Source organism: Delphinapterus leucas, chromosome 8 (genome assembly GCF_059928025.1).
Source record: "Delphinapterus leucas isolate spDelLeu-1000000601 "Yukka" chromosome 8, BTC_Dleu_Yukka2, whole genome shotgun sequence".
Classification (NCBI taxonomy): domain Eukaryota; kingdom Metazoa; phylum Chordata; class Mammalia; order Artiodactyla; family Monodontidae; genus Delphinapterus; species Delphinapterus leucas.
In genome coordinates, this window is record NC_143136.1 from 6,231,086 (window position 1) to 6,303,174 (window position 72,089).

The 72,089-nt window shown below is 46.3% G+C and overlaps 1 protein-coding gene across 1 annotated transcript; it reads left to right on the forward strand.

Annotated features, from left to right (window-relative positions):
* The first annotated feature begins 7,637 nt into the window (after positions 1 to 7,637).
* On the forward strand, positions 7,638 to 11,987 carry ARL4C (ARF like GTPase 4C). Its single transcript, XM_089916186.1, has 2 exons — positions 7,638 to 9,187; positions 11,727 to 11,987. The coding sequence occupies exon 1, from the start codon at positions 8,183 to 8,185 to the stop codon at positions 8,759 to 8,761; it is 579 nt and encodes a 192-aa protein (XP_089772312.1). The 5' UTR covers positions 7,638 to 8,182; the 3' UTR covers positions 8,762 to 9,187; positions 11,727 to 11,987.
* The last annotated feature ends 60,102 nt before the right edge of the window (positions 11,988 to 72,089 follow it).

The window sequence follows — 72,089 nt, forward strand, 5'->3', positions numbered from 1 at the left end:
GGCCATATTTTAGGTCTTCTGGGCTACCTGTTATCAGAACAATTTACGACACTGCTCTCTCTTTTGCCTCCTTTGCTTAGGAATTTTGAGAAGCATAAACACATTTTCTCTAAGGTGTAGTTCTGAAAAAGGATAATTAGATATCTGGAAGGAGATTCAAGCTATTGATAACTGCTGTCACCTCTAGGGAGAGACACTGCAGCTGGCGGGGGTGGGGGGTGAGGGAGGGTGGGAAAGGGACTTCTTCACTGATACCCCTTTGTAGCTTCCAAACGTTAAATTGTGTGCTTTTACTTAAAACTAAAACATGACCGTTTAGTCATTTCCGTCTTTGTGCTCTTGAACATGAGTTTCTCAAGAGAGAGAGGATGGCTCTTCTTTGAATAAAGGTTTGGACCCCCCATAAATACTGGGATGTCTTTGACTAGGATGAAAATATCAAAAACTAGAAAAAGGAGGGACTAAATTCACTTCCCTGTGCTTTAAGTTTTTTGCTCCAGTAGACCTTTCATCTCATCTTGGAGACTTTTTATCTGGGTCTCTTCTCTCTTTGGGGTTTTCTCTATGTTGTGTGGAGCTCATGTCTCCTCATATTCTCTTTTGGATGCCAGAGTTTCCTGGAACGTCCTCCTTGGTCATGTTAGGGGTTGAGAATTGAGTTTTGAGGCCTAAATCCCTTTGCTGATCACCTCCCTGTATGGACCAGGTAGCGTTGCGTTATTAAGCTGGGAAAACACTGGTGACCAATCTCTCGTCTTTTGCTAACTCTGTGGTAAAAGCTAGATTGGAGAAAGCAGCTTAGGCCAAGGATGCAAGTGAGGCTTGCCTTCTCTACCTCTGAATATAAGAAGGCCATTCCCACAGAGCTTACCTACCCTGTGACTGGTGGAGACAGACAGTGCATCAACTTCTGAAGGCACTTCCCTTTACTGATGGGTAGTGAGATGTAACCCAATGAAGTATTAGGCTCTGGACAATCAGATTAGCTACTCTCTTCCCCAGGGATGCAAGCAGAGTAGACAGAGCACGTGACTGGATGAAGTTTGCTCCTTTCCACGTGCAAAAATAGACGTAAGTACCACATTAATCAAAGACCTGAATAAAGGCACTTGTCTTGAATGGAAGAAAAAACAATAAAAGTGATTTTAAAAGGCTCATAGTTTTAATTCCAAGAGCTATTTCAGAATAGGATTATCTGGACTCTGGTTGACTCGATGTAGGGAGTGAGCAGACAGAAGGGAAAGAGGAGTCTGTCTACGATCTACTGCTAGTTGGATGCACTTGCACAATAAGCCTGGTGGAGACCTATATAGACAGAGCTTTGAGTTTAATACTCTATGTTGGGAGCTTCTGGCTTTTGGCAGTGATGGAGACTGAGAAATCATGAGAGGTAGATGCGATTAACTACCCAGAGACAAGAGGATGAGAAGGTCCAAAACCAACCGCTGGGGACCACTAGCCTTCTGTAGACTGATGACTGAGGCGGACAAGTCTAGGCCATGATCAGAGCCGGGAGGGAAACATGGCTCTGTAGCCTCCTGTTTGGAGGTCCTGATGGATGATGTACCTCCATTCCAGACGCTTATCAGCACAAATCAGTCCTGCGTCTTTAGAGCAGCGTGTGGGGCGGGAAGTACTGCCAGTTAGCCAGGCCAGCTGGTTTTCTTAGAGAAAAATGTTAAGAAGGATGGGGCAATCGGCAGAATCCACTGAGAGGCCAGGTAAGCAAGGAACCCGAAGGCCTTGCATTTTTCCTTTGGTCACCAAGGACCTTAGGAAAGAGGATTTAGGAGATTGCAGAGGGCAGGAGCAAGAAAGTAAAAGGGATTTTCTATGATTGGTGAAGCAAAGAATTAGGTTACATAAGCACAGTGTAACTCAGAAGGAGGAAATAATCACCTTGAGTGGCTAGGTCTCTAACAGAAGCAGCCAGGAACCAAAGAACCCTATCCCGATGTTTGTGCCATATTCACAGAGGACGGTTCCACAAGGAGCCTTGTATTCGAAGGGAAGAGTCATCCTGAGTGACCACACAGCTGACAATGGGAGAGTTGGCGTCACACCTGGCCCTCCTCCACCACGGTTAAGAGAGCCGACGGGGCTTGATAGAGGCACAGAAGCACCATTGTTTCCATCTCCCTCGGGTCCAGCCGACTAGGTTTTAATTAGATGAAAATAATAGGCATCTCAGTTCACCTGGGGAGGAGGGGGAAGGGAAAGCAAAGGAATCCAAGTTTCCATCAAATACTTTTTGGTTCATGGTGCAGAACACTGATCACCGGGAGTTATTGTTACACACACACCCCCTTTTTTTTCCTTCACTGTAGCTATTAGAGTCGAAATTTAATTACGGTGACTGAATTATTAAAGGAATCAGAAATAACTTTTGCATACCAAGCTTTTTCTTCCCCTTCAGCTGAAAGGACTGGCACTCAAGTGAGGATTTTCTGTCATTTTGACAGCCCTGAGTTCCGTGTCAGGTCTTAATGTCCTTGATAAAAGTTCACTTAAGAGATGAAATTTAAGTTTTAAGGAGCGATTTAAAACGATCTTATATAAGAATCTTATCTGAAAATAACATTGACAGGAAAGATAATGACTTCTAAATTTTCATACCTGTCCCAGGCATATAATAGAGATCGACCATTAATAATGAGGGCTGGAATGGGGAAAAAAACATCAACAACCACTAAATTCTCTTAGTAGTGGTTGTCGGGAAAATGAGAACCTGAGTTGTTTCAGCCTTGCTGCTTCACAAAAATCAGAAATAGGGCAGTCTGAACCGCGATTTTTTTGTTGGTTTTTCATGAAAACCACGAACTTGAATGGACAATATAGTAATAGATTTTTTAAATTGAAGTATAGTTAATTTACAATATTGTGTTAGTTTCAGGTATTCAGCAAAGTGATTCACTTATACATATATATTTCTTCAGATTCTTTTGCATTTACCCTACTGAGGGAAGTCAGAAAAAGGCAACTATTATATGATATCACTTCCATGTGGAATCTAAAAACTAATACAACGGATTTATTTACAAAACAGAAACAGACTCACAGACACGGAAAACAAACTTACGGTTACCAAAGGGGAAAGGCGGGGAAGGATAAATTAAGAGTGGATCCTTTTTATTTCCAGGCTTCAGACCCCTTGAATGAAGGAAAAGGCTGCAAGCATCACAGCTTCATACTTATCTCCACCAAAATCTACTGCCCTGCCCACAAAACTCCCCTGGGAACCAGTGTCTTTTCGTCCCTTCCCTGTGTCCCCTGAGGTGGGCACTCCTCCAGTGATGACACTTTCTGTGTCCGGCCCTCCCTAGGACTCTGGGAGTGTAGGTGGGGAGCTTCGTTAAGGAAACACTCCCACCAGAGAACTTCCATCCCGGACCACCTGGCTTCCGCAGTTTCAAGGCTTGTCCTTTCTCTGCCTAATTGACCTCCTTTATTCTCAGCTTCTGGTCCCCTCTCCCATTATGGCTGCCTGCCCTCTGAATTAGATGCAAACATTGATTTCTTCCAATCTCTTATCTCAGCTGGGTTTCCGCATGCTGATTTCCTCTCTCTTCCATTAATTTGTGATTCTTTGAACAGCTTTCTTGGTAACATCCCTGCTCTGTAACAACTCTGCCAGGCTCCTGGTCCCCTCTCCTGGCAAATAACCCCTCCTAGTCTGCACTGGAAACAAGAACCAAGACTGCATCTGAACATCGACGGCCCCCAGGCTCTGAGCCCCGAAGAGAAGCACTTTCTCAATTTAACAAGTGGGGCTCTAAAAGATCTAGTCCCATAGCTCCAGATAGAGAACCAGGTTAGGGAGTCTCTTATCCATTCATTCGTTCAATACGTATGGATGGAACTTTTGCTAGGCACTAGGCAAATTTGCCTCTGTGGAGGCTCTCATCTCGTATACAAGAAGCTCAGTAGAGGGCACTCCTGTATTATAATAGCTAAGCACAGGGGGCAGTGGACCTGAACCCAAGGATCCCATCAGAAAAGGCAAATCATCACACACACTCCGTGCCTGTGGACACAGACACACCCGTGTTCTGAGATTTATCCTTATCCACACTCAACTTTGCATCTTATGTCATCAACCTTCCTAAAGCAAAGATAGTAACGACGGAATATATTGCTCTCTTTGCTGGATCCACTCAAAAGTTATTTTGATTGGTGGCACACTTGATTTCTAAGCCCTTCAAGGAAAAAAAAAGAATATTTTAGGATACAATTTCAAAATCACTGCCAAGTGACCGCATTCTGTTTACTTGAACTGAGTTCTTTTCTGGATGTAGAGTCATCTCGATGCAGAAGAGAAAGGACAGGAAATAACGCCGTTGCTGGACGTGAAATTCATCTCAGGCAAGACACAGGTACATGTTATTCTTTGAGAAATGTCTTATTCCGATTAATTAAAATGAAGAAAGTAGCACACTGCAGCCAGTATTTTCCACTCCATGGAATACTTGCCGATTGGTCGACGGTTGAGACTCAAACGACTGTGTCCATTATAAAACTGGTTTTTTTTCGTTGTTGTTGTTGTTTTGCAGGTATCACAGGTAACCTTTATAGGGCACTTACTGTGTGCCAGGCACCGCGCCAAACACTTGACGTGTATTATTTCATTTCATCTTCACAACCTCCACCTGTGTTAGATACATTTTAGAGATGGGGAGCTCGCGAAATGGTAACCTAGGTATTGCCACGTGGCTAGAATGTGGTGGGAAACGTATAGCCCCCCATCCAGTCTGTCCACACAGCCCAGACCGTTAGCGGTGACACTTCTGTTCATGGCTCGAAGTGGGCCTTGCATTTCTGACGTCTTGGTAAACATTACTTTCCTTTTCATAATTCCGGGGGTTCTCAATTGAAATTCATACTGGAAGGAAAGGTGACTCAGCTAAGTGACATTTTTACATGTTAGAAGTTATATTATCCACTGTAAATTCAACTCGTCACCTGGTGAGTGAAATTAGACTGTAGCACGGTTGCTATTCGATTATGGTGAGTTGCTGTTTAATGGCCCTGTTCTCGAAGGCTCCATTAATGTCTATTAATCTGCTTTTGCTACTGGACAACAGACAGCCCTTTATTACTAAACCCCATCACAGGGGGTACAAAGTGTGGTGCTGCAGTCAAAACCCCAGCCGGCAGGAATTAGTTCAGCACCAGGGCAACACATCGCAGGTTTTACTAAAATATTGCCCTCCTACCATCCTTAAAATAAAAGCAAGACCTGACAGGGGACAGATGCAAATAAGAGAAAGGCATCCTACAGTAAGATCGTCTGTGGGAGCCGGATCAAGAGGGTTCCAGTCTGGTCTGTCTTTTTCCAGATGCCCAGGTCCCAGGTTACTAATCTAAGGCCCATCTCGGGCTGGCACCCAGCCTAGGTCCTGTCTAGCACAGAGGAAGGAGAGAAGAAACAGTCTCATGAGCAGGTGGCCATCTATGGGACAGGCCTTGAAGAGAGCCAGAAAAATCACTCCAAAAACACAAAGTCCTGTCTTCCCAGGGTTCCCAATAACTGAAATGAAATCATTCTAAATTACACTGACATCTGTTATTTTTGCTTACTCACCCCCATTAGCCCTTTAGGGAACAGATGCCTGATTTTTCTTTGGGAACCACCCCTCCCCAGGTTTAGCCCCTGGGCCCCATCCATCAGTGTGTTCCAGCCTTCTGGACAGTAGTACTTGATGCAGGGCTGGGCCAGACAGGCCAGAGAGATGTGTCCTTCGGGCTTTTGTCCCAGTTATTGGGAAAGAGATGCACCTTTTTCTTTCTAGGATCTACACCAAGGATGTGAGCCCAGGGCTGCCAGTAGGAAAACAGAAGAGAGATGGAGAGAGACCTGGTCTAAAGACTTCTTTTGAGCTCCATGGCTTCTAGCCATGCCTGAACAGAATCGTAATCATGAACTTTTCCATTACGTCAGTGAATATATTTCCATTTTTGTCCAACTCAATTTGAGTTGAATTTCTTTCACAGCTGAATTCAGGTTGCTTACAACTTCATTCCCCGTTAAATTAAAACAGTGTGTGGGTGGGGTGTGGAGTGAGAGAGAGCACGCAGGCCCTCAGCCCTTGGCACTGGGCTTCGAGAAGGCAGTCTGCATGTAGGTTCCGCCTTGGCAAAGTCAAGCGCCCCGGCCTTGGTCTCCTCATCTGGCAGGTTGGACAGAATGATCCACAAGGTCTTTTCCAGCCCTGGACCCAGTCTGGGAAAGTGCTACCACCACGGGGGTTCCAAAGGAGGGATGGCTGGTCCTGCCGTCTACATGTGGTCTTTTCATATGGTTCAATGCCAACAAAACTGCCTGTTTTATCATAGCTTGTGAAACGAAGGTGGTAAAGGAAAGTATTTCTATTTTGGGTTTTACTCATAAATGGTTATCATTTTCATTTCCAGCCCCCTAGACCCCATTTTCATCTTTCTGTCTCATAAGCTGGAGTTGGGAAGAAGCCACCGTCCATTCTGCCTCTGCTGCTACTCCTCCAGAGCAGCTCTGCCCCAGATCTGTGTGCATCTGAAATGCACGCTCAGTCTCCTTGGCACCTGGAGAGGATGAGCCTTGGTCGTGTGTTTACAAACCAGAATAAGACCACTGAATTGGAGTGAGGGGAGATGGAAACCGGGGACTGGGCAATGGTGTTTGTTACCTACGGTGCCACCGACTCCAAGCTCCGGACACGTTTTGTTTCAGGCCCAAGTGCGTCTACAGGGCCTAGTGCAGGAGGAGTGGTTTACCTGTGGGCAGGTGATTCTCAGGTCTCAAAGTAGTAGAGGGTGCTCTCCCGAGATGCTAACACTTGACCTGGTATGTCAGCAGAGTCGGTGGAAACACAAATAAGGCAGCCAAAGGGGCTGTCTGGGACTGGTGAGTCGTCGGAGCTATCTGGGGCAGACAGGGTCTCCTTAAGCCGAGGTTTGGATGTGTGCATCGCTGCCGCCAGGCAGGAAAAGCTAGGCCTCCGGGGCACCCTGGGCACAGGCCTGCGCCCCAAGTGCGGCGGTGGCCCGGTGGAGCCCCTTGGAGCTCTGGCAGGGAAGCGAGCCAGGGCATCGCGAAGGGCCAGGGTCCTGGGCACCGCACAGGGCGCGAGAGTGGAAACGCGCCAGGGCTGGCTCACTGCGGACAGCGCCCTCCTTTCCCCTCTCTTGGGGGTCGGGGAACCTGACCCACCGCCCTCTCTCTCCGGCGGGCGCTCTCACCCCCGCCCCGGACGCTCCCCAGCCCCTCGGGCAGAGCTGCCCCGGCCCGCCTTGCCCTGGACTCCGAGCCGCGCCAAAGCCCACGGAGCCTAGACCCCCGGACCCGCTCCCCGAGGCCGGCTGCACCGCCCATGGCTGCAGTCCCGCTGGCCTGGGATCGGGGGGCGGGGAGTTCCGGGAGCCGGGAGCTATTTTTACAAGATGCGTCAGTGGGCCGAGGAGGAAGAGCCTGCTCCGGGGCCCATTGTCTGGGCGCTGCGCGGGAGGGGACGCCGGCGGCGATTTCGAAAGCTCCGAAGGGCGCGAAAGCGGCCGGCCGCGAGGGGAGGTCCACGCCCCACCCAGGGCCGCGGGAGGGGCGGGGCCATTGGGGCGGGGCGGGGCCCGCGAGGGGCGGAGCTGGGCGCCCTCCCGCCGCTGCAGGCTGGCGGCGGCGGCGGCGGCGGCGAGGGGACGGCGGGGACAGCGAGGCGGCCGCGCCGGCAGCAACAGCCGGGGAAGCCCACGCCCCGCCTGCGCCTCCGAGGCGCACCCCGGGAGCGGGAGCAGCCCCGCGGCGGCACCGCCCAGGCAGAGGCGAGGGCCTGGCACCCGGAGCCCCAAGCCGTCAACCGCGGAGAGCCCGGGCAGCGGCGGGAGCGCGGGGGCGCTGCCCGAAAAGGCGCAGAGCGAGCCGGGGCCGGGGGAGGGCGCCGGGCGCGAGCATCTCGCGCCGCGGCAGCGGAGGCGGCTTCACGGGAGACAAAAGCCCGCCGAGAGAAGCGATGCCTGGCCGGCGCGGGCGCGGGGGCCGCGGCGTCTGAGCGCGCCGAGCCGTGCGCCCCGGGGACGCCGAGGTTCGGCCGGTGCCGGCGGCCGAGGGCGGCAGGCGGGGCCCAGGTGCGCCCAGCCGCGTCGGGCCCGTAAGTGCTCGGGGGGCGGCGCCCTCCCGCCGCAGCCGCAGTGGCCGGCGCCGCAGCGAGGAGCCATGGGCAACATCTCTTCCAACATCTCGGCCTTCCAGTCCCTGCACATCGTCATGCTGGGTTTGGACTCGGCCGGCAAGACCACGGTGCTCTACCGGCTCAAGTTCAACGAGTTCGTGAACACGGTGCCCACCATCGGCTTCAACACGGAGAAGATCAAGCTGAGCAACGGCACGGCCAAGGGCATCAGCTGCCACTTCTGGGACGTGGGCGGCCAGGAGAAGCTGCGGCCGCTGTGGAAGTCCTACAGCCGCTGCACGGACGGCATCATCTACGTGGTGGACTCGGTGGACGTGGACCGGCTGGAGGAGGCCAAGACGGAGCTGCACAAGGTGACCAAGTTCGCCGAGAACCAGGGCACGCCGCTGCTCGTCATCGCCAACAAGCAGGACCTGCCCAAGTCGCTGCCCGTGGCCGAGATCGAGAAGCAGCTGGCGCTGCACGAGCTCATCCCGGCCACCACCTACCACGTCCAGCCGGCGTGCGCCATCATCGGCGAGGGCCTCACCGAGGGCATGGACAAGCTCTATGAGATGATCCTGAAACGCAGGAAGTCCCTCAAGCAGAAGAAGAAGCGGTAATGCGCGCGGCAGCGTTCCGAGCCGGTGGGGGACGAGCGAGCGAGTCAGGAATGAATGAATGAAAGGCTCGATGGCCGATCGGGAACCCGCGCCCGCGAACAAAGACAGCGAACCAAAGCGACGCTTCGAATTTTTAAAGCGGAATGCAGGACTAGTGACTCGACCTGGGTATGTAGGCAGACTTGCCAACCTGAGCTCGACCTGCCGTCACCCCTAGCTCAGGGGACCTTTTGTCTGAACGCCAGAGCTGCTGAAGGGTTGGGGGCCCCACTGGGGAGTGGACGTGCAGGTCCCGCCGTATGCCCTCCTGGCCCAGGTTGGAAGGCTCAGATGTCAGAGACAAAAGCGATTTCTTCCTACTCCATCAGGGCCAGAAGTTCAGGCTTCCCTGCCCTCACTGGGGATCGCACCTGTGAATTTCCTGAGGTATGCGGTTCCCAGAACCCCGGGAGTACCCGTCTGGGGGCATGGTGGCAGTGGGAGGTGCTGGGGGGGGACAGCCTCTCCTTGAGCTGTGAAAGCTGGACAATTTTATGTCACAGGGCAGGCCCCTGTGAAGATTCATCTGTCCTGCCCTGGGCCCAAACGAGGTGCTGGTTTGGGCCATCAGAGGACTGCCTGGAACAGTAGGGCAGCCGGAAGGCACGGGGTGCTGCGCTGGCCTCCTCTGGGGAATGCCCGCGAAGAATGCCCCTTTCCTGGTGCTTTGTGGTAGCTTCAGAAGACCAGTTATGTTGAGAACTGCTTTTCAGCCTGGAATCAGACATCTTCCAGATGGTTTGGATTCTGTCCATGTGTAGGTCATTATCACACAAAGAGACCAATAAAAAAAAATTAGAAAAAAACAAAACAAAAACAAAAAACTGTTGGAGGTGGTGGCCAATGATGCATTTTCTGTTTGCAGAATAGTTAAAGGTGTTTAAAGGGTAAGGCTCTTGACATCAGTGCTGGATGCGGTGTGTGTGTAGATGGAGGGACCTCCCTCTGCACTGTGTAATCGGCATACATTTCTAGACCCATATGTGTGGAATCTTAAATTCTCTTAGCCTACTGTTTGGCTTGTGTGAGCACACCAGCTGCAGATGTGTGCTGAATGACAAGCGGGTTTTGGCAAGGGATGTCTCTTGTAATCCTAACCGCTTGATGATGGGTTATGGTTTTCAGACATGTTTTTTTTTTTTTTTTTAAATCTGCTACGAATGAATACTCACCTTAGAAATAACTCAGTTTAGGAAAAAAAAGACTTTGCTTTGCCCTTTTAGATCCCTTTACACTGCAAGTGGTGACATGTTCAGATTTCTAATTGGTTCATTGTGGCCTATCTGGTTTCAGTATTTTCATTACAAATGTCTCGCTAGCGTATTTGATGTCATGCACCAACAAATAAAAGCCCACCTTGTTGCAAAGGCCGACCTCATGGCATGGATTTAAAGGCGAGGGAAAAGCACAAGGAGGGCCTTCCTAATTCCTTCTTGTGGAAACTGGTTGCACAGCAAATGCAGACACAGTGAGTGCTTGAGATAAAGGAAAGCCTGTGACGTAATGGTCACCTGTCCTCAGGCTCCTCACGTTTACTTGAAAGAGGCTTTGGAAACAGATAAAGTGAAAGAAGAAGAAATACCTATTTTTAATAGTGTAATTTAAAAAATCCTTTATAATCAGGACTGAGTCTTGGTTTGCAGAAGCTGTCATTTACCCTGAAACACAGTATCAAACAGGAAACTTAACGCTTCCTGTGTGATTTTGATTTCCTCTTTGAATCCGTGTTTACAGGTGGAATTATGTTTTTTTCCCCCCACTATGATAAATTTCTTTGCGAAGGAGGCCTTTAGAAATTGAGTATGATCATGTGTGTGAGCATGTGAGGTATTCAAGTTATAAATCCATGCCTATTTTCCACTGCACTCAGAAAGTTAATTTAAGAACCAGAGGTAGAAGTCCCGGCTTCCTGCTTGAAACCCAATTCTCCCGTGAAATATTTTAAAAGAAGAAACCTAGCAGGCCGTCTTCCTTTTCTCTTTTGTCCGTGTATTTGGTACCCCTCCAATGCTGGTCTTTTTGTAGAAACTCAATAGAGAAAATATAGCTGAGCAGTGTTGAAAAGCCTGCGAGATTTCAGTTTACATATCGACAGCATAGTCACTGATTTCTAAATGGGCCGGTCCCATCATCTGAACGCTCTGTATAGAATTATTAAAAAAAAATCCATCTTTCTTTATTTTCTTCACACGCGACGATTTCTTAAGCACTTTGACATTTTGGTAGTTCCACACTATTGAGAGAATAATATATTTATTTTGTGACATTGCAGATGCCAAATACCGTAACCTTCTCGTGCTGACGATACTTTGGTTCAAGATCACTGTTCAGACCCTCTCATGCTTTACCAATGATGCGAAATGACTTTGTTTTTTTGCATTATCAGTACTTAAGGGTGCAGTCAACTGTTAGTAATTGTGCAGTAGAGCTCTGTGGCGTAGCAACCGATAGCTGAGTCTCAGTTGATTTCTGTAGTGTTTGCCCAAATAATAGCCCATTTCGTCTCTGACCAAATGGAGGAAACACAGGCTAAATCACCTTGGAGCGGTCACCCGGAGAGTCCCCTCCAACACAGCCGCTGATTTATGCCTCCTGCTCTTGGGAGAATGAATGGGCTCCACATATAGAGGAAGTTGGCCTCCCCACACGAGCTTTTGAAATGTTTTCTCATAGACACAGGGAGGCCAGTTTTGTTTCCGAACGATTCTCTTCACAAAATCTCTGTCATGGTGTTGGGACTATGTCTCCTGGTTTGTTTCCATTTCTACTGCTATAATTCTCTGTCCTGGTCACCTTCCTCTCTGGGTTCCCGTCCCCTTTTATATGCATATATGATCCTGTGAACAGAAATAAATTATTTATACAATCAAACGTTTGGGGAAATTGTCTGTGGATGGTTTCTCAAGTTGCCTCTCTTTGTTTCTAGGCCCGACTGGAGGGGTGGATCGCAAGATGGCCTCTGCTGTCTAATGGGGTCCAGGGCTGGATGAATCATCTCTGCTTTTTCGGTTTAAGTGTCTAGCCCTTCCCTGCATGGAAGATTTAGAGGCTCGGATGCAGGAATCTGTGTGCCTGTCCCCCTTCTGATACCTGTCAGGGGTCCTCACAAATCCTTGAGGAAAATGGCCTTAATGCCCAGCCAGCGCCAAGCCTCTCAGTTATTAAAAAAGGTCGTGATTGTTAATCACTTCAAGTATATGATCTGATTATGTAAAATTGGAAACGTCTGTGTGGTACTGTAAGAGCAGAGTAGTCACCACGCTGCCCAGCATCTTGGCTGCTCTCTTGGTATCTGGGCTGAGTCCATCACTCTTGAACCCATCAGAGAGACTCCAAGACCTGAATCCTCTTAAATAGTAGGTATGGTGAGACCATCCTGCTCTGGACATACCAGCGGGAAAAGGTCCACTTTCTAAAGAAAAAGTGATTGGACCAGAATCGGTAGACCCTCTGACTGGTTCAAAGTGTAACTCATGGAGGCCCTTAGCAGACATTAAGCAACGAAACTCATTGATTGGCTGGGTCTTAACTCTGGAGCCAAAAAGCCAGTTTCAAATTCTGAGTCATGCTCAGGGCCCCATGAGTTTGCTGAAGCTCCTCAGCCCCTGGACCTCAATTTCCCCATCTGTAAAATGGGCTCATAATGGTTGTTGGGAGGATGAAACACAATAGTCACGTGAAGTGCTTGTAAAGCACCGGAGCAAGGCTTGACTTTATTGTTCACTTTGCAACAGAAGCTAAAGTTTAGGAGCCAAATTACATCAAAAGGGCACAGATGCCATTTCCAAATACCGAAACCTAAAAACTGCTTATAGGAGTAGAAATATTAGAAATCGAAAGAAGCAAAAATTGGAACCCTCTTTTTTCTTTTTTTTTTTTTTTTTTGGTGCAACCTTAATTTAAGGAAGGAATCCCCGAGGAGCCAGGTAATACTTGGTACTTAGATGATATTGTTCATCTTATGTTTTCCAGGAAAGTAAGTACAAATGCACTGACGCCTAACAACTGAGAAGGCTAATTTTGGTCCTAAGCAACTGCCTTATATTCCCCAATTTGAACTTTCCCCCCAAAGTTTTGGTTCTTCATTTGTAAGTGTTTGCGATAGACAGTGGGTGTCTCGAGTTACTGTTTTCGTGCCTTTACATTTGTCTCCAGGGCCTGTGCTCTTGGAACAATTCTGTACCAACATCATAGGCTATTTTGATGTCACATTTGTATGGTAGTAAGGAAGGACAAATTGTGTGCAAAAAGCAGAAGATAAAAGGCCTGAAATGATCAAAAAAGTAAGAACACCCCAGAACTTGATCCCCTTTGATTTCCCAGCTCTCAGCCTGTCCACCTAACCTCTCCCCTTTCCTCCTCTGCGGCCATGTGCACATCTGATGCCCACAATCTGGCCTTGGCCTGCCAGGAGACAAACTGAAGGCATTTCTGTTCTCTCCTCAAATTTGTGTCTTATCTGGAAAACGGCCTTCTCCTTCTGGTTCTCCTGGCTCAGCTGAAACCTTTTTTAAAATAGAATTTGCGCAAGACAATGGAGCACTTTATACATTTGTTTTGCATGGTTTCTGAACTTCAGGGTGGGGCAACTTCAGTCTCTAAGAGGAAACTGCAAACTGAGGGTATCCGAGAAACTGGCATGTGGCTTCTTCCCCAAGATTAGAAGTGAGAATGAAAGAGCTGTGTGGTTTAACCCCACCTAAGTTTTCAGAACATGGCTTGGGTGTTTCTTTGAATGATCTGAACTTCTATGCTGAGGTGCTTTCGTTGTGTGACAGCACGGCATGAAAGAAATAACCAAAACAAGTCATTTTTTTAACCCATCTATAGCATGGGTTTGAGAAGACAAGCATCTCTTTTGCATTTATTAATTAAAATTGCTCTCACATAGTAATGTTAAGGACAGCTCTGTTTCTATTCCCGTTAGTCCTGTGTAATCATGGTAATAGCCACTGCTAATCCTTATTGAGCACTTCATGTGGGCTGGGCACCATCCCCATGCTCAGTGTTTTATCTACTTGATCTTTTTTCCTCCCAAGAGCCCCAAGAGATCAATTCATGCATCAAAAAGCTTAATCAATCAACGGTATCTGCACTTGTAGATGAAGAAACTGAGGTGAACAAAGATTAGACACCCTCCTCCGAGGTCACTGGCTGTTTAGGGTGGAGCCCAGATTGAAGCCCACGGGTCCCTGAGACCCCGAGGCTGAGCCCTCGGAGACTCCCCGGCCTGCTGCGCATGGAGTAGAAGAAAGCTGGGACTCTGCATCCGGGGAGAAGAGGGTGGAGGCTGGTGTCACCGGCCGCAGCATCCCCTGCCTGCACCCTCCTGACAGGGGGACCACCACTTCCCACCTCCTCCCCAGAACTCACACTGACAGGCCTGGCCCCAATGCCCGCACCTTGCCTTCCCTTCCGTTCTCAGAGAACACAGCCCAGTGTCTAGAAAAACACTATCCCTCTTATGCCAGTTTCCATCCTTGAAGAATTTTCTTTCTGGTATTCCTTTCAAGAAACTGTGTTGGGGGCAATGGCTCCTTGCCTTACGCAGGGAGGGGCATTTATATACGGCAGGGGACGGACCCTGGGGGTGGCGGGTATCAGTGTTCCCGCATTGGGATCTGAGTCAGCTAACCTCTCAGCCTAGATCCCCACCCCTGCCGCCGCTACCCTGTGAGGCTGAGGATGCCTGCCCTGCCCGTCCCTCAGGGTGATTCTAAAGATAACATGAGGTAATAGAAAGCACTGTCCAACCTGCAAGGCGAGTTGAGACACTTGTAAACGTGTGTTCCCCTTCGCTCTGCGCCGCTGCCCTGGCTCCCAAGGGTGTTCTGCTCGTGCCGTTCTGGACAAGCCCGGTATCACGGACTCCCTCTTCGTTACCACTGATAAGAGAACTTCCACCTCACAGAGTCAACCAAAGGAGACTTCAAGACGGAAAACATCTCTCCCTGGGAGATTCAGGGCATAGAGCCTTTAGTGTAAGCTTTTATCAAGTGACTGTTGGGGACCATAAGCCTCCTTACATCTGCTGTTGGCAGAATTCTCATCATTCTACTGGCTATGCTCTGATTATATTCATTTCCTGAAATGCTAACTCCCTGTGCAATTACTCTCAATGCCCACGTCTCATAAAAGCTAAAATAATTTCAAGGTATAATTGAAAAGTCATCACGGTAAGTAATGACAATTGGAACAGCTTATTTCATAAGTATATGTGTGGATCCAGACATGAACTGTTGCATTGCTAGATAATTTGAAGGGCACTGTGGCGCCATATTCATCAGGTAAAGAATGCTGTTAAAGCAATATCCACCAACAGTGTGGCCTCCATCGTACTGAGGACACTCCACTCCTGGGCACTCAGGGAGATTTATAACATGGTTCTTGTTCTCAGAAGCCTGATATTCTAGCTGGTGCATGAGGGCTAAACTATCAAGTGAGGTGTTTGACTCCAACGTGAAACCGAAGTCATTGCTCCAACCATGGTCACATTTTTCATGCCACGTGAGCCTTGGAGCAAAACTAGAAATAAGAACCTGTTACTCTGTGTCCTGATTCACATAATTTGAAGACGTCCGTTTCTCCATCAGTCTCCTTCTCCAGCTCTTTCTGAGATTCCCTGGGGGGTGGTCACTGTGCTCATGACCGCTGCTTCCCCCATTTCCTTCTTTCCTGCCCCGACCTCTGTGTGTTTCATAGACCTTCTGGCAGCGAGAATCAGCATGGCAGCCAGAATCGCTGGTCCGCAGCACTGCTGACCCTACTTGTGTCGCCCCAGTCTCAGTGTCCAACAGACATTTCAGCGGATGCTTCCTTAGGGAGGGTCTCCTCGCACGTGTAAGGGACTCAGATGTCTGAGAGCCTGGGGACTATCTGAGTGGCCGGCCCAGGCCCGTCCTAGAATCCTGCTTCTTGTCTGACACTGACTGTTTCCATGAGCCTCTCTTAGGCGTCTCAGCCCTCTAGTCCCGTGCATGGGGCTTTTCCCAGGAGACACCTCAACTGACTAGAAACCCTGGGACAAATGTGAATCCTAGTGTGGACCCCCAGGACCCTAAAGGCAGATGCGTGATCTGTCTTGGATCCAGGTTTCTCCCATAAAATTGGAATTTCCTGCAGAGGTATTGATAATGACCGCTTCTTCCTGAAACTCACTCCAAGTCTTCATTCTGCTCTCCCAGCATCTGTTTGAGTAGTCGGGATGATGAGATCAGAGGTTGAAGCGTTTGCTTTAAGGTAAAGGCTTCTGAAGCCAACACTGTGGGTAACCCACGCACACCCATGCCTTTTTTTTTTTTTTCACTTTATTTATTTTTGGGTCTTTGTTGCTGCCTGCGGGCTTTCTCTAGTTGTGGCGGGCGGGGGCTACTCTTCGTTGTGGTGCGCCAGCTTCTTAGTGCGGTGGCTTCTCTTGTTGTGGAGAACAGGCTCCAGGTTCATGGGCTTCAGTAGTTGTGGCGCACGGGCTTAGTTGCTCTGCGGCATGTGGGATCTTCTTGGACCAGGGATCGAACCCGTGTCCCCTGCATCGGCAGGCGGATTCTTAACCACTGCGCCACCAGGGAAGTCCCCATGCCTCTGTCTTCTTTCTTGCTGGCAGACCTCAATTTTGCTTGGGAGACATCCTCTGCCTCATGGCTATGTGCTCAGGGAAAGTGACCCTGTACCAAGTTTAAGGGGAGATTGGTCTGAACCACGAATTTAATTCATTCTTCTGACCAGTGACTGGCTTAGGAAGGGTCATGTGACATGATTCTGACCAATGAGACTAGAGGAAAAGTCTTTTTGGAGAGGATTAAGTGGATGGACTTTAGGAATTGTTCCTTAGGTTTTAAAGCTAGACACAGGCACCATGTAGCTCTCCTTTGTTTCCTCTGAATTTCACCGAATAAAGATGTGATGCCTGGAGTGGCTGCAGCCATCTTGACACCATGAGGAGAGCCAGCCCACACACTGAAGATGTGTGGGAGAAGAGAAATATTCAAGGAACCTGAGTCTTAGACGATGTCACTGAACTGCTGAAATAACCAACCCTGGGACTGCCCAACCTCAGGACTTGTGGTTATGTAAACAAACACATCACCCGTTACTTGAGATTTCAACTACCTGCAGCTAAAAATCCTCAACTGATAAGATCCATCAGACACCATAACCAGCCCTTGATGGTACAAAATATCTAGGGCACTCCACAAGAGCTGCTGTGTTACAGAAACTGCTCCACCACCTCTGTGCCAACAGATCACATGCAGATTGAAACCTGCCTGGATTGGCCCTGGCTGGGGGAATGGAAGGATGGCCAGCTCCACTCAGCTCCGGGTTTAATAAATACCACCATGGAGCCAAGGACATTCCAGCCAGGAGAGTGCAGCACACCTTGAATGTAATTCAGAGTAAGCAGCTGAGAATGCCATCAAATGTTAAGCCCTTTAACCAGCATTCATTCGAAAGAAATGATTAGCATAATATTAATTGCTACCATTCGTGGGATGTTTGTTTTATGCTAGACAATGAATGAAGCACTCTACAGAATCATGTCCGTTAATCCTCCCTGAAAGGCCATGAGGTAGGTCTGTTCATCCTGTCTGCACTGCTGCCTGCCTTCAGTAGACAGACAGACAGACAAGTGGATCGATAGACAACCACAGTAACAGCTAGTGACCACTTGTAGAGGGCCAAGCCCTGAACTAAATACAGTGGGCCGATGTCTTATTTGCATTTCACAATAAACATAATGAGATAGGGACTATTTTTGTCATCACCCTCGTTTCACAGATGCGGAAACTGGCTGGAGATGCTGGATGTATGGCCAGGGTCACAGCCACGCAGCAGAACGGGACTTGAATCTGGGCAGGCTGACTTCAGAACCTGTGTGCCTACCCCGAGGCAGCCCTGCAGAGCCCGGAGCCGGGGCTCCGCACATGGTAGATGTTCTAGACTATCTGTGAAATCAACGAGCTCGTAATTGGTGGAGCGTTCCCGTCACGGCAGCTCGGAAGGACAGCACGAGGGCTCCCCAAACCAGCGCCTCTCAAACACGTGTACACACCACTTACCTGGGGGCCTGTTACATCACAGAAAATGCACCGATCTGCCCCATGAAGTGAATATCGCCTGGGCTCTGCCAGCACGTGGTACGGGTAGGGGCACAGCCATACTGGCTGGTTGCTAGTGTAGCCCCGGGTATGCGTGAGACTTACGTGCAGCCTGGAGTACAATCTGTTGCATTTGCAGGACACCCCTCAGTAGCCATGACCTTCCTGGCGTCCAAGAGGATCCATATAATTCCCAGAACGTGAAGACAGTTGACCAGCCCACGGATACCTGCGTGGCAGCAGGTGACACAACATCGCAGGCAGCTCGCGCCTGCTCCCTTCTGCACGACCCCTCCTGCTTCCTGGCATCTCTACCGGGGCAGAGCCTCCGTGCTCCCTGTATGCTCCTGTGCTTGGATTGAGGGGGCACCCGGCCCCCGTGCTCCCCAGTGTGACTTGAAGGAAAAGTGGGGCAGTTTTGAGGGGCCGTCCCTTCTCCGTGATGTTGCTTCCCTCTGATTCCAAGATAACGGAAGCGAAAGATGGGAACAGCCCGGAGAGAGAGCAGAGTCACTTCTTCCAGGAGAGTCGTGCTACTCGGCTGGCACCGACCGTGACATGAGCTAGACGGAAACCTGTGTTGTGTCAGGCCACTGAGGTTTCAGCGTTGGTTTGCTGACTGACCGAAGCTGGCTCTTATGAGCGCCATGCGCCATCCCTTCCCCTCCACAAGAACCGACACCGCATGACAAGCAGCCGCTTATCTGGAAAGTTGGTGACAGTGAGCCTGCACGTGCACAGTTCCCTCTGGATTTTAGGACTTTGCTCTCAGGGGTCTTGTTCAGTCCCCTTGTCTTTCTGACTCTTCATAACGGCGTGCATCTGCCCACAGGTCCTCCTAATCTTTTGAAATCAAGGGCAATGCCTCTCCAAGGTCAACATCAAGTTTATTTAATATTTCAGTGTCCCTGGCAGGTGTATATAGTTATAACCGCACTGCAAAATGAGACTGAGATTAAAGGGCTTGCTGGGGGTCAGCAGGCAGTCACCTGTCTTGGGAGGTGTATTAGGCTCCTGGGGCTACTGTAACCAGGGTCCGCAATCTGGGGGGTTTAAAGCAATAGGAACTTATCCTCCCACCGTTCTGGAGGCCAGAAGTCTGAAATCAAGGTGTTGTCAAGGTTGGTTCCTTCCAGAAGGTCTGAGGAGGATCTGTTCCATGCCTCTCTCCCAGGTTCTGGAGACTGCCAGCCACCCTTGGCGCCCTCGGACTTGTAGGTGCATCACTGCAATCTCTACCTCCGTCTTCACCTGGCCTTCTCCTCTGTGTGTCTTCTCCCTTTCTCTTCCCTTATCGGGACACTTGTCGTTGCATTTAGGGTTCCCCCCTAATCAGGATGACCTCATCTCAAGATCCTTAATTACATCTGAAAGACCCTTTTTCCAAATAAGTTCACAGGCACAGCTTCTGGGTGGACACATCTTTCAGAGGGTCACCATTCAATCTGTATAGAAGGCAGTGAGAGGAAGCATACCCTCAAAGGGATTATTGAAATATTGATTGACCTCAAGCCAGGGGGACTTCAGGTGGCTCATACCCGTTCTATGAAACTATCTCCCATTCAAGTTATACCGACTCAGTAAGGCCAGTGCAGCTGCCCACCCGTGAGTCTCTGGCAGGGCATCACCTGTCTTGATGTGTGCTCCGCCCGGTACACTGCTGAGATGGCAGACTTCCTCTTAGTTTTTGTTTGTGTCTTAGTTTTATTTGGTCTGTCTGTTTGTGCTTATAGGAGCTCAATACAGAGCATCCATAGATGAAAGAAAGGCAGAGAATGTATTCCCCGAGTGGAAGAAAGCAAGGCAGGCTGCCCTGACCCTTGGGACTGTCAAACACATGAGACTTTTGTTAAGAAGCTTTTTGCCCAATGTAACTAAACCCCGAAGTGCAGGAGGCAAAGGGAACCCATACTCTGTATGCCTTAGGATGCTGGCTCTGTTACTCATGGAAACTGGAAAGGAATGGCCTTCGTGCTATCATTGTGAGTTCTGCTAACAGAATTCTACGTAAAGCTACAAGACGCCACTGAGGCGTCTGGTGGATTTTACTGACAGAAGGAGCGCATGTGTGGAGCGGGAGACCATGTGCTCTCTACTGAATCTGATGCTCTTCTAATATTTGAATACTGGGCAGGGGCCTTCCCAGTTCACCCTCCTAGTCAGTAAATACCTGCGTCCTGTGCAGCTGTGGATTTCTGGCCATCTGAGCCTCCTGCTGTGCTGGTGATGATTTCTCCCATCCAGTCCTCACAGTGGTGGGGACAGGGCAGAGGGGAACTGCTGGGGGTGAGGTATAGGGCCCCTTGCTTGGCCATGGAAATATCAGCCACTATCCTAGTGGCCACGTGGCTGGGATCAGCCAGAGGGTGCACATCGCATGAAGACGGGGGCCGGTGAGGGCAGGGAGAGCCGTCGTGTGAGCAGGAAGTTTCTGCCCGTGGCTTGGGGTTGGCTGCAGGACGGGCCATGAAGGCAGCATGGATGCCAGCAAACTCCAGAGCCTGGCGTCACGGAGGCAAAAGAAGAGGAACAGACGCTGAGGACCCTCTGGAGTCTGCCGACGCCACGCCTGCCTCAGGGTGCAGGGAAATCTGGGGTAGTAACAACAGCCGCCATTTATGGAGGCCTTACTGTGTCAGGAACTCGCTAAACACTTTGTACTTTTATTTGGTTTCATCTTGGCAGCAGGTCTGGAGGTGGTATGTGAGTCGGGGTTCTCTCTATTACAAGAGACAAAGTAGGTCAAGTTCAAATGGGGATGGTAGGAAGTACGTGGGGTTGCTCAGAGCATTGGAGGAGAACCCCAGAAACTAGGGCATCCGCAGGGACCTGGGGACCAGAAAACAAGAGTGGGTCACCATCGGCACACACCCCATCTCTGCTCCCTCTACACACTCACTTCCTTCTCTTCTACATGGAAAGTTCTTCACACACAAAAAAAGCAACTTTGGTTTCCATCATGAGGTTTCTCCAACGGTCCACCGAGAGAAAATTCTGGAGAAAGACTCTTAATTGTCCTACTTGCATTTGGGGCTCAGTCCTGGGCCATTCCCTGTGGCCAGTAGGGTGGCCCACGTAGGACATGTGTCCGCCCAATGAAAGTGGAGCCCCTGGTGCAAGAAGTGGGGGGAGGTACTGGAAAAATACACGGCACAGGTAGGTGTTCCCATCGCCTGGACAGAAGAGGCACCAAGGCTTGGAGGGGTCGCGTGGCTTTGCCCAGGGCCTTGAGCCCACGTGCATTTGACTCCATCTCTTGGCTGTCACCCACCACAGTTCTGCTGTGGCCAGTGCCGGCCACCATCTCCCAGGCACAGGCTCCACATGCTCACGGGAAAGCCTGTTTGGAAATGCACTGGATGAGCACCAGGGTGGTGCTTACGTGTTGCACAGCTGGTATGCTGTGGGCGTTACATTAATTTCCAAGTGCTGCTGTGACCATAAATGGATTGGCTTCAAACAGCACAAACTCATTATCTAATGGCTCTGGAGGTCCTTTGTCCCCAGATCGGTCTTGCTGGGCTAAAATCAAGGTGTCGGCAGGACTGCATTCCTTCCAGGGCTCCGGAAGTTGGGCTTCTATGGTGGACTGTGTTCTGCCCTTTCCAGCTTCCAGAGGACCCCTGCACGCCTCGGCTTGTGGCTTCTTCCTCGAATCACTGCCCTCTGCTTCTGCCATCACCTCTCCTTCTCTAGCTCTGACCTTCCTGTTTATGACTAAATTGGGCCCACCTGGATAGTGTGGACTCACCTCCAGGACACTACGTAGCCACGGAGGGTGACATATTCACAGGTTCTGGGGGTTAGGATGTGACCATCTTTGGGGTCACAAAGATTATTCCACCCACCCCAGGCATTGACCAATCGCAGCAGAAGTCGTCTGTGCCAAGGGGCACGGGTTTGGAGCCCTTGCTGTGCCAGATGTTACCCATGCATTTGCTGGATCCCAGGGAGGTCTGGGGGCAGCAGAACAGCGGAGGGAATAGGGGGCTTTGGCCAGTGGCTTCGGCGTGGAAGTATTTTAACAGTATCAAGCGGCATGTTGAGAGCAGCCCAGCTGAGGGTCAGTCTGGGTGAGAGCCAATTTACAGGGGTGTCTGGGGTGTGCAGCCACACACACCAGTTGGCAGGTGGGGGGCTGCAGGGGAAGCACCGGAATCTTTGGGAAGGAGGGCAGTGCTGAGTCTGTGGCAAGCTTGACACTGCTTCCCCTGGAACTGGGTAGAGTGGGCCAGGCCTACCCCAGGGCTCAGGGATGAAGGGATTAAACGAGGCCAGTCATGGTTTCAGGTTAGGTCCAGGTGGCCAGATGCGGGGCGGGGGTGGGGGGGGGAGGCAGAGGGAACTGAGAGCAAAGGGGGTCTGGATGGGAGAGGCGCCCAGCCTGCAGACCCTTGGGGTCCTTTCAAGACTGGGGCTCCCAGGGCCAGGGCGGCTTAGCTCCTTAATAACACAGGGGCCCACGTGTAGAAAACAAACCAGCAAGTGATCTCTGTCCTAAGAGAAGAGCAGCCTCTGGAAGAGAGCGAGCCTCTCTCCCTGGTGGCCTGTGAGCCTGCAGCGGCCTGGTTTATCAGACCCACTGAGAGCCAGGTAACCACGTGCCATGCCCACGGCGGCCAGGCCCCAGTGGCCAGGAGGGGCTCGGGCTGGGGCTGTGAGGAGGAAATTGATTCTACTGAAGGCTTGGGCTGGAAACCTCTCCCCTAACCCCCGTTACCACTCTTTGGTCCAGGGATCGAGGCCGACCCTGCTTCATGGGCGGATAACCCCTGTAGCCACACAGCCCTCGTGCTTAGAAGGGTCCAACAGTGGATCGAATAATGTCCCCAAGGATTCATATCCTAACCCCCAGGACCTAAGAATGTGACCTTATATAGAAACAGAGTTTTTGCAGAGGTGATTAAGTTAAAGGTCATGAGATGAGACCATCCTTGATTCAAGGTGGGCCTAAAATCCAGTGACTGATGTCCTCATAAGACACAGGGGAGGGGAATTTGAGATGCAGAGACACACGGAAAGCAAGGCCATGTGAAGATGGAGGTAGAGATTGGAGTGATGCAGCCACAAGCCAAGGAAAGCTCAGGACTGCCAGCCAACGCCAGAAGCCAAGAGGGAAGCACGGACCAGACTCTTCCCCAGAGCGTGGGGAAGAGACCAACCCTGCTGACGCTTTGATTTCAGACTCCAGACTCTGGCCTCCAGGGTTGTGAGAGGAGCGATTTCTGATGTCTTCGGCCACTTCGTTTGTGGTCATTTGTTACATCAGCCAGATGAAACTAATACAGGCCGCATGCTGGTTTAATGTTCCATTTGGTCACTGCCTTGAAATTCTTAATACTTTTGAACCAGAGCCTCACATTTTCACTTCGCTCTGGGTCCTGCAGGTTACGTAGCTGGCCCTGGGCTTAGGTTCCCTTGGGAAGTAATAACACTACCCTTCCCCCAAACCTGCTCGTCAGCAGGCAAGTGTCTCCAGACGCTATGGTGGGGGAGGGCCTACAGTAACCTGCCCCAGGTCGACGAACCCAAAACCCCTCTACATTCTTCCAAGGGGGACGAGAATTCATGTTTTCGTTCCTCGGAGCCGTCTGAATGTCTGCACAGGGGTTGTCTGCCGACCATGGCCCTCCTGGCTTCTGATGGTTCACCAAGCTTAGATGCACGCACAGACCACGGTGGGAACACCGCCCCTGTTTCTGCCCTCAAGACCCATTGCACAGGGCTTGGGGGAGGCTGCCTGCCCGGAGCTGTGCGCCGAGCTTCTAGGGTCTCCTGGGCACATGCTGTTCCTTCTAAGAAGCCCGAGGTGTTTATTGTCGTTGTTGTTATTTTTTACATAAAAGGTGCAATGATCTATTTTCTTTCTGTGAGAGCACTAGAAAATCTCTGTGAGAGCCAGTTTTCAAAATGACTCATCTCCTGTTCATTTGAACTGCGTTCTGGAATATGGCGGCCGGTCCTGAGTTCTGTCCAGGAAAAGGCCATGAGCGGTGGCCTCCGTTACTACAGACCTGTCATCTCCATCTCTCCCTGCCTTGGTCACGTGTGGAGGCTGAGGTGAAGCTGCGCTATCCTTCAGAGAGTTCCCAGATGACCTCAGCGGCCACAGGTAGGTAGCACCTGGCCCAACATGGGAGGCCTGGTTTGGTCCATCTAATCCCCTGTGCCTGTCAAGGCGGTTGCATGGAGAGCCGCCTCCCAGCCCCAAGCTGGGCCGCGCAGTGAGGCTCAGACGATCGTGGTGCTTTGTGGGTGCTGCGCCCACCAGGTTTCTTCCTCAAAACTGTATTCTTGTGAAACCCAAACCAAAAGGAGAACTAGAAGATGGAATATTTTCTGCTGGACCCATGACTTCATTGCTAGTCACGAAATCTCCTGGGTTTATATCCTATGAGGGGCCAATGGGACGATTTTCACAGGCTGGGCCACTAAGGTGGGCACAGCAGTGACTCCGTGAGACGGTTTCTGAGGGAGAGGGAGACTCACAGAGACCCCTGGACTGAAAGGTCTAATCGGAATTCAGAGCCTCTGTTGTCCTGTACAGAAATAAACGCCCGAAGAGTGGAAGTGCTCACGAATGGATGATTGTATAAGTCGGGTATCAGAGAATGATGCATGTCTTAGGATAAAGCTAGACTACATTAGCTCAAGGGATCTTCCGGCTCTAAAATTCCGTGCTCTGTGCAGTCATGGAGACCCATTATGTCAGACTCTCCACCTTGGGGCAAATTGATCAACACAGAACTTTTGCTTCTAACTTCTGTGGCAACCCTGCTTACCCATGGGTTGTAAAATAAAATGAGCGTATACTCCCTGGCACCCGAATCATTTCTGTCTCATGTGGAACACAGGATTCCTCAATCTCTAAACCATCAATCATGCGTCCTGATCTCAGACCAGAATGTAATCAATACTTATTAGGGCAAGTGTCTGCCCGCAGCTCGCTGAGCCCAGCAAGTAAAATATTTATGGCCTGACAAACATGTTTTAACTATTCTCCTTCATCACTTTTTTACAGCTAACCAACAATGGCTAGAATCTAAAGCTAAACTGTTTTGAGTACAACTTGCAGAATCTATGTTCCAAGATGCACCGTTGGTCCCAGAGCAGGGCCCGTTCACTCCTGCGACAGGCTTGTGCCAGCGACAGCTGGGAAACTGTGGCCTGGCCTGAGGTCTGTGGTCTCCAGCCTGCTCTAGATGGGATGAGGGGAGTTTTATAAAAGACATGTAGCTCAAACATGGAAATGTGGGTGTGGAGTTCAGTGCTTCCAAAACTTCCCTGCTAAAGATCTCCTTGGATGCTTGTTAAACACACATATTACCAGGTCCTCGTGGTTGGTCTGGGGGTCACTACAACAGTAGACTCTCAGTAAAAGGCTGTGGACTTGAGTTGAATTGAACTGGGGCAAAGACAAGGGACCTGCCTGAAGAACACAGCAGGTGGCACCCAGGTCATAGCACTGGGTCAGGAGTGAGGCAGCACATGTCCGAGGACAGTCAGGGACCCTGAGACTGCCCTCCCTCCAGGCCCAGGGTCTCCCCAAACCAGTGATGATGCTGTGAATGTCCACATGTGAGTTGCTGCCCATCAAATGATGACCTAAAGGTGAGACATGAGGGGACTCTGCTTCTTGCTTCCTTGTATCTTTTAAACAGTTGATTGATTGACAGCAGGTAGTTCCCAGGGCTTCAGAGAAGATAAGAAATGATATGATGTCAGGTTAAACACCACATGAAGCAAAGCACACCCAGAGACACCTCCCTTCTCATGCACCGTAGGTACATGTTTAGATGTGTGTTCCCCACTACAGTTTGGAGCCGGAAGGGACCTTTGAAAACACTGGTCCAGCTTCATGGTGTTGGTGACTTCTCAGTTCTCGTGGGATAAAGACTGAACTTGACCCTCACGGCCTGGAGACGCCCAGCCTTGCCCACTGCCCCCCCACTCCTTGCTCTCTGCTCATCACACAACCTTCCCTTGGTGCAGTGTCTTGACTTCCGGGCTCCCTCCTGCCCCAGGACCTTTGCACACGCTGTTGCCACTGCCCATAGAGCTCTCCTTCCTTCTCCACGTGTCCTCATTGACTCCCCTCTCTGCCCAGCTCTCCGGCAAACTTGAACTGCTTATAGAAGCCTTCCTGATGCTCCTGACCATCAAGACTCACATACCCTCATGACACCAGGTACCCTCGTTCTCAGTACGCGCCACAGCTGCAATCTCCCGTTGTTTGTGGGACCATCTGGCTGCTGTCTCCCTAGCAAACTAGGGAGGGCCACACGGACAGGAATGCTGTCTGCTTTACTCCCTTGTCCCCTTAGCTTCTCAGCTGCTCCTAACCCTCAATAGGTCTTGGTGGCATGAATGTCTAAACTCCCTCAGGTCACAGGTGAGGAAATGGAGTCCGAGTGATGAAGGATACAGTGCTTTGTCTTGAGCTGCACAACCATGAGGTCAGTAGAATTATAAACACGACTTAGGTTCTTGGGTGCCAGACACATGCTAATTAACTTAGGAGGATGGCCCTACTTAACCCTCATGCCGACGATGTGGATGTAAGTAAGATCGTTATCATCCTCCAATTACAGGTGAGGAAACTGAGGCTCAGAGAATGTGACAGCTGCTACCAGTGGGGCCCCCAACCCACCCAGAGTCACCTGCCCATCAGGGACAGCTCCCTGTGTCTCTCTCAGCCATGAGAGGTGTCTTCCATCCGTGAGAGCAGGCTCGGCCACACAGGCAGGACAGAGGGCTGGGCGTTAGTGCAGGGGGAGCGGCCCTCCATCACCAAGGGGAGGCTCAGGGAATCAAGGGCCTCCTTACCATCAGGGGGATGACCCACACGGCCTTTCCCAGGTCCAAGGTGAGACTGAGCCCACGTGGCAGCCTGCTCACAGCACTGCCCCTTTGACCCTTCCTCCCTGACCAATGTCCTGCCTTCACAGTGCTTCCTGGAATTACGTCCAAAATAAACTACTTGCACCTGCAACCTTGGGAATCCTAAGTAACAGAGACTGCGAAGAGCAGTAGCTTGCCCAAGGTCACACAAGGAGCAAGTGCAAAGGCCAAATCGGGATCCAGTACCTTCTTCCCCATCGTGCCACAACAGCACCTGCCACTTGGCTCCGACGCTGTTGGGCAGTGACGGTACCACACCCTTGTGACAAGTAGGTCACCACTGGTTAGCAGGATAACGGCCCCCAAAGATGTCCCTGTCATAATCCCCAGAGCCTGTGACTCTGTTATATTACGTGGGAAAGGGTGGACTTAAAGTTACTAATCAACCGACTTTAAAATGGGGAGATCATCCCAGATTATCCTGGTAGCCCAGTGTAACCACAAGGGTTCTTCTAAGTGGAAAAGGAGGCCAGACAGGAGAGTCAGGGTGATGTGACCATGAAGACAGACACAGTGATGCAGCACCGCAGGCTTTGAAGGTGGAGGAAGGGGCCACGAGCCAAAGAATGTGGGCAGCGTCTAAAAGCTGGAAAAGGCAAGAAAACAGATTCTCTCCCTTGGAGCCTCCAGAAAGGAATGCAGCCCTGCCATCAGCTGGGATCTGGCCCAGGGAGACCTGTGCTGACTTTTCACCTACAGAATTATAAGATAATAGATGTGTGTTGTTTTAAGTGGCTATAGTTGAGGTAATTTGTTACAGCAACTGTAGGAAACTAACACCGCCGCTTGAGGAACTTAGGACCCCATCCCTCCCTGTGCTTTATGGATGAGGCTTGGGTTTCTTTTCATATTGTGACATATCGATTACATCACAGAAGGTCTTGAAGGCACTGGGTGGACTAATTCTGTCCTGAAAGCATCCACCTTGAACATTTAAGCATTTTCAAGCCAGGCTCTGGAACGTTTTGCAGACACTGGCAGAGGAGAGGTGTGTGTGGTTCCCTGAGGGCTGAATTTGCCTGGATCTGGTCGGATGAGTTTGGTGTATCACCTCCGCCTGTTCTGTACACTGTATTAGAAACCGCGGAGACGTCGCCGCCCTGATAGCCCTGGTCCTCGACCGTGCGGTGAAAATGCATGTAAATGTATAATAACCCTCCTGTGCTGTGGAACAGCTCCCACCTGGGCCTTTGGCAGACATTCAGAGTGCAGTAAACAATTACGAGCAGGGGAAAGACGAAGCAAGTGACTGCTCATCAAAGAACAGATTTTAAATCATGCTTTAGAAAAAGCTTTCCTAGAGGACAGTGGCTAATGGGAGCATGCAGTAGCCTAACCATTTGGGGACTGGAAAAGTGATGCTCTAGAGTCGTAAACCTTAGAAATTCAATCCAGGTGGAGAACACCTTACCTACACGATGAAACTTAAGGAAAATTAGAGCACAGAAGATGAGCCCAATAGTAGCTTTACAGGGAACCCCCTGGGTGGCATAGTTAAGCCACTAGTTTCATGAAGCTGAGAAAAGTGAAGATGAATTGAATCTCCCTCTCTGAGCAACTCCCAGGAGGAGGGCAGGTCGGAGATGCTTAGAGGAAAGTGTCATATGGAGAATGGTGGGGAAGAGAGTCTAAAGGAAAGAGTGGAAGAGTCTCACAGGGATGTGATGCTTAGAAATGGATTTCATTCAATTAAATAGAATTTTAATAACCCACTACTCTATTCTAGACATTACACTTATCTGAGATAGGAGGATGAACCAGGCACAGGCCCAGGGCCCTGATATCCTAGATGAAACTATAGAAAGAAAAAGACAATGTCATATGAGCAGCCTCTGACAATGGACAGAGGTGGAGAAGGAGCTCAGAGGACGGCACTGCTAGATTTGGGTACCCTGGAAAGCTCCCTGCAGGAGGTACTGTTGGAATTTCTGGCCGGAGGGAGCCACCAACGCATGGCTGTATCTGGCTGGCATCCCTATCCCTTGTCATGTACCTCTTCTCTCTATGGCATTATTCACTCTGTCCCATTCTTAAAGCCTTGGGCAATACATCTCCCTTTCATCTTCTCTGGGTCAGTGGGCTATAGGTGACCTGTCCATAAATTCCTCATGCCCCACCTTGGGCATCCAGGGTGATGCCTCTGCAGTGTCCTCGGGTAGGAAGGTTAGGCTGAACCAGGCAGTGGTCTCGAGGATAGGACCAGTTGGAAGGGCTAAGTATTCAGAGGTGTAAACTAGGGAGGGGAGCAGTGGCGACACCTGGAAGGCGCCCAGGAGGAAGGGGCTGAGCTGGGCAGAAGCAGCATGCTCCATGATCTATGTTAAGGGCATAGTCGGGAGACCTTTCATATCTGGGGACGTGGGTGAGGGTCTTGCTGGGAGACCACATATCTGGCTGAAGTTTATGCTTGCTGGGACCCTAAGGATATCACGGTCTGTCCTGGTCTGCTTAGACTGCCGTAACAAAATACTTGAGAACGGGTGGCTTGAATGACAGAAGTTCTCACCGTTCTGGAGGCTGAAGTCCTAGATCGGGGCACTGGCCTGGTGGGGTTCTGGGTGGAGCCCCCTCCCAGCTTGTAGTCTGCCGACTTCCCCCTGTGTCCTCACATGGTGGAGAGGGACCACAAGCTCTCTAATGTCCCTTCTTATAAGGGCACTAATCCCATCATGAGATCCCATCCTCGTGACCTCATCTAGACTAATTACCTCTCGAGGGCCCCATCTCAGCTACCATCACACTGGGGGCTAGGGCTTCTACGTATGAATTTGGGGGGACATAATTCAGCCGGTAGCACAGTCCAAAGTGGTCAAGGTGAAGACTGAAGCCACAGATGTTCTAACCATCAACTGTGAAGAGGAGGTAGAATCACAGGTCTGTGGGCCCATGGCCTCCCCACGAAGACGCTGGAGGAAGTTTGGGGACTGTCTGCAGCCAGCCTTCCTGCTCCAGGCTGTGCAACGTGCTCCCGGAGAAAGCAGCTGGTAGCCAAGGCTGGGCCACATGGTAGATTCGCCAGACTCAAGAGTCTGACCCTCAGCCCTGCAGCCTCAGGAACTCTGTCCCTTCAGGGACCCAGAACTGTCGAAACCATGATGCCAGCTGACTAGTTTGTAGGAGGGGTCACAGCCGTCAAGTGGATTGGTAACTCGTGAGCCTCACCAGTGGATGTCTCCTGTGTTTAAGAAGCAAGCCGTCTAAGGAGGGTGCTCTCTGGAAACGTCCTAGGATGTATTAATCCCTCTTTGAAGATACAGTGACTTCTTACTGGCTCGTCCCTCAAGGTGACTATGTTTCTGTTCTGGTACCTCAGTATTGATTTTCAAGTTTAACTCTAAAGAAGAAAAATCTGGTTTCTAAGTTCTAAAGGAGCCCCGTAAGGGAATTCAACCTGTGACTATTAGCTCTAATGTATAAATCCATATATGAGTTAAGGGGAGTTACATTTCTGCTATTTCTATTATCATAAATTTTAAAACACTGTTAAAGATTATGTCCCATAACTAACCAATTTAAATCCGTTTCTTTTTACAGAAACATAAAGTTTAAATCTTAAGTTTTCTAAAAAGTAGACTTTCCTTAAAAGTCTGATAAGAATTTGGGATTTCTAGACAAGTTGCAAATTTGATTAAAAGCAAAGAAAAAGAAAAAGCAAAGAAAAAGTGTGTGTCTGTGTGTGTGTGTGTGTGTGTGGTTTTATATACACTGTGGTTCTAGGAAATATTTGTAAGTGGCTAGTCCACTGTACTTATAGCTGCAACTTGTGTGCTTATAAAGATGTATTTAAACTTTGCAGAAACATAACCCTAACTCCTAAAAGTGAACTTTTTTGAAGTTGAAATAGCTAAGTATTTTTTCTTTCATCTTTTTAACTCAAGGGTTCCTGGACCATCAAATCCTTAAATAAGGTATCTGGTGGTAGTTCTAGCCAATTTTGCAGATGAAAGAGATTTGGATAAGAGTGAGATAGGATCTGAATTTTGAGATACCTACCCTAACTCAGTATCTGAACTCTTTGAGATTCTTCCATGCTCAGTTCCTTCGAGAAACGCCAATCCACCTGCAAAAAGGGCCCCGCTGCAAGAACTGGCAGTGGGAAATGTGCTCACTGATGCAATTCAGAAGGCAGATTTGATTTATTTGTAATAAAACCTGCGTGTAGAGGTGGAGGTGCAGGCTGCTTCAGCCTGTGTGGGAGGAAAGCTGCTGAACAGGTCCGTCTGGATGAACTCTCAGAGGAACTTAGCCAACGAAAGGAAGGAAGAAAGTCTAACAGAATTTAGGATGTACTGGGGCTCACATTTGAGGGTAAACCAGATAATCAAGTTTTCAGCGTCTTTGAGGATTTTTCTCGCAGCCTGAAACTCCTAGACTTGGCAGGAGGAGAACAAGGGTTTGTGAGGGAGGGGACCCTTACCTCCCCCGCCTCGGGGCCCCTCAGTGGTAGGACCCGTTCTGTGGGGAAGTGGTCCATGTGCGGGATGAATTGGGCCCTTGTCGTCCCTACCGGTGGGTCAGCATGCTCTGTGGATGGGTTAGTCAGTGAAGAAAATGAACGACCCAGGAGCAGCAAACTGGAGTCGTGTACTGCAAATTTCTGCTGATTTTTGATACAAAGAGTTAAAAGAGGCATCTGACTTAAAACTGGTTCTAGGGTAACCTGTTATGGCCGGGCTGGTTTTTAATTGCTGATAAAACCGGGACTCTTTAGCCCTTAGCAATGAGCAACTAGATTGTAGTCTAGACTCTGCATAACTTAGGTTTCGGTAGAGAACTTTACCATGTTCTTTCCAACCTGTGTCACAAATATCCAGTAGAGTGGTTCAGATAAGAGTTTCCCTCAGTTTTACCAGTGAGAACAGAAGATGCTTGTCCGAGGTTACAAGGCTAGAAAATACTGGAGCCAGTTCTTGGCTTTATATACAATTCATTCTCCACTAACTTCCGAGCTTGGAATGGGCTGAAGCAAATTGAATTACGTCAGATCCAACGTTTGCCAACGTACTCTGTGCTCAATACGATATAGTTCATAAACAGTTTGTATTTTAGAAGTTCCTCTGTATGCTGTGAAGGACAGAACAACATGCTCTCTAGAATTTATTTTCCCTAAATCTGAGCTAATAGGGTTTTTAAGTATTGAGATATCTTTGTTCACATTTCTTGTGACTACTGATTTATTTGTATTAATTTCTAACAGCTTATTTGCACTTTTGATTTACCGCGCCTTTTTTTTTTTTTTTTTATTCTATCTTCCCCTCTTTTTTGCCTTCCCTTGAAAGGATGGTTTTCTTTATTTCCTTTCTCCCCCTCCCCTCTGATTTGGCATTCATATTTTTATTCTTTCACTGCTTTTGCTTAAAGTTTAAATAAACGCTCTTGCTTAACAAATTGTTACATAAATCAATATCTTGACCCTCATGAATGAGACAAGGACCTTAGAACACATTAAATCTAGTCATTTGTTAGTTTCTTTCTTGTTGTTTTTTCTCATGGAAAGGCATTTTATTTTAAATATAGCAGTGTGTACGTGTCAATCCCAAACTCCCAATCTATCCCTCTTGTTATTGTTGAATAGGTTTATGCTTTTTTTTTTTTTTTGGCTGCACCATGCTGCACGTGGAATCTTAGTTCCCTGACCAGGGATCATAACAAATGATCCCCCATACTCAGAGGAAGAATATTGTACGTGGACATGAATATCAAGGGGGGTGGAATGTCTTAATGGCCGTCCACCTCAATATATAAATGCAACCATTTGCTCAGAAATCCTCTCCTCACCATTACTTCTCGGTATATCAAAGAATAATCCTTCAAATGAACACCTGTGGATGGAAAATACTCTCCCTTTGTCATAAACATCTTTATTTTGTCCTCACTCTTGAATGATACTTCATCTAAATTTATTTAAGCTGAGAGTTCTTCCTTAGCCCTTTGAATGTCTAATTCCATTATGTTGGGGCTTCTATTTTAGCTGCAGAGAAATCTGCTGTTATCCCATTGTTCTGATTTTATGGCGGTTTTTAAAATTTTTCTTTGTTATTGGTGCTCAGCAGTTTCACTGTGACTCATTTAGGCACACATTTGTTTTTATTTATCCTGTTCAGGATTTTATGTGAATTTCCAATTTGAGTAGAGTTGCCAGATAAAATACAGGAAAACCAGTCGAATTTTAATTTTAGGTAAGTCCAATCCAATATCGCATGGGACATACCTCTACTAAAAGAAATTACTTATTCCTCGTCTAGAATTCAAATGTAAACAGGAATCTTGTGGGGTTGTTTTTTTTTTTTTGCTAAATTTGGCAGTGTGAAATTTGAGGATTCCTGTCTTTCATCTAAATTGGAAAATTCTTAGTCATAAGCTCTGCAAATATCACCTTCCCTTGAACCTCTCTATTTCTTCCTTTAAATTCTTATTGAATATATGTTTGTATTAGTTTCCTAGGGCTATCGTAACAAAGTCCCACAAACTGCGTGGCTTAGAACGACAGAAATGTGTTCTCCTGCAGTCCTGGAAGCAAGAACTCTGAAATAAAGATGTCAGCAGGGTTGTGTTCCCTCTGAACTTTCTGGGGAAGAATCTTTCCTGGCGTCTTCCTAGCATCTGGTGGTTGTGGGCAATCCTTTGGCATTCCTTGGCTTACAGCCGCATCACTCCCGTCTCTGCCCCTGTCATCACATGGACTTATTCCCTGTATCTCTCTGTCTTTATATCTTTCTGGCTTAACAAGGCCTTCTTATGAGGACGCCAGTCATTGGATGAGGGTCCACTCTCATCCATACGAGCCCACCTTAGCTGATTAAATTTGTGAAGACCCTATTTCCAAATAAGGCCACATTCTGAGGTTCTAGGTAAACATGAATTTTGAGGGTCATTATTCAACCAGGTACAACGTTGAGCATTTGAACAATTTTTTAAATGAAAGCTTTTATGAAACTAAAAGACCAAAGGAAGATGTAGCCATAAGTTAAGGATAGAGAGCTTAACCGAATTTATTCTTTATTCTACCCTTAACTCAAACTAACCCTCATGTTTTTGTTTGTTTGTTTGCTTTTATCAATCAGCTTGTTCTGTTTTCATCATGCATTATTCTTCCTAACATATTTATTTCTTCTTTAAAAGTGCTTTTTTTTAATAACTTTGAATGTACAAAATTTTTTTGTCTATTCAGATAATTCTGTTATCTCAAGGACTTGAATCACTACAGGAGTATTACCAATGCAGCACCAATTTATGTGTTAGAAGCTTAACTTAGGGATTGTTGTACCACAAAAATAATATAAATTCAGATGTATCTTTTTTTCCTTTCTGAGACCTTGGACAGAGCCATGTTGGTGGGTGGAGTTATTTTTCTTGTGGCCTCTTCATTACAGGGACTGAGTTTCAGGAATCTCAGTTTTATGCACTGTTCTCAGTTCTAATTCATTACTCGAAACCTCATCTCCTGTCTTCATATGGTGTTGACAGAGTCTCTTGCTGTAGGGTAAATTTCTGTGTCAGATAACCCCCTACTCCCACCCCTGGTGATTGCAGCTAAAAGTCCTTTTTTGTTTCTGGCATCTGAGGGTCTCTCTTTCTTGTTAACTTAATTATGTATTTTAAATGAAAGTTGTCTTATTTTATCTAAAATTTTTAGCTATATGTAGCTGGGGGCGTTTCCCATTAGCTGACGCTGCCGAAGAGCCCGTTGCAGAAGCCCCGTCTCTGGGCTGCTAAAACCAAGAGAACGAGCTCCCCTGCACGTTAGCCCACTGTCGAAGTAGGATTCAGTGTCAGTCATGCAGAGAAGGTCTGGTTTTCACGTGTGATGTCTAATTATAGTCTCTGGATGAGCCTAGGTCCTTCCCTTAGCTTAGTGGATTCATAAAAACGTGGTTCCAATATTGAAATAATTGCGTATCATACGGTTTCCACTATTTATTTTCTCTCCCCCGGGATTGCTATGAAAACTGAGAGGAATGAATTCTAAAGACATTAGACCGATGTTTGGCATATTCAGAATATGGTGGTTTTAATTCAAAGTTTAAGAAATATGAGGACGTGGAGAGGACATTGTACTGAGAAGACAGGAGTCAGAATATACACAGACCCACCTCTGCCTCTCACCAGGTAACTATTTCTATCAGAGTCAGATTGTAGACCCAGCTCTGCCACTAACCAGGTAACTATTTCTATCAGGGAGGCAGATTGTAGCCCCACCTCTACCTCTAACCAGGTAACTATTTGTTTCAGTAGCAGATTGTAAACCCACCTCTTTATTTAACCAGGTAACTAATTCTATCAGGGTCAGATTGTAGTCCCACCTCTGCCTCTAACCAGGTAACTATTTCTATCAGAGTCAGATTTTAGACACATGTTTACCTGTAACCAGGTAACTATTTCCAACAGGGAGTCAAATTTTAGGTGACCCACCTCTACCTCTAACCAGGTAATTATTTCTATCAGAGTCAGATTCTAGACCCCTCTCTACTTCTAACCTGGTAACTATTTCTAACAGGGAGTCAGATCTTAGAACCACCTCTTCCTCTAAACAGGTAACTACTTCTATCAGGTAGTCAGATTGTAAACCCACCTCTGCCTCTAACCCAGTAGCTCTTCCTATCCTGCAGTCAGATTGTAGACCCACCTCTGCCACTAACTGGGTAGCCAATTCTATTTCAAAGTTTCTCATCTGCAAAGGACATTCGCAAAATGCCTTACAAGCACCTTCTGGCTCTTACGTGTTATAGAAAGATTTCCAGTGGGAGTAAGTTGGGAGGGGGTCAAAGTTCTATGCAGCTTGGAAGCCGTGCAGAAGCTCTGATGGGCTGAAAGTGCAGAGGAGGAGGCCTGTTCCTGACAGCCTGCGGGATGCACTGCCTCACCCAGGCCTTGGTCCTCGCCTTTTCCTTTTGACCATCTTGGGGGTTCATCTACCCTCTTGGTTGTTCCTGTTTTTTTTTTTTTTGCGGTACGCGGGCCTCTCACTGTTGTGGCCTCTCCCGTTGCGGAGCACAGGCTCCGGACGCGCAGGCTCAGCGGCCATGGCTCACGGGCCCAGCCGCTCCGCGGCATGTGGGATCTTCCCGGACCGGGGCACGAACCCGTGTCCCCTGCATCGGCAGGCGGACTCTCAACCACTGCGCCACCAGGGAAGCCCTGTTCCTGTTTTTATAGTCCATGTGAAGTGTATCTGGTCTCGTGGCTAGAGCCAACACTTTCCCTCAATCCTGACTGCCTTCCCTTTGTTTTTTTCCTCCGTCCCTTCCTGGGCAGTTTCTGGTGGCTGCCCCCTGCATCGGCAGAGAGGCTACATACCCGTACACAGTTTTTCATGTTCCTACAGGAACCCCTTCTCTCCCCTACTGCTGTGTCTTCTAGGATACCACCATGCTTAGCAAGAACTTTAACTGATTCGACCCTTTCATTTCCAAGTCCTAGCCACTTTTCTTTGAAATGTCTCATATGCATGTGGTATGCATTCAATGAATAGTTTTTGAGTTAGGGTAGACACTATATTAGACACAGGGGTAAAATCAAGAATAAGAAAGGCAGACCCCTGACGCTGAAAAGAAGGTAAACAAGATAATCATGGTTCATGCTCTGTGATAAGCGTTCTGGAAGAAAATCAGTAGGGAGGTGAGGTAATGAATGGCAGGGTGGATGATGTGGGTCAGGTTACTCAGGGGGCCTCTCTGGAAGAGCTGAGGTCTTAGGAAGCAAGGGAGTTCCGGCAGCAAGTACAGACCCGGAAGCGGGGCCGTCTGGTGTATCATCAGACCTGGGAGCCCTGCCTCCCCACTGCCCCACCCAGGGGGCAGGGCTGGTAGGAGCCTGGGGGAGAGTGGCCAAGGGGAGTCCATGGCGGACAGCCCCTCTTCATCCCACTCTACTTAGGCCAACTCTACTTAGGCTCTTATGAGAGTCTATTCCAGAATCATCCAACTAATGCCTCTGACCCCAAGCTTCCTCTACTGCAATTCATCTTCCAGAGCTCTGCCAGTTTATCTTTCTTAAACACTACTTTATAATAGTAGTGCACCCCAGTGTTCATAGCAGCACTATTTACAATAGCCAAGACATGGAAACAACCTAAGTGTCCATCAACAGATGAGTGGATAAAGCAGATGTGGTACATATATATATATACAATGGAATACTACTCAGACATAAAAAAAAATTAAATAAGGCCATTTGCAGCAACATGGATGGACCTAAAGATTATCATACTAAGTGAAGTAAGTCAGAAAGAGAAAGACAAATGCCATATGATATCACTTATAGGTGGAATCTAAAATACGACACAAATGAACTTATCTACAAAACAGAAACAGACTCACAGACATAGAGAACAGACTTGTGGTTTCCAAGGGGGAGGGATGGATTGGGAGTTTGGGATTAGTAGAGGCAAACTATTACATATAGGATGGATAAACAACAAGGTCTTACTGCATAGCACAGGGAACTCTATTCAATATAGTTGATCTATATTCAATATATCCTGGGATAAACCATAAGGGAAAAGAATATGAAAAAGAATGTATATATATGTATAACTTTACTGTACAGTAGAAATTAACACAACATTGTAAATCAACTATACTTCAAAAAATTAATTTGAAAAACTTAATGTTACTTTTCTCTCCGAGGCATTTTTCTGTTTTCTTGAGCTATAATTGATATATTACAGTTGACCTTTCAACAACACGGGGTCAGGAACACTGACCCTCTGCATGGTTGAAAATCAGCATACAACTTATAGCTGGCCCTCCATATCCACGGTTCCTCTGTCTCCACTGCGCCACGCCTATGGATTCAGCCAACCTCAGAACATGTAGTCTGTAGTATTTACTATTGGAAAACATCTGCATGTAAGTGAAGCCGTGTAGCTCAAACCCGTGTGGTTCAACTGCATATTAGTTTCAGGTGTACAACATACTGATGTAGTGTTTGTAAATACCGTGACATGATCACTACAATAAACCTAGTTAGCACCCATCACCACACATAGTTACAATTATTTTTTATTGTTGCATATGTCTTAATTTTGCCTCTCCAACTGAATTTTAAGGACCTTCAGAGTAAGCACCATATCTTGAATCTTCTCTAGACTCCTAACACATTTATCCCTGCGTCAAACAGTTTCTATACAAAATATACTTTAAAAATTTAGTTAGTTAGTTAGTTAGTTCTGGCTGCATTGGGTCTTCGTTGTTGCATGCGGGCTTTCTCTAGTTGCAGCGAGCGGGGGCTACTCTTCATCGTGGTGCGCGGGCTTCTCAATGTGGTGGCTTCTCTTGTTGTGGAGCACGGGCTCTAGGCCCGAGGGCTTCAGTACTTGTGGCTCCCGGGCTCTAGAGCACAGGCTCAGTAGTTGTGGCGCATGGGGCTTAGTTGCTCCGCGGCACGTGGGATCTTCCCGGACCAGGGATTGAACCTGTGTCCCCTGCACTAGCAGGTGGATTTTTAACCACTGCACCACCAGAGAAGTCCCAAAATATACTTTTTTTAAATGAAATGTAGCACATCCGTACAATGGAATACTACTCAGCAATAAAAAGGAATGAAACATGCTACACGCTGGATGAACCTCAAAAACATTATGCTGAGTGAAAGAAGAAGACACAGAAAACTACAGATTGTATTATTCCATTTATATGAAATGTCTGGAAAAGACAAATGTATAGGGACAGAAAGCAGTTTAGTGGTTGCCTGGGAGTGGAGGCAAGAATAGAAAGTGACTGAAAGAGGATAAAAGGAAATTTTTTTTTTACATCTTTATTGGAGTATAATTGCTTTACAATGGTGTGTTAGTTTCTGCTTTATAACAAAGTGAATCAGTTATACATATACATATGTTCCCATAGCTCCTCCCTCTTGCGTCTCCCTCCCACCCTCCCTATCCCACCCCTCCAGGCGGTCACAAAGCACCGAGCTGATCTCCCTGTGCTATGCGGCTGCTTCCCACTAGCTATCTACCTTACGTTTGGTAGTGTATATATGTCCATGCCTCTCTCTTGCTTTGTCACAGCTTACCCCCTCCCCATGTCCTCAAGTCCATTCTCTTTTTTGAGCAATGGAAATGTTCTAAAACTGAGTTGTGATGACGTCTGTATAATTCCATACATTTTCTAAATATCGTTGAATTGTATACTTGTGTATATGTAAAATATCAATTATTTTATGATATGCAAATTATATATCAATAAAGCTGTGTATGCACACAGACACACAGACACACAGACACACACACACATATGTATTTGCTGACTTAGGAATTGAAATAAGCAACTGTTAACATTGATTCTAAAGAAAAAGAAAATAGGAAGCCTTTGCAACCAACTTTGCAAGAGGGAGAAAACATTCTGATTCCAGGTGATGGAGCAGACCTGGTTGGAAGTGTAGAAAAATCCCTCTAGGAAAATAAGAGTAATTGATCCATTATAGGCAATTACAATACCCCTTAGGAATGTTAGGGACTATATGCCTGGATTCTACTGATATATATAATCACCCAACAAGCTTCAACCTGTAATTCAATGTTTGACATCCAGCTGAGGGGCTGCTTCAGGTCTCAGGCAAATTCTGTCAACCACAGTGGACAAATTCATCCTCATGCTGATTCTAATAATTTTATTGTGAATTTGAGGAGCCAGTTTTCTTAAGGCGTGTACATCCTTGTTTTCTGTTGTTGCTGTTGTTTTAATTTTAAACGCTCTAGTTAAATTTCCCAATCTGTCCCTTTGGAACAGACACTTTTGTCCCCAGGCAGCTGAGAAACAGAGCAGAAAACGGCACCACACCTCTGTTTACCTGGGAACATAAACAGAACCCAGCAAGAAGTAGCCAAAGACTTTCTTCTGGGCTCCTGGTCTAGTCCTAGCAATGAACTAGACACTCAATATACACAAACCCATGCAGGGGGCTCAGTTAGGCACAAGGGAAATCAGGGGCCCTGCTCTCCAGGAAGTTACCAGAACACCATGTATTTCAAGACAATATCACGAACCAGTTCAAGGATTTCAACTCCATCTTTCCTGTAAGCTTTTAGGAGGTTAACTCAATACAGGGATAACCAGGGCTCTGCCATCTCGCTGTTGACAGAACCATTGACCCCTCATGCCCCATGGTTGGTATCATCTATGGGGAGTGAGCTAAGGCGTTGGAGTTAATGCAGTTCAGCCCATCACCAGTTCCCTGCTTTGAGCGTGAACGTGAGTGGCAGAAATGACATGGAGGCTAAGAAAGGAAGAGTCAGGGTTCGGTGTGTTGCTGGGTCACCCACAGGACAGCTGCCTGGGGAGACTCGTTGAGGAAAGGAAGGCTGTAAGTGGGAAGGCTGTATGGTGCCCATGTCTTAGATGATGCGAACGTGTTGGCAGATGAGAAGACCACCAAGGTAAGTGAGCCAGCCCACAGGATTGTGGGAAAGCTGAAGAACATATGAGGCAGTTCAACTGGGGGGCGAAAAATGCATGCCTTGTTTTCTTCACACCCCAGAAAGAGTCTTTGTAATTAGGAGACCAAGAATCCCTCCAGCGACTTTCTATACCGCAGTGTTTGTGAGATGTTGCCCCGGAGCCAATTAGCATAATAAATCAGATAAGAAGGAACATTCAGCTCGAATGTCTTCATGTGTGTCAGAGAGAAGTATGGGTGATGATCTGACAGCACTGTGATCTTTTATCTTTCAATTCTTTTCAGACCTTGGGGAAGTAAAAAGTCAACTAGAGAATTAAAAAATTATATGTATATATTAGAAACACAAAAATATAAATCCTCTGAAATATAATTTTTGTCCTTCCTGTTTTAACAATTATCAAACATAAATGTTTGAAAATTTTAACACTTACCAAATATAAAACCTAAACTAAGGGTTTTTACTGTTTTGGTTTTTTTTCCCAAAATACAAGCAAACATCAGGATATAAAGAAAGAATTTCAACTTCTGGAATGCTTTTCCATTCCTCCACCTAACACTGCATTTACGTTTCCCCCAGACCCACCTCCTTCTTAGCCCAGAACTGAAAAGAAGAAAACCAGGCCATGAGGTCATCTCTGGAGATATTTGAACTGCCTGCAGAGCACGCATCCCATGGCTTATAAATCCTTCATCCTAACCTGGCTTGACTGGGCTCATCCATCTCCACCCATTCTTCTTAGCTGCCTTTTTGTCCACCCTCCCACCCTCTGCATTTAAGATCGAAACAGCCCCATTCTTCAAGCGCTGTCATTCAAGCCCACGGAGATTTGGGTTAAAGACTCATTCCGAGACATGGAGATGTTTATCTCTACTTACACGATCTGCTGGTTGTTGTTGAGAAAGATATTGGCCCAACAAAATGACCTTGTTAACACAAAACTCAAAATTTCCTCTTCATTCTCTGTTGTTAAAGTGCCCAGTTCACTGATTTTAAGTTGCTTTCAAGGCAGGATGTCAGAACTACTACTGGGCTGCACAGGTAAGATTGGACAGCACTGGACTGTCAGTCCCTGCTGCTGGGCCCTCTGGATACAGGCACGTGTTTGCAAGAGGAAAAGGCCCCAACATGCTCTTATTATAATCCATCCATTAAATGGGGTGCTTGCCTTTGGACTGCGGGTCCCAGGCTTTGCCTCATGTTTCCACTGGGTGCTCAGTGCAGCCATTCAAGTCCTTACACACACCCCCAACTGGGTTTGCTGAAGAGTGGTTACTCGACAAATTAATCGGTATTAAGCCAACGTTTAAAAGGATGGGGTAGGGGTCGTGTGGGCACGCATTTCTGAAATGCCATCTTGACAAAATTAGGAGCGTTTCTTCATTGCAGCACCGTGGGAGCCTTTTATTTGCTCACCTCTTTTCAAGTTCCCAAATGGACCCCGCTGCAGCTTTTCCCAGAAGTGCTTGACCCCTGCCCCTTTTATTTCAGGAATCTCATAGAAGTTGCATTCCTTGTTGGATTAGAGGAGATATGTTTTCAAGGAGTCTGCAAGTTAGATAATCCACAAAAAAGCAAAGGCAAATACATAGTGCATCAGGTGGTGTCCCATTCAAAACTATAATTATTAATGACATATTTTAATTGCTTTTTTGGGTGCTATATCTTTGAAACCTAGCATCCACCTCCTATTTAGAGAACAATACCCTTTCCCAGCAGCTACATTTCAGGTGCACAGTGGCCACATGCGGTGAGTGGACAGGGCGGAGCGATGACTCATCTAAAGACATTCAGGTTTAGACCCTCAGGAGGGAAAGAACACAGAGGGCTTTGTGACCTTTTGATGAAGCACAAAAAGGATTCCAGAGGCTTCTCTCCCTCACCTCCCTCTCCACTAATTCTCTTCTACTGCATTTATTTCCTGCGTGAGTTGAGAGTGAAAATGTCTACCCCTACTTGCGTCGAAGGAGTTTTAAAAAGATTTTTTGTAAGGAAAAAAAAGTCATTTCAGCATTCTGAGCCCATCCTCCCATCTGAGGCCGTCATGATTATAACAAAAGCAATCGTTGTTATTTGGTTTAGCTCGTACAGTAGCATGCAATCGGATTCAGCGGCACCTGCAGAGTTTGCTTTGGAAACTTAAGCTGAAAAAGCAAACACGTGAGAGAAAAGAAAGAAGTGTGTGGAACTTTGAGTTGGGCTTATCTTCAGAACTCACTCATTGTCTTAGGGGAGAAGCTTCCCCTTTTTTAACAAAGAAGAGTCAATTGTTAATCATCTTGTGAAATGTGAAAACCAACGTGCTAAGCAGCGATACGTTTTAATGGGCCAAGAAATAACTTGCATAGACACTGCAGGCCAAAAAAAAAAGAAAGAAAAGAAAAGAAAAGAATGTTCCTGTTACACATCTACAGGGGAAAAAAAAAAGCAAAACCTCATTATCAGCTCTCAGTAGAGGATTAACAGTCACTGAACAGAGAAGCTTCCGGAGGCTGGCATTCCAGAGAAGCTCATCAGGTTCCTGAAAGGAAGTACTTCAACCCCACTGAAATCCCACCCTCTGGTCTACACAATGGGAAGAACTACACGCGCGCGCGCGCGCGCGCACACACACACACATCTGATTTGCAAGAGGAGAGCTGACTAAAACCCTAGTTAGCTGTAGGTAAAATCACCATATCCCCACACTTTTTCTCCTGGTAGCCAGCTGGAAGACATTTCTGAGACATGACTAGGGATCTGGGAAGGAGGGGTCAGGTAGCAGCTCCCCTGAAGGAGCAATCCCACTGCTGTTCTCTGTATGGTTTTCTATTGCTCTTCAACTCAGTAGGTGGAAAAATTAAACATTCAAGCTACCACTTAAATTTCTGCTGCAAAAGAATTTTCAACCACTGAATGGTTGAATGAAGGGAAAAAAGATCTCCACTACCCTGTAATCCCTGTCATGAAAATGCTTGCAGTTTCTTATTTCGGACTGGAAGTTTCCTTAGACGTCCAATTTAGGTCAAGGATGCTGCTTTCAGCATTGCTTTCTTGATGCCCGGGAATGAGAGTCATTGCGGTGGACCCTTTCCGTGGTTGTGGGCTTTGTTTTGATGTGAGGTAAAGTGAGAAATCCATCCTTCGGTGGGATAGAGCCCAAGCGTCTGGTTAGCCAGTGTAATTCATTTCTCAGGGCTGCCATAACAAAGTACCACAGGCTAGTGTCTTAAAACAGCAGAAATTATTCTCTCATAGATCTGGAGGCCACTAGTCCAAAACCAAGGCTTGGCTCCTTCCGGAGGCTCTGAGGAAGAATCTATTCCAGGCCTCTCCTGCTGTGCACGCATCACTTCAACCTCCATCTCTGTTGCCACATGACTTCCCTCTCTGTGTATCTCTGTGTCTTTACTTGACCTTCTTATAAACATACCAGTCATTAAATTTAGGACCCATCCTAAATTCAGGATGACCTCATCTTAGCTCATAACATCTGCAAAGATACCCTATTTCCAAATAAGGTCACATTCAGAGGTCCCAAGTACATCGGTATTTTTTTGCGGGGGGGGCACTAGTTGGTCCAGTAAATCATGATTCTTCTACTCCACGATGGAATTTCCCCAAACTTCTAATTGTCGTTTTCATCACTGCAATGTCACCTTGACAAGAAAAGGTTTCCACTAAATTCCACGGGGCATCTCATAGGCATTGCCTGTGGCTCAGAGACAAATCCAGAGGAGAATGTGAAGCAAGTTGCCGTGTGACATGTCTGCAGTGCAGGGCTGAGCACTGAGCAAGGGCCTCGGAGACCAGGAGGGAAGAGAAAGCTGACCTCTGTGCATTCTCTGTGGGGGGTGGGGGAAGGAGGAGGACAGCTGAGGCAGGGAGGGACAAGCTGGACCTTGGGGTGTGAAGAGACAACCTGAAGGCGGCTCGGCGACAGGACCATCGTCACACCACTCAGAAGACCCTCTCCGCCCGAGGACATGGGGCTGACAGTTCCTACGTCGCCTTCCCAGGAGGACAGGTTCTGCTATGGAAGGCTTTCTTTTTGCTGAGAGGGCACGCAAATTTGGGTGGAGAGAGGAAGCCCTCGAGACAGCAGTTAGAGACTCTAAGCCACTGTCCTCCTCCCCCTCCCCCAAGGCAGGGCCCATCTCGTCCTCATTCTTGAAACTCCACCTGAAGAGCGTCAGATCGTAGCCTTTGTGGGTCACCCATGCGTCTGGCTCTGGCTCTGTAGCTACGACGTAATGCACACCGGAGGCCTCAGGAAACAGTAGCTTAAATATGAGGAAGAAGGGGTGAGAGGTGGGCGTGCTCCTTAGGAAGGAAGATGGGGGAAGCACTCCCCCAGCTGCACCCCAGCACGGGGCATTTTAGTACAGAACTTAGAGCTTTGTTACAGGGAACTTCTGTCCTTGGCCGTAGGCCAGTGGGTGGGCTCTGCCCCTCCTGCCCCCTTTCCGTGGAAAGCCCCGATGGAGAGGCTACCACAACAGAAGTCAGAAAGGAAGGAAGTCGGTCAGGTCCATCAGCACACGGTCTACTGAGGTCTTGTTTCCTTTTTATTTTCTCTCTAGTGCTCATTTCAAAACGATCTCTCTCCTCTAGAGCACGACTTCTTTTTTTAACCCTCCGGCTAACGTGGAAAGAATTTGTTTAGTTTGCAGCGGCGAAGTGGCATGAACCATTGGTGGGGTGATTCAGACACCCTGGGCTGCTGATTTGCGAGGGGGAGGGACCAGGAATGTTAGCTAGGGGACCTCGCTGTAAGTTCTAATTGTGAGGAAATCAGCTTGAAGCTGATACATCAGAATGCAAGCCTTCAAAATCAGCCTTTCATGTAGTAGTTGGCTTTTCTAGAACAATGTATCTTATGTTTGTTGATGGAGAAAACGGAAAGCGCGTGCAGGTAAAGGATTGAATTATAGGTGGAGCTGGATAACAGAGCTGGATAACAGAACGCCCTAACATTCTCAAGGATGCTCTCGGAGCCCTGACACTGCAAAGAGGCAAAAGTCATGAGGCGTTGAATGAATGACTCATGCAATGCTGAAAGTTGCTAAGCTTAGGGTTATCTTCCATGGTATGGGGACATCTTAATATGGAGAACTGGGCTTTAAGAAATTCCATGAAATCTTAGCTCACTGTTCTCTGTGTCTCAAAGGTCAGTGTTAAACAGGTTTTATTTGCACTTCTAAAAGGAGCTAGGTTGATGCAATGGAAAAATATCTAATGCAGTTAAGAATTAGAGTCCTAGCCACTAACTAAGTTGCCTTAGATGAGCGGCTTATCTAGGCTGTCCCAGGCTTTTGTGAGGATTGAAAGGTGGGTAAAGATTGCACAGTAAATCAGGTAAAGATTACCTGCTACCCGGGGCCTGTCTGATAAGGAGAAAACCCATTGCTGTAGCTTTATCATTCCACTCTACACTTGTAACACTGCATCACGGGAACCCCTGTCCAGATGCCTAGATCTGCCTTCTTAATATCCCTGATTCTTGGAGCTCTTGGAAACGTCCCGTGAGTTGCTTTCTTTATAACCAGCAGGTATTTCCTTTGCTTGAGACCCAAGAAGCCTGCCTGAGACAGTCAGTTGTATTTCTTTCCTGTGGCTTCTGTGACAAACTACCGCAAATTTGGTGGCTTAAAACAACAGGAATTTATTCTCTCACATTCTGGAGTTCGTAAGTCCAAAATCCATCTCACTGGGCTGAAATCAGAGTGCCAGCAGTGCCGTGCTCCCTCCCAAGGCTACTAGGGTAGAATCCATTCCTTAACCCCTTCAGCTTCCGGTGACTGCCGGCATTGCTTGGCTTGTGGCCACATCGGTCCAGTCGCTGCCGCTGTCTCGCACGGCCTCCTCCTTGTCTATGTGAGTAAAGTCTCCCTCTGTCCCTCTTTCATGAGGGTCTCTGTGATTATGCTTAAGGCCCACCTGGATCCTCCATAACCCATCTGCAAATCCTTCACTTAATCTCATTGAAAAGACCCTTTTCCCAAATAACGTCACAGTCATAGCTCGCAGGGATTGAGACCTGATGTCTCTAGGGGCCATAATTCAGCTTTGCTACAACTGTCATCCGTGAGATTTGTTTTGTGCTGCTTGTTTTTGTTTTATTTTGTTCTGTTTTTCTCGATGATGAAGCTTCTCATGTTCATTGTATTGATTTGGTGGGACCCACATGTACAAATGGTCACTACATCTGGGCAGGTGACAGACAACAGTAAGAGAGGACAAGGGGCCTGGAGTTACTCGCCCCACCTTTGGCTGCTTTGAGGTTCCTCCCTAGGGCTGCATCCAGAGGCATGGAGCCACTGCACAGTGCTTTGGGTGGGAAAAGCTTTTGGCCCTCATGAGGGGCAACACCCCTGTGAATGTGTGGTTTCTCTCCATAGCTAAGTCGAGGACAGTATGTTAAGAAATACTGCCCCAAACCTTTCCTCTCTAAAGCGTTTAAGTTATTCTGAAACTGTTTTGACAACAGCATCTTTTACCTGGGAGTCCTAACCATGCATTACTGAGGTATGTATTTTTGCTGAATTCCATCCCCCACCTCCCAACCTAAGTGTTGTGAATGAGTTTGGTGTTTAAGAACACGTGCCTGGACTTTAACCACAGGTGCATGTGTCCAATCTGCTCTGTAAAATGATGTTATTATCAAAACATACGCTTCCAAGCTATAACATTGCTGTTATTTCTTTTAGATGTTATGCAGATTTCTGGTAACAATGTCTTTTATCGTTAAAGTTCGTTAAGTAATAACGATGTTGGCTTTGATCTGTTGTATTTCTGTGTAACATTTTAAAAATAAAAATGGAACAATTTTGGTAATTCCCAGCTCCCCTGTTTCTTGCTAGCTCTCCCCTTAAAAAAATATCTGGAAGAGAAATAAAATTTTCAATGGGATCTAGAATTCTTTTTTCAAAGAATGAAACACAGGGCTTCCCTGGTGGCGCAGTGGTTGAGAGTCCGCCTGCCGATGCAGAGGACATGGGTTCGTGCCCCGGTCCGGGAAGATCCCACATGTCGCGGAGCAGCTGGGCCCGTGCGCCATGGCTGCTGAGCCTGCGCGTCCGGAGCCTGTGCTCCGCAACGGGAGAGGCCACAGCAGTGAGAGGCCCGCGTACCGCAAAAAAAAAAAAAAAAAAAAAAAACACAAAATAGGAGTTGTGGGATTCAAATAATCCCCCAAAGCTATGGGACTAAATAGCGAATTTGGCAGTGGGTGGAGTTGGGTGTGGAGGAACTGCCATACAAATATCAAATTCACACTGGAACTCAGTGGAAACCCAAACACTGTAGGCACGTGAGAGCAAGTATTATCAGTGGAAACCAAATTGGAGCTCTAGATAAGGGGAATTTTTAATCACAAAGTGTTACATGTATATTCAGTAATCAGGTAACCTTTTCCATCACAGCAGGGACTGTGTGACCATCTGAAATGATCACTTGGCTGGAAACCAGTATGCATGTGGGTGGACCTCAGCCTAGGGAAGAGAAGATGGTAGCTGGGGCCAGGGTGGTGTTGGTAGAGGAAGGGGAGAGAGTTGAGAGATATTTATGAGTTCACAGAAGCAGGTGGTGGGTTGGCTCTGGGTTGGGTGGATGTAAGTTTCAATTCACTGGGACAGCCCTGGTTTATGGCTGTTCATTCATCATAATTTTGAATGGCTCCTCCCTTTATCCCCAATGTGACTTGGTTTGAACAACAAATGATGTGGCCATCTTACCTCTGAGGCGTGAGGGACAGGGTGGCGTCGAGAATGAATTCTGAGTTTCTGGCTTGTGCAGCTGGAGGAGGGCTGTGGCGCTGCCTGAGAAAGTGAATGGGAGAAAATCATGATTCTCTAGGTTGTAACGTCAGGACCAGTTCCACCGGAAATTAAGCGGAACATGTCTGCGGGCTTAACGGTATTGGCATTTATCTGGTCAGTCAACCGAGCAATTGCTGTCCACCAGTGTCAGTAGACAGGTACCATCCACAACATTGGGGTGTCCCAAGTGGGTGCCCCACTGTGTCACACAGTCACTGAGGCTCCCTGGTGACTATGACCACAGTTCCCTGGCCATTCAATCATGCGGGAAACACATGCTGGTCTCAAGAGCATCCGACACACCCTGCCCAGCCACCACTTACTCCTTGGATCATGTGGACCACCACACACATCTCTCCAGTGCGGGCTGATGATGGAAAGAATGCTTATGAGGGTAGCTCCAGACAGTGAGCCTGAGGTGGGCACAGAACCACAGTACAGGCGCAGAGGTGAGGCTCCAAAAAGGAGGAGAACAGGGGAAAGAGATAGTTATTGCCACAGGCAGGGGTGCAAGAACAGAGATTTCTGCTTCCTTATATTATGATCCAGGATATACACTTGCTTTCTGTGCAGCCACGTTCTCCCAATAGACACCTGATCCCCGCGTGTCTACTGCTACAACTCCTAGCAGAGCAGGGAACTCAGCCCAGATCCCCGCTGCCCAGTCTCTGACAGCTTCCAAGACTCTTCCATCATTCACGGTCCCTGCTCTGCGAGGGACCCAACAAGGGTCCGAAGTGTTTCCATGAAGCCAGTCTTTTCAAAAGGATGGGTTGCCCTTTTCTTAAACAATCATCATATTAAGGAAAGAGTCAACTGCTTTTCCCTTGACCACGTTTCTATTTGAGTAAGTCTTTTTCTTATCAATTCGGGAGATCTCTTTGTAGTCATATTCACTTTTTGTCTGGTATATGTGCTAAATATATTTTTCCAGTTTGTCATTTTTCTTTTTGTTAGGTCTATTAGGTTTAGGATATCTTTATATATACAAATTTATGTATCCGTATTTATGGCTTTTCTCTACTCAGTGCTTACCTTACTAACTGATGGCATATTGGGCTGCGTTTTACCATATATACATACACCATAATATATATACTGTGTGTATATATATATATATATATATACACACACACACCATAGTATATATACTGTGTGTATATATATACACATATATATACACACACACACACCATAACATATATACTGTGTGTATATATATATATATACACACACACACACACCATAATATATATACTGTGTGTATATATATATATACACATATATATATACACACACACACACCATAATATATGTACCATAATATATATATTATAATGTGTACCATAATATATATATATCATGATATAGATCCATTATATATATATATCCATTATACATATATTCATGATATATAGCTATTATATATGCCAAATATATTATATACCATAATATTTCATAATATACCGTAATATATATACAATATATATTATGGTAATATATATACCATAATACATATAACATAACATAATATATATTATTGGTACCTATAACATAGGTACCAATTGATACCTATAACATAATTGGTACGTTAATTGGTAACATACCAATTATTGTTAATTGGTAACATTGGTACATATAACATAACATAACATATATTATTGGTACCTTTATATATATATATATATAATTATATATATAATTGCACATTGGCCTGTTGCTACCCAGTCATTTCCTATCAAGAGTAATAAGGTGTCCCCTTTCATAGTCTCCTATTTTCTCTAATTTTATTAAATTTTCTTTGTGTTTAGATCTTGAATTATTCAAAACATAGTACCATTTTTACAATTACTCCCAAAGCCGATGTATAAAGCTTAAGAGAATTATATGTTTTTTAAAACAAATCACTCCAGACCAGTACCTTCTGTGGAAATATTGTATCATACAAAAGCAAGATTCTGAACGGAATTGAAATTTTCTGGTTTTTAAATATTTATTGTTAGAAACGTTATGCTTCCCCATGTGTGTTTTATGTATGAAACAAGCTCACATTTCCCACATCAGCGCTTGAGGTGGACTTTCTCCCCCCGGCTTTATTTCAACACCGTCCTGCCCTGTCCCCAGCTTTCTGCATCCTGGTTCCACCTCTAAGCATGTGCCGGTGTCTCCAGGGCAGCCCCGTAGCCCATTTTTCTCCTATTTCTAAACTAGCCCTAGGAGGTAACACCTGGTCAGATCTAAATTTAGAGCTTCTTCTTCCTCACAGGGTTGTTTTAAGTTTTACTTTTCTATTCACAGTAAAAATAAAAAGTAATGTAAGAGGCAAGTCTTCCCCGAGTGCACACGGTGAAGGGCTCCCCGTCTCCATTTCCAGGCCCACCTCTGCACTCCCACACCCGCTGCCCTCAAGGGAGGGGCTTGAGGCTGGGTGGGAGTCACGGAGACTCGAGAGACGGTGGCCTTGGACGCTGGGATACACATCCCAGCCTCCCTTCTGGTCCCTGAGGGCTCCCAGGTGACTCTTCCACGCCGGGTGATGTGGTGACAAGTGGAAGCTCTGGACCCGCTGCAGCCACTGAGCTGCCAGGAGAGGAGCCAGCCCAAGACAAAGGACACACGGAGGAGGGCAGAAGCACAAGGCTGACTTCCAGGACATTCTCTCTGTGCCTGGCCTGAGGGTCTGACCCACTGTGCAGGAAGTTGGGGTGAGCCCCATGCCTGCTGGACTCCCAGTGGCCAAGTCAGTCAGCTGAACAGGAGCGGGGCATGTGAGTCAGGTCTGCTGGGCAGCTGGAGGATGTGGGAGAGGATGCCCGCTTCTGAGCCAATTCCCCTCTGAGTCCAGAAATAGGCTCACAATGAGGAACTCACACGATTCCAGATGGCAAGTGTCCCAGAAAAGCAGGTGCCCACTTGGTGTGGACACGCACACACATTAATAGAGCGAGTTCCATTCAAGCTGCAGGAATCTGGCTTGGAAGCTTCGATTCTCAAAAGGTGGAGGGATGCCAGGAATGGGAGAAAATCCCCCTTGTTCTAAAGAGACCCCCAAAGGGGTAGTCACTGGGATTTGGACACTTGGATTTGAAGGGATGGAGCGTGAGACACCCACTGGACATGCAGTCAGTTAGGAAGGTGAGTGCAAGGGTTTCTGCATGGGGACAGGGATCTTTTGTCTCAGCTTCTTCAACACACAAAGAGCCAACACACACTCACAGAACACACACCCCTGCCCCACCCTGTGCAAGGAGGGAGGGAAGGTCCTGAGGGGTGGAGCAAGTGGTCCAGACCAGAGAGACTCTGTCCTTAGAGCCCAGGACCCCAGGACAGCAGGGTATGGCACAGAAGGAGAGCCTGGAGCTGTGGCAGCGACACAGCTGCATGTCTCGGGGCCTTTCCTGAGCCTGTCAGAGCAGACATACCCGGCGAATTTCAAAGGACCTACATTGACAGGGAGGGCTGTCCCCACTCATCTGGAGAAGGTGGCTCTAGGGCTCCTAAGCTGCTTCGCTTTTGCACCATCTGTGGTCGTTTGCCCTCGGCTGACGTTCTTAGTGCCACTGTTCAGAGGAGACCTCAGCCAGGGCATCATCTGAGGAAGCAGAGAGCAGAGAACAAACAAAGCCCATGGGCAAGGCCGGCGTCTCAGAGGGAGGCAGCTGGCCTCAGCGTGATGGTCCCCAACGGAGAAGACACAGCAATGGTCTTTTAGCTGCTCTCGGGAGAAAGGAGAAACTCCCCGCCCCATTCCTCCCTTTCTCCCACCACAAATATTTATTGAGCACCTACTACATGCCAGGGTGACTCTAGTGATGAACAGAAACAAATCCTTGGCCTTGCGGGACTCAGATTCTATAAGAGGAGACAGGTCAAAATCAAAGAAACAAACGTGTGTTAGAATATCAGACAGTGATAAGTGCTGTGAAGAGAAACCAAGCAGTTGAAGGCAGGGAGAGGGAGGAAGGGACCTATTATGGGCGGCTTCCCTACTGAGGGACATGGGGCCCCTCGCTCACTGGATGTGCCTCAGGGGTTTTGAGAGGCAGCCCAAAGTGAGTACCATGGCTTGAACCAACATCCAGGGCTCCCCTATACAGATAAAAGACAAGAGATTGGTTAGGGGTGACAGGGGTATTCTGCCGTGATGTTCCAGGAAAACCCATTTTCTCCAGGCCTTGCTGCGTGCGGGGAGCCAATCTTGCAGCCTGGCCATCCCTCGCTTCTCCCACAGCCCACAGCTCTGGCAGCATCCCCCGGGGGCTCAGCAGCCAGCTGGGTACCACCATACCCACGCCACCCGCATCCCTGCTCACCAGCCTCCTTCCTGGGCAAGCACCTTGACTTCAGCCTCGTGGCTCCACTGACCCCAAACCTGAGCGCACAGACATCCTCCAGCACCAGCAATTCAGGCAATTGAGCAGGAGTCGCAGGAGAAGGGCAGCTCCGCAAACACCAGAACCAGAACGCAGAGTTTAAAAATAGCCTCTGGGCACTGCTGCCCGATTCCTACTGAGATGATTCCATTGGATCTTTCATGGTTTTATATTCTGGAAGCACGATATGGGTTTTCACAATACATGCTAGAGCCATTAGTAAGACATTTCACCAAAAACAGGCACATTTATAGTGACCCAAAAAGGACTTTTTTTTAAGACTAAGGAGTAAAGCCTGGGGAGACCCAGAAAGCACAGTTGGGCAGAGGAAGTGGATTTTGGCACTCTGGGTGTGTATCAGAGGGTGTGGAGCAGAGAGGGGAGTGGGTCAGGAAGGGGAAATGGGCCTTCGGGGAACAGAGATTACAGCAGTTCAGAAATCTGGGAGGGGAATCCTCCAAGCGCCTTGGCCATTGATATGCCAAGGCACAGAAGGGCAGCCCTTCCCCCAGCCCATCCCAGAAAAGCAGCCCACAGACTCCCCTTCAAATTAACAAAGGAAATCCTTAGTGAGCCAGGCGTGTCATTTCATTTCATTTCATTGGGCAATTTGGGTTCTTCCAATAGATGCCCAGGTCTGGTGCTTAAAGAAACCACAACGGAACCTGACCTTCACGTTCTATCATGAAAAAGAACATTTGGAGGGGAAATTACATGTGGTATCTACGAGTTACTGAGTGGTATACAGAATGACCACGAGGTTCATGGCATAAGGCTGGCATACCTATTTGCGCTCCAGGATGATTTTTTTTTTAACCCTAGTATTTCTTTGGTTATTTCCATGAGATGCAAAGGCAATGGAATTGAACGTACAGGCCCAATTCATCACCTTTAACCAGAACGATGCCTGCATTTCAGATGTCCCCTTTATTTAATGCTTCTTTTGATCTGCTGGCTCAGAGCCTGGGAGAGATGCAAAGATGGATGAGACACAGCAACACTAGAACCTGCGTCCCCAGCCAAGCTCAGGAGCCTTAACTACTAGGCAGGGGAGTGTGGACCCGGGAGAAGCGTACCCGCTGTGTACCCCAATGCCATTTGGGGTTCCCTGGAAATCACACCACTGTGCTAATGGTTCCCAGTATGAATTGTGGTCTCCATTTCACACAGATCCACAATGAGCTTGGCCTCATCCTCTCCCATCACCAGTTTATTTGATTCCAGATTAGAGCCTCAAGGCTTCTAGCCCTTCCACAGCCCCACCCCATCTTTGAAGGTTACCAAGAATCTTAGAGCAAACTGAGAGAGTAGCATGAATTCCTTCAACTTCTTGCCGCTGACATAAAATGTCACCTACATGCCTCTTCTCTTTTCCTTCATTCTCTGGGGAAGACACACACTTCCTCCTACAGGTGGCATGACCAGTACCTCCACAGGAACCTTTGGTCCCATTTCTTCTGTCCTACAGGGCATGCCTCCATCATTGCTCCCCCTTCTTACGTATTTTCCAACCTCTTCCCACCAACGGAGGCTTGCTCACTCCCGACAAGCATGTTCAAGTTTCTATCATCCTAAAAGCACATACTTAGCTTCAAAAAATTTGAAAGTAGAGAGAAATATAAAGGAGAAGGAAAAAATGCACACATTCCCACCGTTGTTTCAGGGGCCAGCACGTGTAGGCATATCAGGACATTTCCACACGCTCCCACGCATTTGTTTGCACTTGACATCTCATCAATGCAAAGTTTTGTATCTTGTTTTACTTAAAATTATAGCATGAGAATGTTCACATTTTACAAAAATTCTTCAAACAAAAATTTCAATGGCTTTAAAAAAAATCTTCCCTCTAGTATCAGGCTTGTCTTAAATATTCCCCTGGAAGGCTATTTAGTTTTGTTGCCATGTTTCTACATTATAAATAGCACGGAGATCAGAAACTTGTGTCCACAACTTTCAGTTCTTGTTTCAGCTTTCCTGAGGATACATTTCCAGAATGGGATTACTGGATTAAAAGGTATGACTTTGTTCAATGATTTTGATACCAATTATTAGATTTCTTTCCAGAAAAGTGGGCCAGTTCACATTCACATCAGCAGTTTCTGATTCTAAGAAGTCTTGTCAACGTAGCTGTCGGTGCTGTTTGCTCATTGATGTAGTGTATTGCACTATTCTCACGCAGCCAATATCGATTCTTCATTAATTAGGGATATTAACCCCTGGTCTTTCATATTTGGTACTGTGTTTTCTGATACAGAGAAAATTTTTATTGTACATATTTAATCAAATATTGATATATTGATTTTTAAATTTAAGCTAGCATGTTTTTTCTAGTTTTGTGTGGTTTCTGTCTTTTAAAAATGCATTTAGGATTTATTTTTTCTATGATATGAAGTGAGCATCTAATTTTTCCCCCAAATTGTCCATTTCCACACCCTATTTATAGAATACTCTAGTCTTTACCCATTGATTTGTGATGGCTCTTTTCTTTTAATAAGTTCTTACACGTACTTGGCCTATTTCAGGTTTACTTCTTTAGTTCTGTTGATCTGACTTTACTTGTGTGAGAAACATGATGATCTTCTTTCATTTTTTATTGCTTTCAGAATTTAGTGGCATTTCTTACTTTGTGCTAAAAGAGCTATTGGTACCACTTATTTTTTCAAGATAAACTACACTGATTTTATCAAATAACAATATTGCATTGAAACTTTAAATTAACTTGTAAGAATTTATTTCTTCCTGATAGTCGGCATTCCATCAGAAATGTGACATGTTGGCCCATTTATTCAAGTTGTATTTTTGGTGTCTCATTACAATTTCTATTTCTATTTTTAAAAATTTCCCCAACATGTATCTTATTAATTTTATTCTAAGCTTATATATCTATATATATGGTGCTATTGAGAATGGTATTCCTTCTCCATACTCATTCTGTCTTCTAATTGGTTTTGCTGGTATGCAAATCTACTGCGTTTCCCACGTTTATACTGTATTGGTCATGTCTTTATTAGTTCGTTAATTCTAAAAGGCGTTCGGTTGATTCTATAAGGTTTCTTGGGCACAGTGTTATATATTTGCAAGCAATGATTATTTTGCATTTTTAATTCCAGTAGTTATTGATCATTGGGATTTTGTTTTTTGTACTTATGAAGCTCCTGGGACAATTTTTTTTTGGCCATTCCGCGAGGCTTGGGGGATCTTAGTTCCCCAACTAGGGATCGAACCCGGGCCCCCGACAGTGAAACTCGGAGCCCTAACCACTGGACTGCCAGGGAATTGCCCAGGACAATTTTAAATAATGATGATGGGACAGAGAAAAAAAAAAGGATGCTTTTTCTAGTATTTATACATATGAATTTAGTTTTTATATTAAAGTTAGTATGATATATATGATATAAATATACTCACTTCCTAATATTAAATTATTCCTGCTCCTCTAATACAAATTTAATTTGATTTTAATGTTATCTTTTTAAGTATGTTATTTAATACATTTGCTAGCAACTTTTTAAAGCCATACATGAAAAAGCCTGTATATCATAGTTTGCTTCCTTATTCTAGCTTTATCAAGTTTGGGTCTGATATTAAACAAGTTTCATCCAATAAATTAAAGCTAACTTTTAGTATTATCTTTGTTCTGGCTGGGTTTATATAGCTGGGCACTTTCTTTGAAAGCTTAAGAAATACACTGAGAGAACTCTTTTTTTTTTTTTTTTAATAAATTTATTTATTTATTTTTGGCTGGGTTGGGTCTTTGTTGCTGCGCGCAGGCTTTCTCTAGTTGTGGTGAGCGAGGGCTACTCTTCGTTGCGGTGCGTGGGTTTCTCATTGCTGTGGCTTCTCTTGTTGTGGAGCACGGGCTCTAGGTGCATGGGCTTCAGTAGTTGTGGCACATGGGTTCAGTAGTTGTGGCACATGGGTTCAGTAGTTGTGGCTCGCAGGCTCTAGAGTGCAGGCTCAGTAGTTGTGGCGCACGGGGTTCGTTGTTCTGCAGCATGTGGGATCTTCCTGGACCAGGGCTCAAACCGGTGTCCCCTGCATTGGCAGGCAGATTCTTAACCACTGTGCCACCAGGGAAGTCCCATACTGAGAGAACTCTTGAGGCCAGAACCTTTGGGGGCAATAATTTTTTTTTAACCTTTTGCATTTCTAAATGATTACAGTCTATTGAGGTTTTCTACTTTCTCTTGAGCAATTTTGTTAACATCTTTAGAAAAAAAATTCTTCATTTCATTAAAAGTGTAAGAGTTGCAATCTCTTGTAAGTTTTAATCTCTTATTATACATCTTTCACATTTCTCATTTTACTTTTTTTATTGATTAGATTTGCCAAAGATTGGTCCACTAATTGCCTGTTTGTTTAAAAAGTCAACTTAAATATTTTTTCAACGATTGCAATAGGCAGGGTGGTAACTTTATGAATTAGAAGCAAAGGCATTCTGGAAGGGTAGCTTGTTTTCAGTGAAATGAATGTGTGGTGCTCGGATGTGGGTCACAGCTCAAAAACCATTGCTGTCATAGGGTTTCATTTGTGTGTTCACTCATCTCAAAATTAAATAACGTGAAAAATGAGTTTTCAGTCAGCACATTAGTGACAGCAGAAAAGAGGGATAATGCAGAATGAAGCGATTATTTTTCATATCAAGAAACATGATTTATTAGTATAAAGAGAGCAAGAAGCAATGTGATTAGGTAGCACATTTTACTTTCAGGTTCACTATTTCTTTGCATTTTGACAACAGGCCAACGTTCTAGTTATGCGTCTGTAAAACAAATTATTCCAAAACTTAGTGATAAAATGCAGTAACTTACTGTGCTCATGAATTCTGTGGGTCAGCACCTGGACACATTAGAGCAGAGATGGTTTGGCTCTATTCCATGATATTTGGGGTCTCAGCTGGAAAGCTCAAAGTCTGAGGGCTGGAATCACCTGAGGACTCCTTCATTCATGGTAGCTCATGCTGGCTGTCGGCTGAAGGCCTCAGTTCCTCTCTACATGGCCTTCTCCTTGTAGTCTCTCCCCAGGGCCAGTGTGAGTCTCCTCACAGCATGGTGTCTGGGTTCCAAGGAGGAGCATCCCAAGGCAGACAGGTAGAAGCTGCACCTTCTCGTGACCTGGGCTCAGAGGTCACGTAGCATCACCCTCGTCATCCTCTATTGGTTGAAATAGTCACAAACCCCCTGGGTTCAAAGGATGGGAAAATAGACTTTAACTCTGGAAAAGGTCTTGGAAGGGTATATGGGACAGAAATGATGCAAAGGCCATTTTTGTAAATTACGACTGGCCACAACCAGGAAAGTTCTAGAACAGTGGCAAAAGATATAGTCCCTTTATCTCTCTGGATGGTCATAGGCAGGTAAACGGAAATAAAACAAAATCAAAGAGTGCTTGAAAAATCAGGCTGAGGTAGAAATAACCAGTGCAATAAGGATGGTAGATCTTTTCGTATCCATCACTACAGTCGTATTTGTACCTTCCTTAATTCACCCACTCATTTTTTTAGAATATGTGCCATATGCCAGTCACCCCACAGGCCTAATAGATAAAGAATTTAGTGGGATTCACACGTGTAGCACACAATTGTGGAGTGATAGTGTCACAGATGTCTACTCACATAAAGGTGGGCATCTTGACCACAGCCCCATGTTCTCCTGAGTAGTTTCAAGGCATACAACTCTGTTGTCTGAATTCTATGGTTTAATCTAGAAAAACATAGCAATTCTAACGGCGGCTGTGCCAGTGAGAAAGATTAACTTCACTGGTGAGGTAGAAAGTGGTGTTGGGTAGCGGCCAGCATGTCACCACGTTAAACAATGAAAACTCCCCCTAAAGGAAGTGGGGGGCCACTGTGGACCCTTCAGTGTGAGAAAAAGGACCTAAGCTGTGCTTTAAAAAATTCCCCTATGGAGAATAGTATGGAGGTTCCTCAAAATACTAAAAATAGAGTTGCCATATGATCCAGTAATCCCATTCCTGGGCATATATCCAGACAAAACTATAACTCAAAAAGATACCTGCATGCCCTATGTTCCTAGCAGCACTATTTACAATAGCCAAGACATGGAAACAACTTAAATGCCCATCAACAGATGAATGGATAAAGAAGATGTGGTGTATATAAACAATGGAATATTAACCAGCCATAAAAATCAATGAAATAATGCCATTTGCAGCAACATGGATGGACCTAGAGATTATCATACTAAGTGAAGTGAGTCAGAAAGAGAAAGACAAATGCCATATGATGTCACTTACATGTGGAATCTAAAAGATGACACAAATGAACCTACCTACAAAATAGAAACAGACTCACAGACATAGAGAACAGACTTGTGGTTGCCAAGGGGAAGGGGGGTGGGGGAGGGTTGGATCAGGAGTTTGGGATTAGCAGATGCAAATTATTATATATAGAATGGATAAACAACAAGGTCCTACTATAGAGCACAGGAAACTATATTCAATATCCCGTGATAAACCATAATGGAAAAGAATTATGAAAAAGAAGACAAAACAAAACAAAAATCCCCCCTGGGAGGAGGGTGGAGGGTGGAGCAGGTAAGAGGCTCTTCCCATAACATCCCCAGGGAGCATTCAGAAGACCAAATGGAACAGGGGATGCCCTAACACAGTGCCCTGCCCACCCCTTTCACCAACTGCGGGGGTGAAGGGCAGCTCACTTCCCTCTTGTAGCTGGTGAAATAAAATAGGGAAGATCACGAGGAACCCAGAAAGGGCCCAGGGCAGGGAGGCCTGGCAGCCTATTGAGAAATAATAATAATAATTATACTAATACCACAAATATGTACCAAGTACTTCTTAGACATCATGCTAAGTCCTTTACAGAATTCACCACTTAACCCAGGGAAGTGGGCATCTGTACCGCTAGTTTACAGAGGAGACACCTGAGGCTCAAAGAGGCTGAATCAGGTCCCCATGATCCCACCATCATAAAGGCCAGAACCAGGACTAAATTCGGGCTTCCCTGGATCCAGAACCCAAGCTGATCAGGCTACTCAAAACACCTCTCAGAGGAAAACCAAGGCTTTGCGTTTGCACATGGACCAGCGCTGCTCACCAGCGTCAAGGCTGGTGAGGTCTCCTCTGGCATGAATTAGGCCACCCACCCTCTCAGGTATCCCTGGGAAACCCAGGGAGGGAGCAGGGGCAGCCAGGCCTGGCGGGTTCCCAGAGAATGGAGTGATGGACCCTGTGTTCCTTAGACTCCCAAACGAGTGTAAGCCCGTAACCTGTTGACTTGGAGGATAAAGGGAGAGGGGGGAGCAGGGGTAACTCCAGCTCGTGGGTGAAAACTTTCTCTAGAAGTTGGGCCTACAGAAGGGAGGTCCCACGACGTGGGGGAGGAAAGGGTTGCACTTTTGTTTTGAGGAGCCCAAGGCAGCTCAACCAGGTGGATTTATCCAGGGGGCACTTGAGCAAATGGGGTCAGGATGCAGGGGTTTGATAAGAATGAATGACATTTCTTCCGTCCTTTTTCTGTCCCCCCCATCTCTAATAGCTTGGCCTCTAAGGACACAGCTACCTAAAAGTAATTTCTGAACAGACCCTGGCCCACTCTTTTTTTTTTTTTAGAATTTTAGAATTTTATTTTATTTATTTTTTTATACAGCAGGTTCTTATTAGTTATCCATTTTATGCATATTAGTGTATACATGTCAATTCCAATCTCCCAGTTCATCCCACCACCACTCCGCCCACCCACCCCCGCTGCTTTCCCCCCTTGGTGTCCATACGTTTGTTCTCTACATCTGTGCCTCAATTTCGTGCCTGGCCTGCTCTTTCCTGCTCGTTGCCTTCAAGAGTGTAGGGGGCCTTGGGGCCAGGGAGCAAGAAGTCGACAGTCCCGGACGGTGGCATCTGTGGCTCCAGGAAAGTGGCTGCCCTATTGGAAGGTTCTTGCTGGTTTCTGTATCGGCGGCTTGTAAGAAGCTCATCTTCTTTTGAGCTGTATGGCACAGCTTGAAGTGTACTCACCTCTGCGTTGTCTCCCCTGAGAAAGTCGCTCCATCGCAGACACAGGAAATTCTCCAGGAAATAATTTCCCTATCGTCTTGGTCAACTGGTTTTCTCTGAATCCCTGGCATCGGGGGTGAGTGTTGTGAAATCTGCTGAGTGGACGGGTGGGTGGACAAATGAATAACATGTGGTGGCGAGAGGCTCTTCATGACTAATCTCAGCGAAACCCAGCAGATCCCTTGATTCCCTGGAGGCCAGTATTTGTTTTTTACAGCATCGGTTTAGCTGTCACGGAAGAGGGTGCTGTAAAATCTTAGCATTTTCTACATCATGGAGAATAGGATGCTGTATCCAGCAGTGCAGAATGGTTCAGAAGACAGTCCCAGGAGCTGAGCCTTTGGGGTGATTCTGGCCTCGCCTCTGAGGGCTCCGTGACCACAGACGACTCACTTTCCTGTTGTGTATCTCCTCTTCAGCAGTGAGGAGAGTCAGCATTTATAAAGTCATGGGACCATCTCCATAAAACACTTCACACTCTACACAACATGGTGCTTGGCTCTAAGTGTCAAAAAAATCTTGACTGTTATTATTCTGTTGTAAAATCCTCTCCTTCTAAATTTCTTGTTCTGGTTCCGGTTGCCCTTCAGTATCTGTCGCTTTCCTAATCATGGTCTGGATCTCCTTCGACTTCTGTATGTGAAGGGTGATTGAAAGGAAGTGATACAGTTTGGGGGGTGTGTGTAGGTGTGTGTGTCTGTGTGTGTCTGTGTTTTCAAAAGTTCCATGAAATCAATGCTAAGTTGGAATCCACATGTCCGACAGCAGGGAAGCGATTAAGTAAATGCACACAATGGAACTGCTACTAAAAATTGGGAGGTTTTTTTTTTTTTCCAGAAATCTTTAATGACAGTTAAAAACTTAAGTAAAAACGCCAAGAAATAAAATGTGAACTGCAGTAAGAGCTCATGTATGTAAAACACATATGCCAAGAAATGGGCTGGAATATGATGTAACGGTGGTTCCAGCAGATGTGTGGGGCTTTGGGGGGACCGGCACTGTGTCTTTGGGGTACAACACAGGGTGACATCGCCCAGGGGTGGTAAAAGTTGCCAACTGCTGGCAGAGCTGGTGTGGATGAAGGCCTCCAGGAAAGACCTGGAAGAGTTGTGGATTGGATGATTCTCGACCTTTCCCAGGTTCCTCAGAGAAGTGTGTTTCTTTCTTCCTCTCAAAAGTGTTGATTGAATTGTTTTGAGCTGACCTACTTAGCAGAGATTGGTTATCTTGATTAAAGCTTGTGAAGAAACAAAAAGGAGGTGATGTGAGTGAAGGAGACTCCTAAAGATATAGAACAAGTGGGTTGACTAGGGAGTAGAGGGGTTGTGGGGAGGGAGAGAGAGAAGAGACGAGGGGGAAGGTGGGTTGAGGGAGGAGAAGGAAAGCTGCAGACACTGAAGAAGGATTTGGAAATGTGGGGAGGGGGTGTCGACTGCATCCTGATTGAGACGGAGGCGCTGGCCTTGACGATGCTCTGAAAACTTACCACTGGGTGTGGTGCCACCGTCAGCTCCCCCGGGAGTGTTAGAAACAGTAGGCTCCACCCTCTGGGGCACCAGAACCTGCATCTTCATGAGGTTCTTGGGTGATTTGCGTGCATCAAAGATAAAGAAGCAGCTTGATGAGAGAGGGTCGTTCAGGTGGCTGGCTGCCTGGTGGGGAGAGGAAATGGCAGCCTGGAAGGGGAGGGGGTTGCCCAGACCCTGCCACCTGTTAGCAGGGGCTCCAGCACAAGCCAGACAGGGCTGCAGAGAGCAGGGGTGATTGCTGCCATCTGCTCCCATTGAAGCAGCTCTACCACATTTTAAAACATCAAGTCTTAAATTATTGAAAGGTACTTCATAATCATTTTGGTTCTTGCGGTGTTTGTTCAGTATCTATGCTCACGGTAATCAAGAATCATTCCCATTACTCAGCCACAAAAAAGAACAAAATTTTGCCATTTGCAGCAATGTGGATGGACCTAGAGGGCGTTATGCTGAGTGAAACAGGTCAGACAGAGAAAGACAAATGCTGTATGATCTCACATATAGGTGGAATCTAAAAACTACAACAAACTAGTGAATATAACAAAAAAGAAGCAGACACACAGATATAGAGAAAAAATTACTGGTTACCAGTGGGGAGAGGGAAGGAGGGAGGGGCAAGATAGGGGTAGGGAAGTAGGAGGTACAAACTATAAGGCAACAAATAAGCGACAAGGATCTATTGCACAACACGGGGAATACAGCCAATATTTTACAATAACTATAAATAGAGTGTTACCTTTAAAAATTGTGAATCACTGTTTTGCATACCTGTAACTTATGGAGTACTGTACAGTAACTGTACATCAATCTAAAAAAAAAAAGATGAGAAAAAAGAGTCATTCCTGCTCTGTGATAGAGGGAGAAGGTGATCACTCCTGGGTTTAGCAATATTTTCGCTGTTTAGGGAGGGGAGTTCACTGAACTGGATTTCCCCTGAGTGGGAGGGAAGCCAGCCTGGAAAGCTTTTTCTCTGCCTTCTCTTTCGAAATCAGCCTTGGGTAACCACAAGGCCACTGCTTCCTAGAGACATGGAAGGAGAAACCGAATTCTGGGGACGGGGTGGAGGCGCCCATGGGCAGGGCAAAGAGGTGCTGGCTTCCCGCAGGGGGAGGGGCTTACACTTCATTAACCACAGGGCCCCAAATGGCAGGTGGTTTTCTGGGTTGAGAGTCCTTCCCTGGATTCCATATCCCCATCTCTTAGAGATTAGAAGAGAGTCTCCTATTTCCAAGGCGACATTTTGCCCTGAACTCTGTCACCACAGCCGTGACAGAAGAGGGAACTCAGCATCCTCGGCCAGGGTGGGTAGGTGGGGTGTCTGGAGCTCTGACTGCACAGAAAAACAAAGTGCTTCCTTTCTCAGTTTACTTGTGTGACTTCTTAAATAGATAAGGAGGACCTTCTGGGGGGAAGAAAGATTTGCCACTCATTAATAATGTATCACTTTATCTTCTAAATCGTTATCCTTTTCATTTTTTCATTAGCCTTAAGGCCACCACAAAAGGCTGGTTTCTGACTGATTAAAAGAATCCTCAGAGCTGGGTGGACGTGTTTGTCTCCTTCTCTGCCCAACACCCCCCAATGGCTCTGCCAGCTGGGATACGAGCCCTCCCAGCACTTCCTAAGGAAGTGGGTCCTCTGAGCAGGTGGGCTGCTATATCCCCGAAAGGTGAGAAGTCAGGCAGTACATGCAGAAAACGCGTGGGGCACGAGAGGCTGTGAAGCCTGGGGAGAGGGCATTCGTGTTCACCTGGCCCTCAGTATCTTGATCCCGCTCTGGGTCTATTGCTTCCATGTCATCACTTTCACGTCACTCAGGGAGACAGAAACTCCTTGTGAAGCGAGCTTTCCTGCCCGATGTGAACAGACCCAGCAGACGATGACACAGTGTGGTCTTCTCCTTCCCTGGCAAAAAAGCAGGTCATCTAAGCTGCATTTTCCTTGAAGTGGAAATGCTAAAGGCCTGGGGAATACCTGGGAAGGTTCCTGAGGAAGAGCAGAGCTCTGGAAACTTAACCCCAGGGATTCAGAGCCTAAGGGGATGGATCCTGGGGACTAAACTGGACCCTTGATTTAAAGGGAAGCTTTAGTCCTTGGTAGGCAGCTGGTCAACCCCCCCCCAACACACACACACCCCTCTCCTGGGCTGTGCCCCGGACATAGAGTCAAGGTCTTGAGTTCTCCAAACTCCCTCCCATCTGGAAGCTCCCACTGCCCAGGAGCCCTCCACAGGCCGCACTCAGCTAGCTGTTCTTGCCCGAATCTCCCCTGGAATCTCCTGCTGTTCCACCCACCTCACCAGTGAGATTTGGGCCAAGTGTGACCAGAGCCCCTCCCACCACCCACCACCCACCACCCCATCATCCCAGTGGCCCACTTCCCTGCAAGAGGGAATTCCGTCTACCCATTACAACAGGGCCTGTGGCCCCAGCATCCCAGAGCACCAGTGCACTGACCAGGGAAGGTGGGGAAGTCAGCTCCAAGCACTTCTAGGACCTGGACTCTGAAATTCATGCCAGTTAATTTGTTAATTTTACCACGTTTGGTAGCTTATGTTGCTCGTGTCCACATCGAGACTGGGTTCCACTTCCTGATTTAGAGGGGTCTCATTTTACATAGACTTGAAACGCATGTTTCTGCTAGGACGATACTTTCTGTTTTTTTAAGTGCGGTAAGCAGAGGTGCAATGCTAAATATATGTACATGGGTTTCATTCCTCAATCAAACTCCACTTATATAAATAGAGAATTATATTTGATTCAACTTTAAACAAATGCTGTAGTTAATTTGGAGCAATTATTAACGTGTGTGGGAACATGATATGAAAGTAAGGGATCCCAATTTGTGCCATGGAGTGTTTTCACTGAGTTGGGCACAGAAGTCCATTTCTTTTTTTTTTTTTTTTTTTTTAACATCTTTATTGGGATATAATTGCTTTACAATGGTGTGTTAGTTTCTGCTTTATAACAAAGTGAATCAGTTATACATATACATATGTTCCCATATCTCTTCCCTCTTACGTCTCCCTCCCTCCCTCCCACCCTCCCTATCCCACCCCTCCAGGCGGTCACAAAGCACCGAGCCGATATCCCTGTGCCATGCAACTGCTTCCCGCTAGCTATCTACCTTACGTTTCATAGTGTATATATGTCCATGCCTCTCTCTCGCCCTGTCACAACTCACCCTTCCCCCTCCCCATATCCTCAAGTCTGTTCTCCAGTAGGTCTGTGTCTTTATTCCTGTCTTACCCTTAGGTTCTTCATGACATTTTTTTTCTTAAATTCCATATATATATGTTAGCATACGGTATTTGTCTCTCTCTTTCTGACTTACTTCACTCTGTATGACAGACTCTAGGTCTATCCACCTCATTACAAATAGCTCAATTTCGTTTCTTTTTATGGCTGAGTAATATTCCATTGTATATATGTGCCACATCTTCTTTATCCATTCATCCGATGATGGGCACTTAGGTTGTTTCCATCTCCGGGCTATTGTAAATAGAGCTGCAATGAACATTTTGGTACATGACTCTTTCTGAATTTTGGTTTTCTCAGGGTATATGCCCAGTAGTGGGATTGCTGGGTCATATGGTAGTTCTATTTGTAGTTTTTTAAGGAACCTCCATACTGTTCTCCATAGTGGCTGAACCAATTCCCACCAGCAGTGCAAGAGTGTTCCCTTTTATCCACACCCTCACCAGCATTTATTGTTTCTAGATTTTTTGATGATGGCCATTCTGACTGGTGTGAGATGATATCTCATTGTAGTTTTGATTTGCATTTCTCTAATGATTAATGATGTTGAGCATTCTTTCATGTGTTTGTTGGCAGTCTGTCTATCTTCTTTGGAGAAATGTCTATTTAGGTCTTCTGCCCATTTTTGGATTGGGTTGTTTGTTTTTTTGTTATTGAGCTGCACGAGCTGCTTGTAAATTTTGGAGATTAATCCTTTGTCAGTTGCTTCATTTGCAAATATTTTCTCCCATTCTGAGGGTTGTCGTTTGGTCTTGTTTATGGTTTCCTTTGCTGTGCAAAAGCTTTGAAGTTTCCTTAGGTCCCATTTGTTTATTTTTGTTTTTATTTCCATTTCTCTAGGAGGTGGGTCAGAACGGATCTTGCTGTGATTTATGTCATAGAGTGTTCTGCCTATGTTTTCCTCTAAGAGTTTGATAGTTTCTGGCCTTACATTTAGGTCTTTAATCCATTTTGAGCTTATTTTTGTGTATGGTGTTAGGGAGTGATCTAATCTCATACTTTTACATGTACCTGTCCAGTTTTCCCAGCACCACTTATTGAAGAGGCTGTCCTTTCTCCACTGTACATTCCTGCCACCTTTATCAAAGATAAGGTGTCCATATGTGCGTGGGTTTATCTCTGGGCTTTCTATTCTGTTCCATTGACCTATCTTTCTGTTTTGTGCCAGTACCATACTGTCTTGATTACTGTAGCTTTGTAGTATAGTCTGAAGTCAGGGAGCCTGATTCCTCCAGATCTGTTTTTCGTTCTCAAGATTGCTTTGGCTATTCGGGGTCTTTTGTGTTTCCATACAAATTGTGAAATTTTTTGTTCTAGTTCTGTGAAAAATGCCAGTGGTAGTTTGATAGGGATTGCATTGAATCTATAGATTGCTTTGGGTAGTAGAGTCATTTTCACAATGTTGATTCTTCCAATCCACGAACTTGGTATATCTCTGCATCTATTTGTATCATCTTTAATTTCTTTCATCAGTGTCTTATAATTTTCTGCATACAGGTCTTTTGTCTCCTTAGGTAGGTTTATTCCTAGATATTTTATTCTTTTTGTTGCAATGGTAAATGGGAGTGTTTTCTTGATTTCACTTTCAGATTTTTCATCATTAGTATATAGGAATGCCAGAGATTTCTGTGCATTAATTTTGTATCCTGCTACTTTACCAAATTCATTGATTAGCTCTAGTAGTTTTCTGGTGGCATCTTTAGGATTCTCTATGTATAGTATCATGTCATCTGCAAACAGTGACAGCTTTACTTCAGAAGTCCATTTCTATAGATGTGAAACACAGCAATGTAGAGAAGATCTGAACTTGCTTTATCCAAACTTTTGGCCCTTTAAAAAATGAAAATATCATTCTTATTCCTTCCACCCAACCTCCCTCCTTCCCATGTTTGATCTTTCTACTGGTTAGAATGTTGAATTAATGATGCTGGAAATATTTGTTTGACAAATATTTAACAATGTGACAAATGTGCTCCTTGTCATGAAGGAGTTAATACTCCAGGGCAAGACAGTCATGACCACAACTTGGGCAAAGTACAGCATATGATTGAAATATCTAACGGGGAGAGTTGCCTCCTCCAAGGGGTCAAGGCATGACCCTCTAATCATATTGATTCCAAAGTGTAAAGAATAAGGGGGGGAATCAGCAGATTCCTGTCCTAGAAGAGACCTTCAAAGCTCCCAAGAATATTCACGTCTCAGTCCTCAATTAAACCACTTCCCAAAAAGAGTTTTCTTTTAGATTCAAGGGCTTAAGGGAAGGAGATTCTAAAACTATTCACAAGAATCCCCTTTATATTCTGAAAATAAGGATTAGCTCTATCTGGCAAAACAAACTATCTTCAAAACAATTGGTATAATTGTACTGGTTTTCTATCACTGCTATAACAAATTACCACCAGTGGGGTGGCTAGAAACAACACAAGTTTATTATCTTATAGGTCTGAAGGCCAGAAGTGTGTCTTGGGTCTCAGGGGGCTAAAATCAAGGTGTCACAGGGCTGCCATCCTTTCTGGAGGCTCCAGGGGAGACTCTGTTCCCTCCTCTTTTCCAGATTCTATAGGCTGCTTCCTCCTCCTTTAAAGCCAGCAAGAACATGTTGGTGTCTTCTCCTATTTCATTACTCTGATCTTCTCTCTCCCTCCCTTTTCCATATTTAAGATTAAGCATGATAAGCATGTTTAATCACGTTTATGATTATAGTGGGCACACCTGAAGAATCCAAGATAATCTCCCTATCTTAACATGAACCGATTAGCAAACTTAATTCCATCTGCAACTTTAATTCCCCTTTACCAAGGAATATAACGTATTCACAAGTTCCCAGGATTAGAACATGGACATCTTTGAGGGAACATTTTTCTGCTGACCACAATGATATTGTAATTACTTGACATGTTGACCTCTTGTCCCAGCATCATGCTCTACACTGCAGTACATACTGCTGAGAGCATCTATCCCCATTGATCAGAGCTGCTAGCCCTACTCTTTGATAAGTCCCAGGGTCACTGCTCTTCCCATTCCAATAGCTCTTTACTCTCCTTGGGAATCTCTGCAAACTTCACCATCATAAAACTTCATTTTTACCTCTGCAATCTATTTGCTTTCTTCCCTGATGAATTGCTGGCTTTTTCCCTATGATTTCTAAAATTTTTGCCACTGTTCAGCCATTCTTATACTTCTTGGAACTTTTGAATTTTGAATAAGTAAATAAATACTCAAATACGCATAAAACTCTTTAAATGAACAAACAGAAACAATTATAAGTCTTAAAAATATTTTTACACATTACGGTAAATTCAAAATCAGTGACATGCTTAGAATTACATGTTACAGAATTCCTAAACTCAAATTCACAAAGATTTAGCAAGAGCTCAAACACATACAATTCACATATACGATCTCTGTGTGGCTGTCAAGTCAACATTCATGAGTAGCTGTGGCCTTGGCCATGATCACATGAAAGCCATGCTCTGCTGAAGCTTGAGGAAGCATACCTGAGTGTCATATGCGTAGATGACAAAAATATTTCCTTCCCAACCTCCTTGGCCCTTATATGTTATGAGTAATGGTCACGTGAAAAGCACAGCCAGCTGAAGTTAGGGGAAATATATCATTGACTTATTCATCCAGTCCACAAATCCTAGCGTAAGCTGTTGGCATGCTTCTGTTAGTATCAAGAGCACATGCTGATGTGTTTGCTGGTCTCTTTCTGCTTTCAAGGAACAGAGACAGCAAAGGATAGGTTGCCATAGTTAATGGCATTCAACTTGTTTACCATAAAGGTGTCTATAGGTAGAAAGAAGAAAGGAAACCAGTGTAAATGCTTCCATAGAGAGCATGCACCCAACAGAAATTGGTTAAGCCTCATGTATACTGATTGACATAGAGGCTTAAAGTTGACTCTTGCAATGTTGCTATCAGGAAACACAAGCCACACAAGTCCACACCTCCTGCTTGCTGCCTGAGTGCACTTCCATGTTGCTTACTCGGCTCTCTCTTACCTGCCCTTCTGCACATCCCACTTCCCACTAAATGTTGTCTGACTTCCTCGCCTCGTGCCTTCTGCCCACAGCTCTCCTCCTGTGGTTTTTCCGCTCTGGGGCACAAGTGACAGAATAGGTTGAAATGTCTCAAGTTGGAATTTGTCCTGAGGAAGAACCGAGTGGTTTCGTGGGTCATCATCCAGTGTTGTTGTGTTCATGTTGGGCAGAACTTTCTTGTCAGGATGTTGCATAGGCTGCTGGGGCCAGGAGACTCGTACTGCTGGAAATTTCTGACCCACTCTGTCTCTGGACTTCATTTAATGAGAGACAATTAAGGTCCTTACTGCTTAAGCCATTTCAAGATGGGGTTTCCTCCTATTTGCAATCAGACATAATATTTGTTTCAGGGTTAAGCCTTCCTTACTCAGGACCACCTGAGTGTGAGTATTCCTAGGGTGATCATGTAAAAAAAAGTAGAGTGAAACTGAGCTTGTGAAAGCCATTTGAAAGCTCATATGTTCACTGTTAATGCAAAGCTGGTCAATGATCACTACTCAGCATCCCCAAAGGGAGAGAAGCTCGAGGGACCACACAGGAAACAGTCGAGAATCGTGGAGGGGTTGCTTCCTGTGAATTCACAGACCACTTACAGGACAGTCCCGGGGGACTCTTCACCTTCACCCTGAACCCTTCCTTCGCATGTCTCCCCTTCAGCTAAAGATTCTACGTGTTCTGAAGTTATTTTCCCGTCAACTCAGAGTCAGACATTTTCCCAAGGGGAAAAAAACTCCCTCTAAAAATGATCTCCTTGCAGCCTCTGCATTGCAAGCAGGCTAAAGTCATGTTTGGTTTGCAATCAGTAAAGAGCAAGTTAACTGGGGACCCATAGGCATGGAGTTCAGAGGTTAACAACCGGGTACCAGCTGCTACTGCTGGACCTTCCTTCAGCCCACGACCCATGCTTCCTGGTTTGGGAACCAAGTTTCTGGGGACCCCATCAGATGTGATTGAGCATTTCTATCTGTTAACTTTGTGTGTCAACTTGGTTAGGCTCTTGTGCCCAGATGCTTGATCAAAGACTAGTCCTGATGTTGCCGTGAAGGTATTTATTTAGATGAGGTTAGCATTTAAATCAGCAGATGACCCTCCATAATGTGAATGAGCCTCGCCCAGTCAGTTGAAGGACTTGGGGGCCTTGGGGGCCTTGGGGTTGCCCCAAGGAAGAAGGAAGTCTGGAGTCTGCAGCCCACCAGACTCCAGCTGCAATCTCCACTCTTCCTTGAGTCTCCAGCCTGCTGGCCCACCCTGCAGATATCAGACTTGCTGTCCCCACTAGCACATCAGCCAATTCCTTACAATGAATCCAACTATATATCCACACATACACATTCTACTGATTCCGTTTCTCTGCAGAATTCTGACTAGTACCCCATCTAAAGACATTTTCCTTCTTTGAATTACGTTTAACCCTAGGTAACATCAGACAGACCAATTGTAGGACATTCTATAAAATGCCCGACCAGTACTCAACATTGTCAAGGTCATCAAAAACAAGGCACAAGGAGTTAGAAAAGTCTGAGACACTGTCAAAGCCAAGAGGAGCCTAAGAAGGCTTGATTTCAGAATGCAGTGTGGGATCCTGGGACCAAAAAAAAAGGATATTATGTAAACTAAGGAAACATGAATAAGGTATGGTCTTTATTTAATAGTAATATATCAATATTGCTTCATTCATTGTGATAAATAAATCATAGTTACGTAAGATGTTAATATTAGGGGAGACTGTGTGGAGTATATGGGAATTCTCTGTGCTTCTTTATCTGTAATCCTAAAACTATTTTAAAATTTAAAAATGTAATTAAAATATATGTTTATTATTTTACTTTTCATGTCATATTTCATGTCATGAATATTTCATATTTCACTTTACATGTCATTAATCCAAAAGATGTGTATTGAACACTTGCTGTCTACCAGATAAGATGCCAGAAAAGTTTCTGGGAGGAGTTTAAGGGTAAGAGGGGCATGACCAGATCTGCTTTTTAAACCATCATTCTGAGGAATTCATATGCATTCCAAAGTGTGAAAACCAGCTAGACTGACAGGATTCCTTGAGAAGAGAAACTGTTTCATTCTTATTTCCGGCCAGACAGAAACGTTGGGAGCCGGAGTGGGGAAGGTTCAGGGACATTGGTCCAAGCAAACGGAGCAGCAGGTGTGTGACCACTTTGCTGGACAGAGCTTCCTTGCTGGAGAAACTGAACAGAGGCCCGTGTGGCTGGTGGGGAAGGAAAAAACCCAGACGGGGCGGGGCATTGTGTCTTACCTTTTGGAGCTCAAGATGTTTATCTTTTTAAAAATTTTATTGGAGTATAGTTGATTTATAATGTTTTAGTTTCAGGTGTACAGAAAAGTGAATCAGCTATACATATATCCACTCCTTTTTTTTTTTTAGATTCTTTTCCCATATAGGCCATTACAGAGTACTGAGTAGAGTTCCCTGTGCTCTACAGTAGGTTCTTATTAGTTATCTATTTTATATATAGTAGTGTGTATATGTCAGTAAAAATCCCAATTTATCCTTTCCCCCCTTATCCCCTGGTAACTATAAGTTTGTTTTCTACATCCGTAACTCTACTTCTGCTTTGTAAATAAGTTCATTTGTACCATTTTTTTAGATTCCACATATAAGCGATATCATATGATATTTGTCTTTCTGTGTCTGACTTACTTCACTCAGTATCACAATCTCTAGGTCCATCCATGTTGCTGCAAATGGCGTTATTTCATTCTTTTTTATGGCTGAGTAATATTCCACTGTATATATGTACCGTGTCTTCTTTATCCATTCCTCTGCTGATGGTCATTTAGGTTGCTTCCATGTCCTGGCTATTGTAAATAGAGCTGCTATGAACATTG

What these genes read in the sequence shown, in the direction of transcription:
- ARL4C (XM_089916186.1), top strand. Translation starts at nt 8,183, where the DNA reads ATGGGCAACATCTCTTCCAACATCTCGGCCTTCCAGTCCCTGCACATC.